This window comes from Triturus cristatus, chromosome 3_2, assembly GCF_964204655.1.
Source record: "Triturus cristatus chromosome 3_2, aTriCri1.1, whole genome shotgun sequence".
In the NCBI taxonomy this organism is placed as follows: Eukaryota; Metazoa; Chordata; class Amphibia; order Caudata; family Salamandridae; genus Triturus; species Triturus cristatus.
Window position 1 is genome coordinate 348,159,033 of NC_140584.1, and position 72,089 is coordinate 348,231,121.

The window sequence follows — 72,089 nt, forward strand, 5'->3', positions numbered from 1 at the left end:
ACCCTTGCGGGTATCAGAGCGCTTAACAGTAAATAAAGTTCTTTATACATTAATAAAAGGCAAATTGAAGCATATATACAAAACATGTTGTAAAAGCAAAGTGGTAAGGTACAGCAAGACGCTATCCCTTTGCATCAGGAAACAGGAAGATGGAATGTCAAGATTGCTTAGATGGTCCCTTGTCATAGTAAGGGTAATAGCGACGGTATAGTAGTTCACAAAATATCTTTGGACCGTACTCAGGTGAATTTGGCCATGATAATCGATTTTACTTCCTTTTTGAAGGAGACAATAGAGGGGTTAAGTCTGGTTTCGGGTGGTAAAGCAGTCCAAATTCTGGGCGCCATCTCTGAGAAGGTACGGTTATATGTTTTTTTCTTGTTGAATCTTTGTGGTTTTAGTAATAGGTTTTCCACACTTCTTGAAGATCTGAGCCCACCAGAGATCGTCAGCTTCTGCGCTAGATAGCTGGGTGCTTTGTGGTGTATGGCTTTATGCGTCATACACGCTATCTTCAAATGTATTCTGGCTTCCAGGGGTAGCCAATTCAGGGATTTGAGGTCCGAGGAGATGTGGAAATTTCTTTTAGAACCAGTGATGAATCTCGCTGTGGCATTGATTGAAGCTCTTAGTGGTGCCGTTGTTGCTTTGGGTAGGCCGCAAAGAGAGACACTTCCGTACTCCACTCTGGGGATAACTAGTGCTTGTACTGCTTGCTTGAAGTCATTGATTGGCAGGAAGGGTTTCAGCTTCCTCAGTGTGTTTATCTGGAAATTAGCTCCCTTTGTAGCGTTGCTGATATGTTTTTGCATATTGAGGTTACTGTCAAGAGTTATTCCCAGTGATTTCGCTGAGTCAAAGATGATTGGTTGATCGTTGAATGCCGTAAAGTGTTTTATCCAATCTTGCATTATGGGGACTTGGGCGGGTGGAGCTATTAGCAGGAATTCGGTTTTTAGGGTATTTAATTTGAGATGATTTTCTGCCAGCCATATCTGGGTATTCCTAAGCGTTATGTTGAGCAGTTTGATGTCTTCTAAGGTGTGGATCTTGAGGTATAATTGTGTGTCGTCAGCGTACATGTGGTATTGCACGTTAGATGCTTGAAGAATTTCGGTGAGGGGTTCCATGAAACGGTTAAACAATGTCGGGGATAAAGAGGACCCTTGCGGTACTCCTAACGTTACTGGGACGGGTTTGGACATGGTGTTGTTGACCATGAATTGTTGTGTTCGATTATGGAGAAATTAGGTAAACCAGTTGAGCACTGAACCTGATAATCCCATTCTATGCTTCAGAAGATCTAACAGGTTCTCGTGTTTGACCGTATCAAAGGCTGAGGAGAGGTCTAGCAGAATGAGTAGGCAGGATTCATTCTGATCAAGGATTTGTAGCGCGTAATCAATTATATGTGTCATGGCTGATTCAGTACTGTGACCTGCTCGGAAGCCTGATTGGTGTTTGTTAAGAAGGTCAAAGCGGTCAATATGCCTTGTCAGTTGGAGGTGTACACATTTTTCCAATAATTTGGCCAAGGTAGGGATGTTGGAAATAGGGCGATAGTTGTTTAGGTCCGTAGGGTCGGCCGTGGGTTTCTTTAGAATGGGTGAAACCTGTCCAACTTTGAGGGTGTCCGGGATGCAACCTTGTTGAAGTGAACTGTTTATGATCTTAGTCCAGAGAGGCAGAAGTAGTGGAGTTAAGTCTTTTACAGCGTTAGCGGGTAGAGGATCGAAGAAGTGATTGGCAGGGTTCAGGGCACAAAGTATTTTGCATATGGCTTCTTCGGAGTATGTAGAAAAGGATGACCAGTCGGCGTCGTTTTTTAGGTTAAGCTTTGATGGGATATGGTATGGTGCAATTGGCATTACTGGGGAGGTCTTCGTGTGCGGTCCCGTGTGTAAGATTAGATCGTTGAGGAGGTCAGTCTTGATATTGTCTGTCTTCAGAGTGAAGAAGGCAGAGAATTCTTCACAGTTGGGTTGCGGGCAAGCTATGTGTTGTGGACGTTGAGGTGTGTCCTTAGATTGGGTTTTGATTAGTTCAAAGAGTTTTTTGGGACAATTTCTTGCTTGGCCTAGTTGGTGGCTGAAGAATTCTGCTTTAGTGCGCTTGATCTTTCTGAAGTAAGCGTTTCTCTTTTTCCTTAGAGTATTTAGGTGATTGGCTGAAGGAATTGACCTCCAGGTGCGTTCCGAAACTCGGAGAGAGCGTCTGTCTTCGTTGAGTATTCCATTGTACCAAGGCTTAGAGTCCTTTATGGAGGCTCTCTTTAGTTGCAGGGGGGCTACCTCATTTATTATCCTGGTCATGGCATTAAGGTAGTGATTGGTAAGGTCATGGACTTCGGAAGATCCCGCAGGGGGCAGAAGTAAGTTGTAACTGGACGATGGAAAAGTGTTAAGGTTGATTTTTTTCATGTCTCTTTTCCAAACTTTAGGTCTTGTGGATTGAACCAAGTTCAGTTTCACTATTTCCTTGATAAAGAAGGTAATGATATGATGGTCTGACCAGTCACAAAGTTGGATCGAGTCTAGCTGAATGCAATCTCTTTTCGAGATTATTATATCCAGTTTTGAGCCTTTGTCGTGTGTGGGGCTGTTGCAGATTTGGGTGAGGTCTAAGTCGTCTAGGAAATTTTTGAGGCTATTAACGACTGCATCCTTGTGGTCGCCCCAGTGGAGATTGAAGTCGCCAAGGAATATTTGGGTATTTTGGCGCCCGGTGTTTCTTGATACCATGTCCATGAAGTGCTCGATGAAGGCTAGGTTGTCACCTGGTGGATGATATATTGTGTGTAAAGAGCATAGTGGTTTGTCATTGCTGGTGATGTTGAGGCATATGTATTCGCAGGAAGGGAATACCGGTTCAATGGATCTGTTAACTGAGATGCTGCTCCTGTGTATACAGGCGATGCCTCCCCCTGTTTTATCAGTTCTATCCAATCTGATGATGTCATAGTTAGGGGGTACTAGTATGTCAATGATAGGTGAGGAGGATTCATTTAGCAAGGTTTCGGTTAGCAGTATCAGGTCCGGTTCTTGTGTGAGAATGAGGTCGGCTATGTCCGCTGCGTGTGTAGGGGCCGATCTACAATTTAAGAGGATGCATTTGAGACGGGGTGGAATGAGGGATGATGTAGGTTCTTGAATGAGGGGGATTCTTCTTAGGTTGTTGTCAATGACGCCTCTAATGTTATGTTTAATGGTCCTGTGTGGGTTGGGGGGGATAGTTGGGATGGTCATTGAAGAGGGCGTGATAGGGTTCGCGAGGGCGGGTGCATATGAGCGAAGTAGAGATAGTAGATCAATCTCTGAAAGTGAATTGGTGCTTCGGAGTGGGCAGGTTGAATTATTATGGGAGGGAACTGATTTCCAGCTGGGTAAGATCGAAATTGAGGTGTTTGTTAAGTGCATCAGGAGCCCGCTAGCATTGGGCTGTCTTGTAGCTCTAGAGAACCATGGTTGTTTAGATATCAACTCATTAAATGCTTGGAGTTCTTCTTTGATTTGATGTAGTGAGATCATGATCTCATCAAGTCTGGGGTCTGGTGTGTTTAAGAGTAGGGTTGTAGGCTGTGATATGGATAAGGATGGGTGCGTTGTGGTCTGGTCGGGTTTGTGGTCTAATGCAGGTATGAATGGGGTGGGAGGTGGTATAGCGGGTGCAGATGGATGAGTAGGGGATGTGGAAGGTTGATCTGTTGACGTGGATGGCTGGGATGAGGGTGTAGGAGGTGTACTTGGGTCCAAAAAGAGCTCAGGTGGTGGCATGTCATCAATGTGGTAATGGAGAGTCTTATTATGTTCTGGCAACTGAACTGGATGTGGTGGGCTGGACTGGGGGCTGTATGTGCTAGGAGTCTCGGTGAGTAGCGGGGATGGAGTGGCTGGAGTGTTGGTTATGGAGAGCAGGATGTTGACAAGTGGGGCAGCTGTGCTCGTGAATAAGGGGGATTGTTTATCTGTTAGTGGTGCGTATGCTACCACGGTAGTGCTGGGTTGGAGTATTGTGAGAGGGTCAGGCGGCATGGTAGTTGCCTGTGTCTCCAATGTGCCTAACGGTCGGTGTGATAGCGGAACAAGGTTGGGGGGAATGTTTGATAGAATGATGTGCTGCATGCTGTAGTAAGGGGTAGTCTGGGTGGAAGTAGCATCTAATTCGGATGGAAGTAGTTGTGGGGATAGTGATGGGGCATGGCTGTCAGAGGGGAGAGATGCTGGGGTATATTGTGTGGTGGTGGTGGTGGGGATGGCCTGGGTGACAATTTGGGATTTCGACACTTGTTCTTTAATAATGGGGAAGATGTTATCCAGGAGGTTTAAATTACGGTCAGTGGATTGCATGAGGATGGTGCCGTTATTGTAAATGGTGATGGTTGCTGTGGCGTGAAAGAGCTGGGAGGGGGAGATGTAAATAACTAGGCCATGTGCGGATTTCCTAGTGGAAGAGATCGTAAATAAGGTAAGGAAGGCTTTCCTCCATTGCGCTCTTCGTTTCGTATGAAAAATGATATCGGTAGTAGTGTGCCCGTTGTGCATTGAGAAGTAGGGATCAGCGATGGGTGTTTCAGGGTGAAGTTTTATAAGATTGCGTTTAAAGCGTTTGGCTGATTTTTTTTATAGGTTGGGGGGGTAAATGATGGTGTAGGTATGTGTGCCGGTGAACTCCATGATATGGCACAGTTTATGAGACGATATGGGGCTCAAAATGTGTATAGGGCTAGTGTTGGGGTCCGTGCTGTGAGTTGTGGCGGGTTTGTGGAGGCGGGTGGCTGTGGGAGGGGGAAGTAAACAGCTGTGGTGGTATGTAGATTTGGGTCTGGGTGGGGAGAGGATGTTGATTCTAGAGCCCTAATGAAATGAACCATGAGCGTTAAATGCGGGGTGGGATGGGGGGCTGGCTAGGCAGAGTACACCGTGGCCAAGGGATACCTTATAATAAGCGAGGTTTACAGAATGAATCTGACCTGTAACGTGTAGGTAGGTTGGTCATTGGTCATAGGATATGTGTTGTACCCTTGTATTGGAGTCATTCTAAGATGGCCGCCTCCATTGACAAGGAACCTCATGGATATTTGTGAAGTCCTGTGTCTATCTCTGTGGACTGTGAATTAGCTTGTTTTACTTTCCTTTCCTTTTTGTTGTTAATAGGCCTCTTTCAGTTGTTATGCTTAGGATGTTATTCCTTGGACAGGAGTGACCAGTGGCCGGAGGTGGACCCCTCGCCCTTGTTGTTTCTGTGGTCGGCCATTTTGCGAATATGTGACCGAAGGATATTGTCAGCTAGGCTAGTGCACAGTTAAAGATAAAGATAAAAGTTAAAATAGATTTAGAATGAGTGACAATACCACGAAGGCATCCATGATGTCGCCTCTGCAGTAGATGTGTACCCCGCGTGGTGGATGCATTTGTATATATATAAATATCACTCACTGCTATGCAGCCCAATGTGTGAACAAGGCCGCATGTCTGGCGGCTGAAACACGTCACTTTTGGATATCTTTATGTTGGAATAAAGACACTTGATTCATCATCGCTTGTGGAGTCTGTGCCTTGGTGTTGCGCCGGTGTTCCTGGACCAGCCCTAGTATTTTCTTTGGATATATATATATATATTCACTGAAAAAACCATAGGTTTCACACACGTTATAGTTAGGAAATAGCATTTAAAAAACCTTGCTAATTCACTGAAAAAACCATAGGTTTCACACATGTTATAGTTAGCTGGACATTTTACTGATAAAAAACCAATGAAATTCCCCCGTGATAGTTACTGTAGGCAACTATAACTCACGCGACCGCAATCCTCTGCTGATGCTAATACTGTATTTAGACACTTATTTGCCCATATCTTCTTCCATTAAATTTTAGCTATACATATATTACAAATATTTTTTTTTCATAAAGACACATATGTCATCAGCAGAGGATTACGGTCGCGTGAGTTATAGTTGCCTACAGTAACTATCACGGGGGAATTTCATTGGTTTTTTATCAGTAAAATGTCCAGCTAACTATAACATGTGTGAAACCTATGGTTTTTTCAGTGAATTAGCAAGGTTTTTTAAATGCTATTTCCTAACTATAACGTGTGTGAAACCTATGGTTTTTTCAGTGAGTTTGTACGGTTTTTTAAATGCTAAGTTACTTTACGCCATTTGTGGCGTGCGCGCCCACTTAACGCAGTTCGTTCCGTGCACGGTTTTTATCAACTTTAATAAGCCCTGTACATTTGGTGGCCTTCGGCCACCAAAAGCACAGGGGGTGAGGTCAATGTGGATAGTGTTTTTTTTTATTTCGATTTTATAATTTCATGTTGCCAAAATTACGTTTTTTTTCTCTATTAATAAGCCCTGCACATTTGGTGGCCTGCGGCCACCAAAAGCACAGGGGGTGGGGTAAGTGTGGATAGTGTTTTTTTTATTTTTTTTTTTTTACCGTAAGCGTACGGTAAGCTTACGGTAAGCGTACGGTAAGCGTACGGTAAGCGTACCCCGCGAAATTGCCGAAAAAAAAATAAAACCGTTTTTGCTCTTGGGGGATGTTTGGGGACTCCCTCAACATGACTATGTGGGAGGGAGTTGTCAAAACAGCCCCGTAACATGTTTTTGGCCATCATGTTTGATAAACAACACTCAGTGCGAGAGACAAAATGGCGGACGCCGCTTCCTGGTTTCGGCCGATTCGAATGTTTACTAAGATCTAAGAGCCAATCAGAATCGCGCTCGCGCACGCCACCGTAAGCTTACGGTAAGCGTACGGTAAGCGTACGGTAAGCGTACCGTAAGCGGGCTCAGATATATATATTGATTTAAAGGCTATTTTCTCAGAATCTACTGAACAGATTTACACCAAACCTACAAAAGGCACTTCCTTGACCTAGGGACTACCTCTCTGCCAAATTTCCAGTAATTCTGTTCAGCCGTTCGGGCTGTAGCTCGTTCTAAAGGTCCTATGGAAAAATGCATGGGAAAAACGCGTTTTGGGACCCCCCTTTTATCTCAGCCCCCGCTTGATGAATCCCCCCGAGACTTTCAGGGTAGGAGCGGAGCGTAGCGCCCCACCTATTTTGAGAAATTCGCGAGGATTCGTCGACCGGCGCCAAAGTTATTCAAAATAGAATGTTGAGGTTTTCCTATGGAAACGTGGTCCTAACTATAACTACCTACTGGCGACCGCCAGTAGGTAATATATATATATATATATATATATATATATATATATATATATATATATATATATATGTATATATATATATATATAATAAGAAGCAACAGCGTTCCCCCGTTTCCGGAGCCCCAGGCCCTTCAGGGTGGCCTCACTGCATGAGCACGGAGCAGCTCACAAACACCACACTGGCAGGAAAAACAATGTGAGGCCCAATACCTTGAGAGTTGCTTTATTTCAGAGTCTTTACAGAGCGTCTGTTTCCTTTTTCGCCCAACGTTTCAGCTATTTGCCTTGATCACGGACAGGAACACAAGCGCCCAGGTGCGCACAGGTGTTATTTAAAGGGTGTATCACGTGACTGCATTAGTAAATACTACCGTTCCCAAAGTGCATTGTGCATATTTTTCATATATAATATCTGAAGTCATCAGCAGGGGATTGCGGTCGCGTGAGTTATAGTTCAATGGTTTTTCAGGAGTGAAATGTCCAGCTAACTATAACATGTGTGAAACCTATGGTTTTTTAAGTGAATTTGCAAGGTTTTTTAAATGCTAATTCCTAACTATAACGTGTGTGAAACCTATGGTTTTTTCAGTGAATATATATATATGTATACATGTGAAAATGTGTCGGTCCACCTGATTACCTCGGTGGGACGGAAAAAATGGGTGGAACTGACGTCAGCACGCCGACGAGGTCCTCTTATGGCTCCTATGATGTCATACGGTGTCGCGAGCGGAGCCGTGCTATTATGATATGGTCGTCGACGTGGGAGAGCTAGGAAAGAATTTCTACGGAATGCTGGCGCAGGGGATATTCACCTAAGTGTTCAGGCTAGTCCTTTGGGAGCAACTGTTTATGTTGCCACTCCAGAAACCGAAACCAATGATCCGAAGGCAGAGGCCCTGCAGATGGCACACGAGATGGGGAGCTCAGTCGTGTGCACCGGCGGGGCAGCAAAGTGACAAGCCCCACTATCCACAGAAAAAGTAACGAGGGCACTAAATAACACAGGATCTTCTCTTTGTATCTGGCAGAAACAACAAGGTTAAAATGCCCTAGTTCCAAAATGTAGAATTACTGCTACAACGGTCTTCAAGAGGACCTGCGATTGATGCCGCTTCTGCCTTCCGTACACTGGAGGTGGCACATGGGTCACGCGGTACCGTCATACTGCGGTGGGACGCACACTCGTTGACCTCTCATGGCACTGCTCCACACTTCGGGGACAACGCTTTCCATTAGCTGTGTTTTCTGATGACTTGTCGCGGTGACCCCGTCCAACAGCAGAACCCCTTCAGATCCAAACAGACTCTTCCACTCTCTCACCGGAAGTGAAACCAGGTCACGTGGAGACTTTCACAAGACAACAGCCGGGAATGCACTTTTCGGAAAAAAAACACATTCCTTTCTCCTAATTTATCAAATAAGCGACTCACTGAAGAACAGGGGCCAGCTTCGATCGGTAAACAGCCGTTACAACTACTTTTTTATGACTCACTGAAGAACAGGGGCCAGCTTCGATCAGTAAGCAGCCGTTACAACGACTTTTTTACTTTGCGATACCATTAAAATGCATGCATTACAACGCATGCGTTGTACATCGCGAAGTGATTACTACGCATTTTTTTAGAACGCATGGTCATTTACCACACATGTCTTTAAAACGAATTTTGTTGTAAAGGTATGTATGGTAAATGCCCATGAGTTCTAAAAAAATGTAGACAATCCACGTCGTTGAAAGGAAACAGAGGTTGTTCCGTTTCCTCACAACGAACGTGCACCGCCCCTCAGAGATGACATGAAGCAGGAACCATGAGGAGAGAGAAACCACGAGGAGTGAGAGTTAAGGGGGATTGGGCATGGGGTGGTGGTTACTTTTCTAGGTTTAGGGTAGTGCAGTGGTGTTTGGGTAGTGTAGGGGGTCGTGCTGAGGGTAGTGTTTTAGGGTTTAGGGTAGTGCAGTGGTGTTTGTGTAGTGTAGGGGGTCATGCTGGGGGTAGTGTTTTAGGGTTTAGGGTAGTACAGTGGAGTTTGTGTAGTGTAGGCGGTCGTGCTGGTGGTAGTGTTTTAGGGTTTAGGGCAGTGAAATGGTGTTTTTGTAGTGTAGGGGGTCATGCTGGGGTAGTGTTTTAGGGTTTAGGGTAGTGCAATGGTGTTTCGGTAGTGTAGGGGGTCATGCTGGGGGTAGTGTTTTAGGGTTTAGGGTAGGGCAGTGGTGTTTGGTCAGTGTAGGGGTTCGTGCTGGGCTAGTGTTTCAGGGTTTAGGGTAGTGCAGTGCTGTTGGTGTAGTGTAGGGGGTCGTGCTGAGAGGAGATTTAGGGTTTAGGGTAGTGCAGTGCTGTTTGGGTTGTGTAGGGGGTCGTGCTGGGGGTAGATTTAGGGTTTAGGGTAGTGCAGTGGTGTTTGGGTAGTGTAGGGAGTCGTGCTGGGGGAGTGTTTTAGGGTTTAGGGTAGTGCAGTGGTGTTTGGGTAGTGTAGGGGTCATACTGGGGGTAGTGGTTTAGGTTTTAGGGTAGTGCAGTGGTGTTTGGGTAGTGTAGGGGGTACTGCTGTGGGTAGTGTTTTAGGGTTTAGGGTAGTGCAATGGTGTTTGGGTATTGTAGGGGTCGTGCTGGGGCTGGTGTTTCAGGGTTTAGGGCAGTGCAGTGGTGTTCGGGCAGTGTAGGGGGTCTTGCTGGGGGTGGTGTTTTGGGGTTTAGGGCAATGGTGTTCGGGCAGTGTAGGGGGTCTTGCTGGCACTGGTGTTTCGGGGTTTAGGGCAGTGCAGTGGTGTTCGGGCAGTGTAGGGGGTTGTGCTGGGGCTGGTGTTTCAGGTTTTAGGGCAGTGCTGTGGTGTTCGGGCAGTGTAGGGGGTCATGCTGGGGCTGGTGTTTCAGGGTTTAGGGCAGTGCAGTAGTGTTTGGGCAGTGTAGGGGTCGTGCTGGGGCTGGTGTTTCAGGGTTTAGGGCAGTGCAGTGGTGTTCGGGCAGTGTAGGGGTTCGTGCTGGGGTAGTGTTTCAGGGATTAGGGCAGTGCAGTGGTGTTCGGGCACTGTAGGGGCACGTGCTGGGGTAGTGTTTCAGGGGTTAGGGCAGACCAGTGGTGTTTGGGTAGTGTAGGGGGACGTGCTGGGGTAGTGTTTCAGGGGTTAGGTCAGAACAGTGGTGATCGGGCAGTGTAGGGGGACGTGCTGGGGGTAGTGTTTCAGGTTTTAGGGTAGTACAGTGGTGTTTGTGTAGTGTAGGGGTCGTGCTGGGGTAGTGTTTCAGGGTTTAGGGCAGTGCAGTGGTGTTCGGGCAGTGTAGGGGGTTGTGCTGGGACTGATGTTTCAGGGTTTAGGGCAGTGCAGTGGTGTTCGGGCAGTGTAAAGGGTCGTGCTGGGGGTAGTGTTTCAGGGTTTAGGGCAGTGCAGTGGTGTTTGGGCACTGTAGGGGAACGTGCTGGGGGTAGTGTTTCAGGGGTTAGGGCAGAAGAGTGGTGTTCGGGCAGTGTAGGGGGACGTGCTGGGGGTAGTGTTTCAGGGGTTAGGGCAGAGCAGTGGTGTTTGGGCAGTTTAGGGGTCATGCTGGGCATAGTGTTTCAGGGTTTAGGGCAGATCAGTGGTGTTCGGGCAGAGTAGGGGGTCGTGCTGAGGGTGGTGTTTAGGGTTTAGGGCAGAGCAGTGGTGTTCAGGCAGTGTAGGGGTTCGTGCTGGTGGTGGTGTTTCAGGTTTTAGGGCAGTGCAGGGGTGTTCGGGCAGTGTAGGGGTTCGTGCAGGGGGTGGTTTTTCAGGTTTTAGGGCAGTGCATTGTTGTGTGGGCAGTGTAGGGGGTCGAGCCGGGGGTGGTGTTTGAGGGTTTAGGGCAGTGCAGTGGTGTTCAGGCAGTGTAGGGGGTCTTGCTGGGGGTGGTGTTTCAGGGTTTAGGGCAGTGGTGTTCGGGCAGTGTAGGGGGTCTGGCTGGGGCTAGTGTTTCAGGGTTCAGTGCAGTGGTGTTCGGGCAGTGTAGGGGTTTGTGCAGGGGGTGGTGTTTCAGGTTTTAGGGCAGTGCATTTTTGTTCGGGCAGTGTAGGGGGTCTTGCTGGGGTGGTGTATCAGGGTTTAGGGCAGTTCAGTGGTGTTCAAGCATTGTAGGGGTCGTACTGGGGCTGGTGTTTTAGTGTTTAGGGCAGTGCAGTGGTGTTCGGGCAGTGTATGAGGTTTGTGCTGGTGCTCTTGTTTCAGGGTTTAGGGCAGTGCAGTGGTGTTCGGGCAGTGTAGTGGGCCATGCTGGGGCTGGTATTTCAGGGTTAAGGGCAGTGCAGTGGTGTTCGGGCAGTGTAGGGGGTCGTGCTGAGGCTGGTGTTTCAGGGTTTAGGGAAGTGCAGTGGTGTCTGGGCAGTGTAGGGGGTCATGCTGGGCTGGAGTTTCAGGGTTTTGGGCAGAGCAGTGGTGTTCGGGCAGTGAAGAGGGTCATGCTGGGGCTGGTGTTTCAGGGTTTAGGGCAGTGCAGTGGTCTTTGGGCAGTGTAGGGGGTTGTGCTGGGGCTGGTGTTTCAGGGTTTAGGGCAGTGCAGTGGTGTGCGGGCAGTGTACGGGGTCATGTTAGGGCTGGTGTTTCAGGGTTTAGGGCAGTGCAGTGGTGTTCAGGCAGTGTAGGGGGTTGTGCTGGGGCTGGTGATTCAGGTTTGCAGTGGTGTTCAGGCTGTGTAGGGGGTCGTGCTGGGGCTGGTGTTTCAGGGTTTTGGGCAGAGCGGTGGTGTTCAGGCAGTGTAGGGGGTCGTGCTGGGGGTGGTGTTTCAGGGTTTAGAGCAGTGCAGTGGTGTTCGGGCAGTGTAAGGGGTCTTGCTGGGGGTGGTGTTTCAGGGTTTAGGGCAGTGGACGGCCTCGCACCCCTGAAAACCCATCCCAGCAGGCCCGGAAGCCAGAAAGCCCCGTGGTTCAACGACGACCTCAAGAACTCCAAGAAGAACTGCTGCACCCTCGAGAAAGCCTGGCGAAAGAACCCGACCACACACAACATGACCGCCCTCAAGCACGCCACCCGCAAACACCACCAGCTGATCCACACCACCAAGAAGACAGCACTCAAGGAACGATTAGACAACAACGCACACAACAGCAAGGAGCTCTTCAGCATCGTCAAAGAGCTCTCCAACCCCAGCGCCGGAAACAACGACATCAGTCCATCACAAGACCTCTGCGACTCACTCGCCACGTTCTTCCACAACAAGATCGCAGACATACACAACAGCTTCGGCGAACAGACCACACACCCAACCACAGAACCAACGCCCCCCACCACCACCCTCCGCAACTGGACCCCAGTCAACACCGAAGACACCATCCGGACGATGAACACCATCCACTCCAGATCACCAACCGACCCATGCCCTCACCACGTCTTCAACAAGTCCGACTCCGTCATCGCACCCCAACTCTGGGACATCATCAACTGCTCCTTCAACACCGCCACCTTCCCGGAGAGCTGAAAGCACGCCGAACTCAGCGCCCTCCTGAAGAGACCATCGGCAGACCCCACCGACCTCAAGAACTACTGCCCCATCTCGCTGCTCCCGTTTCCTGCCAAAGTCATCGAGAAGACCGTCAACAGACAGCTGGCCGCCTTCCTCGAGACGAACGGATCCCTCGACCACTCACAGTCCGGCTTCCGAGCCAATCACAGCACCGAGATCACCCTCATCGCAGCCACGGACGACATCCGAACCCTGCTCGACAACGGGGAAACAGCGGCCCTCATCCTCCTGGACCTCTCCGCAGCGTTCGATACTGTCTGCCACCGCACCCTGGTTCAACGCCTCAGCAACGTCGGAATCCAAGGAAAGGCACTGGAGTGGATCATCTCGTTCCTCGCCGGAAGAACCCGGAGAGTCCGCCTCCCCCCATTCAGATCGGAGGCCACCAAAGTCATCTGCGGCGTACCACAAGGTTCATCACTCAGACCCACCCTCTTCAACGTGTACATGAGCCCCCTCGCAGCCATCGCACGCCAACACAGCCTCAACATCATCTCATACGCCGACGACACCCAGCTGATCCTCTCCCTCACCAACGACCCCGCCACCGCCAGAACTAACCTTCACGAAGGGATGAAAGAAGTAGCCGAGTGGATGAAGAACAGCCGCCTGAAACTGAACTCAGACAAGACGGAAGTCCTCATCCTTGGATCAACACCATCAGCCTGGGACGACTCCTGGTGGCTCCCGGCCCTAGGCAGCGCACCCAAACCAACGGACCACGCGCGCAACCTGGGCTTCATCCTGGACTCCTCCCTGTCGATGACCAGACAAGTCAACGCCGTCTCGTCTTCATGCTTCAACATCCTACGCATGCTCCGAAAGATCTTCAGATGGATCCCCACCGAAACCAGGAAGACGGTCACCCAGGCACTTGTCACCAGCCGACTAGACTACGGAAACACCCTCTACACCGGAACCACAGCCAAACTGCAGAAAAGACTCCAACGCATCCAGAACGCCTCCGCACGACTCATCCTGGACACCCCCCGCCACAGCCACATCTCCGGACACCTGAGAGACCTGCACTGGCTCCCCATCAGCAAAAGAATCACGTTCTGCCTCCTCACCCATGCACACAAAGCCCTCCATGACCTAGGCCCCAGGTACCTCAACAACCGCCTGACCTTCTACACTCCCACCCGCCAACTACGATCGACCAACCAGGCCCTCGCCGCCGTTCCACGCATCCGAAGAGCCACCATGGGTGGAAGATCCTTCTCCTACCTGGCAGCCAAGACCTGGAATTCCCTCCCAATCCACCTCCGACTCACCCAAGACCACCTCTCCTTCAGGAAGCAACTCAAGACCTGGCTGTTCGAGCAGTAGCGGACCCCCCCCCCCCAGCGCCTTGAGACCCTCCGGGTGAGTAGCGCGCTATATAAATTTCTTGATTGATTGATTGTGGTGTTCGAGAAGTGTAGGGGGTCTTTCTGGTGGTGGTGTTTCAGGGTTTAGGGCAGCTGCTGTGTTGGAAGGTTTGGGGTGATTCGTCAAGTGGGGGCCGAGAAAAAGGGGGGGGTCCCAAAATCTTTTTCACCATGATAATTTCCATGAGAAACTGTTGACGCAGCTACCGCCCAAACTGCTGAACGGAATTACACCAAATTTGGCAGAAAAGTAGCTCTTGATCCAGAGTGCACTCTTTTTGTTAAATGGTGTAAATCCGTTCAGTAGCTCCTGAGAAATGTAAACATTTCTCAGATATACAAATATGGCCACAAAGGATCTGCGAACCCTTCCGATCTCGAGCCTGCAAACTAATTGGCTGACAACAGTTTCAACCAGGAAGTGTTGGCAGCCATCTTGTGACTCAGTTGAAACCTAGGCCTGCTGAGGGGGTCGCACAGAGATCCCAAGGCCCAAAAAAGCATTTTTTGTAACACCTTTTTACCATGAGCCGCGTTAGGTGCAGGAATCTCGCCGAATTTGTTTTTTAAAACGAAGGGCGGGTTCCTGCGCTTTGTTTAATTAGGCCACCGGGTGGTCTAGGTCCCAGGGGGCAATGATCTAAATATATGCAAGGGCCAGTGCAGGCCCACCCAACCCCGAGGACCGCCACCTCCCTCGGTCTTTATTTTATTTTTTTAAAAGGCTTGGAGGGGCTTCTGCCCCCCCACACAGCCCGGGGACTGGCACCTCCCAAGGCTAATTTTGTTAAATGCAAGGGCGGGGGACAGCCAAATCCCCGGGGCTACATTGAATAGATGCATGGGGGACTCCAGACCCCCATGGAGCCCCTGGGACCGCCACCTCTCCGGGGCTATATTACAAAATAATGTGTGGGAGGGCTTGAGCCCCCCACACAGCCCTGGAGACCACCACCTCCCCTGGGATTTAATACTGTTGGAGGGGGGCCGCCATAAATGGCCCTATGGACTGCCACCCCCCAGGGCATGCTCCAGCAATGTCCCGGGGTGCCCACCCCAGGGACATTGCAGTTTGCTATGGGATGGTAGGATGCCATAGCAAACGATGTGCTCCACCTTGAACAAGTGAGAGCATTTTTCTCTCACTTGTTCAAAGTGGAGGACTTTGCTCTTCACCCCGAGGGAGCTGCATGTCAGCAGCTCCCTAGGGGTAAAAAGCAATGCCGGCTCCCGCAGGCAGTGGGAGCCATCCGGGACCATGGGGGCTTCATACTCCCCCCGTGGTTCCTAAACAGAATGCCATGCCAACGGGTGATGTAGTCCCTGGGGCTGAAATCGGCCTGAGGAAGGGGCCGCGCAGCACCCCTCCTTAAAAAATTTAAAATAAATAAAAAAATGAAATGGCCTGGCCCCAGGGGATGGGGTCCCGGAGGCTGAAAAAGGCCCAGGACGGGGGCCACTCGGCCCCCTCCCTTTAAAATAAAAAAAAGCCCATGCCCCGGGGGATGTGGTCCCCGGGGCTGAAATCATCCTGGGGAGGGGGGCCGTATGGCCCCCCCTCCCCTTTTGTGATAAAAAAAAGAAAGGCCTAGCCCCAGGGCAAGGGTCCCCAGGTCCAAATCAGCCACTTCGCCCCCTCGTTTTTTTTTGGGTAATTTTGTTTTTTTAAATTGGTCAGGCCCCAGGGGATGTGCTTTGGTACCCCAAACAATCAAGGGATGGAAGCCACACAGCTCCCCTTGCCTTAAAAAAGAAAAAAATCCGGCAACTCGCCGGAGGACATGCCCCCTCAATGCACTACTCTGCAAACGCCCCTCCTGGCATGCTCTTGGTTGGGGGATGAAGTCCCTTTCGATGCTGAGGGTCTTTAGGGGCCAACTAGCCCATCTGTTACCGCCAGTAATCTCCACACAGTGGAATTGCTGAGAGGTGGTCAGAGGCCACGCCGATTTTTACAGCACTCTGCAAACGCGCCTCTTGGCGCACTGCTGATGGGGCGATGAGATCCCCTTGTGTCCTGAGGACCTCAGGACTAAAGTGGGCTTCATCCCCCAAGCAGCAGTGTGCCACGAGGCGTGTTTGCAGAGTGGTGCAAAAAGGGGCATTGCCTCTGACCACCTCTCAACAATCCAGCCGTGTGGAGCTTACTGGAGGTAACAGGAGGGCTAGTTGACCCCTAGGGACCCTCAAGGGGCAAGGGGACTTCATTCCCCAACCAAGAGCACACCAGGAGGCACGTTTACAGAGTGGTGGAGAAGGGGTGCATGGCCTGCGACCACCTCTCAGCAATCCCACTGTGTGGGGCTTACTGGAGGTAACAGGTAGGCTAGTTGGCCCCTAAGGACCCCCAGCAGTGAAGGTGACTTCATCCCACAACCAAGAGCGTGCCAGAAGGCGCGTTTGCAGAATGGTGGGCAGAGAGGACCTGACCTGGTATCAAAACTCAGTAATCCTGCTGTTTGGGGCTTACTGAAGGTAATAGGAGAGGTAGGTGACCCCCAGGGAGGTCCTTGGGGGCCAACTACCCCTCCTGTTACCTCTAGTAAGTCCCACACAGTGGGATGCTAAGAGGTTTTCAGAGGCCATGCCCTCCTTTCTCCAACACTCTGCAAATGCACCTCCTGGCGCACTACTGGTTGGGGGATGAAGTCAACTTTACTCCTGAGGGACCTTGGGAGCCAAGAAGCCCTCCTGGTACCTCCTGTAAAACCTACGCAGTGGAATTCCTGAGTGCTAGTTGGAGGCCCAGCCCCCTTTCTCCACCATCATTTCAACTGGTAGTTAAAAAAACATATAAATTCACTGTAAAAACCACAGGTTTCAAGGGCATTATAGTTAGAAATAAGCATTTAAAAAACTTTAGAAATTCACTGAAAAAAACACTAGTTCCACAGACTTATAGTTAGAAATTAGCATTTAAAAAACCTTAGAAATTCACTGAAAAAAACACATGTTTCAGGGATGTTATAGTTAGAAATGAGCATTTAAGAAACCTTAGAAATTCACTGAAAAAAACACAGGTTCAGGGACGTTATAGGTATAAGTTAACATTTAAAAAATCTTAGAAATTCACAGAAAAAAACAAAGGTTACATGGACGTTATAGTTAGGATGACATTTCACTCATACAAAACCAGAGAAATTCAGCCTGCTTATTCGCACTGCTTATGACCTCACATATTACATCACTCATAACATGGTTAGTGACATCACTGATGACATCACTGATGGCATCTCAAATTACATCACTGATGTTCTCATTTAGAAAGGCACGGTACACCAGGAGCTCAATCACAGTTCCATTCCAAATAATCAAAAAAATGTCAATTATCAAGCATCCAGAGAAGTTGATGTTATTTGTCCAGTCATGTGGGTTGGGCTTCCAGGCATGCTCCACCTCAAACAAACCCATGAAAGAGGTTCAAGTATGATGGAGCAAACCTTGAGACCATGGCTGTACCTTGTTTTTGGAGAAACCAACCCCCGTAATGAAGGAAAACATATGTATGTAGGATGATCATGGACATTTAAAGCAACATGTGGGTGTGTTTCAGGTGACAAACATTGAGTTTATAAAGGTAGAATCTGAGACCCTCTAGGCTACGTTCTATTTGAATATATGTGTACAAGCTCTCAACGTCCATAATGACATACAAAAGATCATCACTCTCCCATTGAAAGACCTCCAATTTACTCAATACATCCTTGCTGTCTCTTAGATAAAAAGGTAAATTCTTAACAAAGGCTTGTAAGAAGCCATCCACATATTAAGCCATGTGTTCAGCGGGTGAACCATTGCTGGAAATTATAGGCTTACCTGGGGGAAATGGACCAGGTTTATGGATTTTAGGTAGAACGCATATACATGGAAACCTGGGGTGGTGGACTCATAGATATTTGTATTTATGATCGGTTAGTAAACATGATTCATGCCAATCTGAGAGTCTAGCATTAGTATGTTGTTAAATATCTGGGACAGGATTCCAATTCAACTTTTTGTAGAAGGCCGTGTCTTGTAGCTGTCTGTGAATTTTGTCCAAATAGTTAGTTTGGTTCATGAGAATATTGTTCTCCCTTTGTCTGCTTCAGATATGACTATGTTTGGATCATCTTTTAGTGCATTCAGGACTTCTCTATCCTTTTTGGTTATGTTGAAACTATGTATACACCTTCCATCATTACAGTGTAGGTCCTCCATGTTATACAAGTCTAAAGTTTCCTTGCGTTAGAACTCATCAATGACTGTGTCCTGAGCACTAGGCAGCACGTATTTTGATGGAAGGCTCAAGCCACTTTCATTAGTCACGTCTTCATATACACCAAGTTTGCTTGCCACTTGCAATAAATCACCCACATTTTCAGGTTCTTTCAAAGATGCGATAACATGTATATCATTAATGTCAGCGATTGAAAAAGTTGAGACAAGCAGAATGTAAGACGTGGCTCGAGACTTGTGAGGATGTCCACTGAAATGTTTCTTTAATTTAGGCTTTCTTATAAACCTGAACCAGTCTATGTGTATATGCACTAATTGGATTTTTCCAGTTGGGGAGAAATTCAATCCTTTGCCAAGAATAAAACATCTCTTGTGCAGTTAGAGTGTTGTAGAAAAGATTTAAATATATGGATCCTTTTCCAAGGTAGTGATTTTATTTCTTCTCTTTGTCCTATGCCTGGTCTTGTGAGCATAAGGTCCACATTAAATGTTTCTTTCTTAAAATAGGCATCAAAATCCTTAAATTCCAATCTTTTTCTGTACAGGAGTACTTTTTGAGTACATTTACATTTGAACTGGCTCATTCTTCTGCATACTTTACCAAATGATGAAGGACCAACTGTGCACCATATCTTGATCGTCATTTTTAAGGGAACACACAAAATCAGGTAAATGATCACTGTTAGCTGTGAACAATGTACTCAGTAGTAGTTTGATTTTCCTTCAAGAATTTAACTTACATCCAATGACGAAGCTTTACCCCAAACCAATAATGCCTTGACACCCTCTACTTACTTTAAGGGCAATTTGTAAAAATACCCATACACCAGTAACACATGACTCATGGCCTCACTTTGATGAACCAAGCCAAATAGCCATGTAACACTCATAGTTGTGACCTCAACACTGTACAAATAGCACATAGTGAATTCAGGCCGATGTATGAATGTATAAATGAATAGATGTCGCATGATGATTACTTTACAATTTTGGTTGAACATTCTCATCTAGTGGAGATTAGATATTTGTAGAAAAGCTTGTACCACTTTTGTGTGCATGTGTGAAGTACAGATAATTTTTTGTAATGTTTTATATGTTTATTTTCGTGCATGTACGATTTTAAAATATGTATATATTATGTGTTTTGTTGCCCTGAAGAAGTCCTTTTCGACAAAATGCATTGGCTACAGCAGGATCAGAGAAGAAAAATACATGTTTAAATGAAAAAGTCATAAAGAATCTGTTTTATCAAGAAAATGATTCTAGGAGTTTTGTGCATCTTGTAGCATAATGATGAGTGTATACTGTTCCAGTATTAAAGATAATGACTATATGTAGGTGCTGAGTCACATTTTTTTCATCTCCTGCCACCCAACCCTGCCAAACTCTCAGACTTTCCTCCCCCCTCTCCATGTCTATCAGACAGCCATTAACAAACTGGTAGTCTCTCTTAGAGCCCTGTTTGAGCAGCCTAGAATTCTTTTGTGACCTAGCAAGGATGGGCAACAACTTTTGGTTCCCGCCATTTCTATATGCTGGCAGTGAATAATCAGATTTGCTGTCTTTCACACTAGTGGCTGTCAGCAAGAGCTATACATAACAATGGCTTTGTGCCATGAAGATTTGCTGCTACGTCTTCAGATGATGAGACTTCATCAAACCTCATTGCCTGTTTCCCTTCTACCCATGCTTGTAAGCACATTGTTTAAAGTGGGGATGTGAATTTATTTAATTTTGTTCATTCTACAAATCCACCTTATGATGGATGGAACTTCTTACCATGTATGTACTGTGGTAAATAATTTAATTACCGGTACTTAATTTGATGCGGAAAATTAATAAGAATAGCTCAGTAAAATAAGAGGCAGAATCCGTGGTATTAGAGATTCGGAACGGGCTTTATTCCAATAACAATTCGAATTGTTGGCTTCATATTCCATCACCACGGAGGTTCAGGAAGTGAAGGACGACACATTATTGACAGGTAATCATTTTTATAGAAGAGGCATTACAGTGAAACAGATGCAGGAGGCGTAACAGTTGATAACAGAGATAAAGATATACATGCGTAACTAAAATGGGTGTAACTAGGCGTAACTAAAGAACGTCATTAGGTGTGATGTCACAAATGGGTGGTTCCATGAAAGAATTTCGCAATGTCAGCAAAAAATACTTGGCAGAGATGCGCGCGCAGCAGCATGACGTGTGATTTGACGTGCAACTAGGGGGAGAATGGGACTTGACATTTAGCTCTACATGTGGAGACAAGAGTCTGGGGTTATGTCAACCTAATCCCAAATCATATCTAATATCCTATGTTTAAAGAACTGTGTTATCCAAAAAGAGAGGTCTCTTAGGATAGAATCTTATTCTATACTGACTATACTGACTGTTAGTGCGTGTACAAGCGTCTAAGTGTCTACACTAGATGCGAGGGGGTAGGAATATTCCATGGTAACAGGGTTTATGAATTACTTGCATGAGGACAGCGAGGCCTGGCCCCTTTGCACGGTAGCTGGAGGAATGTTTACCTAAACTGCTAGACAGGAATGCATCGGATGAGGGGCGGAGGAGATAATCTTGAAGGTGAAGTACAGTTTTCTGGCAGGCTACGGGCTGGATCAGGCACCGTTAGCCGCGCATGGAGTAAGACAAAGTTCATGGTCACAGATGCAGGCTCAGACTGGAGCTTTCAGAGGCAGAAGGCAAGAAAAGGCTTGGTGGCAGAATCAGGGCCTACTCGCCTGGACTGTAAAATGGGATAAATGAACCATATAAAGCCGGTGGCCTTTCATACTTTAGGAATAGAATATCCAGCCCATTCATGGCGGATCTGAAAGAGGACATGTTGACGGTGGACGCACATGTGTTTGCGTCTTCATAACTGGAACTGGAGGGAACATACATGTACTTGTGACTTATACATGAAACCGTTGGGGTCCAAGATAGGGGACATAACCGACCATAAAAATCCATATTTCCACATTCCCTCCTTGTCCCCTACTGGCCCTTAGGAGATATCAATCTTCATCAATCCATCGATCTGTTCATATAACATCATTTGTTCTTCTTTCTTCTTCCGGGATCTCGAACGAAAACTTGGATGTGGGATACACGAGGTGGCACATAGACCACAAATCGCTGGCCCACATTGTAGACATAAGCAGCAACTGAATAGTATGAGAAAGCCAATACCTAGGAAGGAGAGCATTCTCCATCCCCAGGCTGACAACACGCCCCAGAACCAACCGGACCAAGTCCAGGTGCCTGGACTCTGGTGTATCTGGCTTACAATCTTATGAAGGCGGGTTATGGCTTTATATACTGACGGTGAATTTTCTGGTATGAAAATGCAACAACTTGATCCGATGACCCTACAAGCTCCGCCCCTATCGGCCAGGATGACGTCAAGGACAAGACGATTCTGAAGCACAACAATCCGCATAGCAGACTGCTCTTCTGTTAAATTGCCTAAGGCGGAAATAGTTTCGTTCACTACTGCTTCAAGGGTTCTGGTTAATCTACGTATCAACTTACTATTAGTGACTGTACCTATATAGGGGAAGAAACCTTTATTGAAATCTGTGTATTTTTCCCATGCTGTTTCAGTGTAATCGACTATTGGGAGATCTCTCTGCTGTCTATTGTGTACTAAATGAGTATTTCTATGATAATCAGGAGGAGCTAGGAAAACAGGTGGTAGGAGGAATGCTATGTAACAGGTACCATCCCAATCTGGAGGTAGGCGTATATATGCGGTCTGGCCACATATAAAGTAGGAATGACGAGAAGCTCTAAATGTAGACTTGCCTTGATCACTGAATTTTATCACAGTGGTGCATTTACTATGGCCCATGTGTATGGAGCCATTCTTTCTTATACATAGTTCCCCTTTTACTGGGAATACCGACATGGCGGGCAATATTGGTGTAGCTTCAGATTCAACGTTCAGGATCATGAGGTTAAGTGTAAAATTACCTAATCCATATACTTCATTTTCTAGATCAGTTCCTGTTCTTTTGGGAAGTCCCTCCTTGTTAGGGTAGCAGACTTTAAGCAAAACTAAGTTCAGGTTTCCCCATACCCAGTTGTCTTGATAAGCTACTGAGTTTGAATCTAAGGAATTAATTAAACTAAACCATGCTCCACAGGAGCCATTGTGTGTGAACGGATATGGAAAGAGGGGCAAAACTCCCTTATAGTTCTGATAGGGAGGGAGTCGGCCACATATCCAACAATTTGTAGCATTGCTAGTCTGATGGGAATGATGTAACATACTAATAAAAGTGTTATTGCGCAGCGCAAATCTATAGGACAACTCATGCGGGGGTAATTCACTAAAAGAATGTTCAGCAGTAACATTGTAAACATGTTTAGAAATAGGATAATATATGTGCAACAATATACTCGCAGCGATTATTAAAAGACATAAGAAAAACAAAATTAATAACGTCACTGTGCAATGACTACGCAGTGATTTACAGTACGCATGTTTTTTCAACTGCATCTTTCGGTTTCTTTCTCTATTCAGGTCTAGGGGATACATGTCAGAGACAAATTCGACCGATTCACCTTGGAGAGGACTTAAACAATCAAATTGTCTGACTTATTAGACCGTAATTTTAGTTTGTATAGTTCCTTATCGCTTTGTTCAACCAAAGGAAGCTTTGAGTCAATCGGTGAAGACACGCGAGGTGTAACGTTTACATCAGACGGTAGTCCATGAAATTTCTTGATATGACTTGAATGTAACCATCCTTTGCGACCTTCGATCTTCACGGCTGTCCTCGTGGTGAGTAGTACAAGTTGAGGCGATTTCCACCTAGGATCCAGCTGAGTCTTCCGGTCAAAATTCCGCACTAACACCAGGTCCCCGGGAACTACGTCATGGGGTTTCACCTCGGTGTTGTCGGGAAAGGCTGCAGCTACCTGTGAACGACAAGATTGTAGTGCAGACATCAAGGAAGCCAGGTAATCTGTCAGCATATTACAGTCAACATCAGTTATTTTGCGTGGTATAGGCGTCCCCCACATATTTGGTGGTCTGCCAAAGATCACCTCATAAGGGGATAGCCCTGTTCGAGAGTGCGCTACCATTCTCATGTAAAAGAGTGCAACTGGTAAGGCTACTACCCAATCGACACCTTTCTGTCTACATATTTTGGACAATCTAATTTTCAGAGTTTGATTATGTCGTTCCACGAGACCTGCTGCCTCGGGGTGTCGGACACAGTGAAATCTCCATTGATAGCCTAACAAAAGTGAAACGTGTTTCATTAATTCGGATGAGAACGGCTGGCCGTTATCTGAGTAGACAACACGTGGTAAACCGTACCGTGGGAAGAATTCTCGAACCAACTGTTTGGCAGTAGTCGGGGCAGTGTAATCTGAGACCGGGTAGGCTTCTGTCCAACGGGAAAGAGCACAAACAACTACAAGAACATATTTGAATCCTCGACATCGTTCCATCTGGATATAATCCATCTGGAGGACTTCAAAAGGGTGATCAGGAGGCTGAAATCCACCCTGTTCTACGGGAATGCTTTTACCTGGGTTAAACTGACAACAGATCATACAGGTACGAACTTTTTGTTTAGCTGCTGCTCGTAAATGTTTGTTGAACCAAATGTGTTGAATGCTGTCTAGCATAGCCTTTTCTCCTAGGTGGGCTGGACTATGTATTGTATTAATGATAACTTGAACCATAGAGTCGGGAAGAAACCATATAGATTTTTCCTTCGTCATCCATCCTTGATTCGTTTGGATCCCTCCTAATTCAGTCCATTTCTTTATTTCATCTGGTGTAGCATGTGTCTGTATGTCAATTACGTCAAGAGCGGGATCCTTAACCGTCATGCAATGTGTTGGTGTCAGAACTATTGTCTTTGTCATGTCAGATGTGTGAGTTTTATTCTGAGCAGTCTGTTTAGCTGTTCTGTCAGCTAGGTCATTGCCTTGGGAAATGATATCAGTAACTTTCGTATGAGCTTTACATTTCATAATTGATATTGCAGTGGGTAGATGTATTGCATCTAATAAGGCATGAATGAGGGGTCCGTGCTGAATGTGGGCACCGTGAGAAGTTAAATAACCTCTCTCTCGCCACAGTACGCCGAAGTCATGTACAACTCCGAATGCATAACGTGAATCAGTGTATATGTTGACTTTCTTATTTGTGGCTTGAATACAGGCTTGTGTCAGAGCGATGAGCTCTGCTGCTTGAGCTGACAAGGTATTTATGCAATATGTTTCAATGACTTCAGTGTCTGTTGTGACTGCATACGCGGCCACTAGCTCTCCTGTACTTGTTCTCATACATGAACCATCTACATACAACGTCAGGTCTGGATCTGACAATGGGACGTCTGTCAAGTCTTGTCTGGGTTTCGTCGTGATAGTAATAACTTCAATACAATCATGTGCTAGTGGGTCTGTTCCGTTTACTGGCAAAAGTGTGGCAGGATTCAATGTACTACAACGTCTGATTTCTATGTGTGGCTGAAACAATGTCAATTCGTAACCGGTAAGTCTTGCTATAGTCAAGTGTTGTGTTTGCGTTCGGTTCATAAGAACCTCTACTGTGTGTGGTACTTGTACTGTCAATGGATGTCCTAACACTATGGCATCGCTTTGTCTGATTGCTAAAGCTGTCGCTGCCACTGATTTCAGGCACGCAGGCAGAGCCTGAGCTACGGGATCTAATGTACTAGAAAAATAAGCACATGGTTTGTGTGATCCTGCTTGTTCCTGTGTGAGTACTGACAAAGCAGTACCTTCGCGTTCTGTAACAAAGAGTGTAAACTGTTTACTGTAACATGGTGTTGCTAGGACAGGTGCTTGACATAAAGCTTTCTTTAGGCTTTCAAAGGCGTGTGTATGTTCTTGAGTCCAAGGGAGGACAGTCGATGTGGCTGCCTCCTGTGTTGTCAACTGGATGAGCGGTTTTGCTAGAAATGCATATTGAGAGATCCACTGCCTACAGTATGAAGTGAGGCCTATAAAAGCCCGTACCTCCTTTTGTGTCTTGGGTATTGGCATGTTAGCAATTAACTGGATGCGATCTGACGTAAGCTGCCTTCCCTCCTTGGACAGCGAGTGCCCAAGGTAAACAACTCGCTGGACACAGAATTGCAGCTTAGAAGGGGACACCTTGTGCCCCTTTTCGGCCAAAAATTGTAAAACCGTCAGTGAAGCTTTTTCACATTCAGTTTCGCTTCTAGCGGTGATCAGCAGATCATCGACATATTGAAGCAGGGCAGTGTTGACTGGCATGTGGATACTGTCAAGTTCTCTTTTCAGTGCTTGGCTATAGATGCTGGGGCTTTCTGTGAATCCTTGAGGTGCGCGTGTGAATTTAAAGCTTCGTCCATTTAAACTAAATCCGAACAAGTATTGGCTTTCCGGATCTATTGGGACGCTGAAAAAAGCATTCTTGAGATCAATTACAGTAAAGAATGTTGCTTCGGAATCAATGGCTGTCAGTAATGAAGAAATGTCTGGAACTACGGGGTATTGTGGTACAATACATTTATTTAATTCGCGCAGATCAAGAACCAATCGATATACTGGCGGGGCTTTTGGATCAGTTCGTTTAAGGATCGGAATTATCGGGGAATTACATACATTGGAGTCGGTTTCCACAACCACTCCTTGGGTAATAAGCTCGTCAATGATTTGCAGTAAAGCCACTACAGCATCTGGGGGTAACTTGTATTGTCGCATTCGTGGTAGTACCACTCCTGTCTTTAGTGTGACTCGATATGGTGTAATGTTCATGCAACCAACATCTGTAGGGCCTTGCGCCCATAAATGTGTGGGTAAAGTCTGCAGTCGGTGATCCATGTCTCGGGACACATAGTGCCCTTTGAAATCACGTAAAAACAATCTTACTCCTTCCGGAGAACAACATATTATAGCTCCTAGAGCTTTCAATGTTTTTATACCTAACAGGTTTTCTGGACATGATTTAGTAAGCAATAAATCTGTAGTTCGTGTCAAGGGACCAATCGTAAGTGGAAGAGGCTGTGATACTTCGTTAATGATAGGTTTTCCTGAAAAACCAAGGGAAATATTCTGTGAGCCTGAGAGGGGTGCCCCTGGAACTTCACTACGTTTTATGGTTGTTCGGCTTGCCCCTGTATCAAGTAAAAATGTTCTATCCTGGCCTAATAGTTCACTGTGTACATAAGGTCCTTCTTGATCTACAGGGACCTCGATAAGGGGTAAGCCAACTTCCCTCTCTAGGCTGTTTCATGAGTATCGTTGATAATCAGGGTAGTCATACTGTGCGGTCTGGTACATCTGTCGTGTCGTTGTTGGTGTGGCAGCAATAGGCTGCGGTGGTGGAGCTGGCATAGACTGTTGCGGAGCTGGCATGGCCTGTGCATGCTGCGGGGCTCCTTGTTGGTTCTGATCCTGTCTAAGTGGCCGTGGTCTTTCTTTTGTATTACCTATGGCGATATTATGTTTTAAAACTGGACAATCGTGTACATAATGACCTGGCTGTTTACAATAGTTGCATGTCCCTTTTACAGAACCTGCTGAAACACTGGACTGTGTCATACCCTTTTTATGACCGTCAGCTGGAACTGTCTGGGAAACTAGCATTTTCATTTTCGTGTCTTTCATGCGTCTTTGTTCATGTTCTTGTTCCTCTCTAATTCTATTGTGATGGTACTGTAGCATTTGTAACATTTGTGACGGAGTGTTACCTTGCCAGGTACTCTCGAATTTCAATACTCTATTCTTAACTTGGGGCAGGGCATTTTCAACTAATTTTGTCACAAACAGATGTGGATACGATTCGCTACTTGCTTTTATTCCACTATTTATACCAAAACATTTTTCGAATCGGGCATAAAAATCACTAGTGTCTTCATCTTGCTTTTGTTTACAGGCTGAGATTGCACCCCAGTCTTCCTTTTTCGTAGTTAATAAACGTGGCAGTACCTGTACTAATAAACCTGGTAGTATTTTGGTCTTTTCCCCAAGCCCTAAACCTGGACCTCGAGCTGTTTCTTCGTTTTCTAATGCTGTCCAATCTATCTTTTGGTCTCCCACCTCCCAATCCTTTTCTTTGAGTTTTTCATAAATGCCCGCAGGCATTAATACCTTTAATATTTTCATAATGTCGGGATAGGTATACTCTCCCATGAGCAACATGTCTTTAATTTCACGGTGGAAACCCGCTGGGTCTTTGTCATGACTGGGTACCACTTTCTTCATTTCTAATAGTTCCATTTTAGATATGGGTGTGTATACAAACACACGTTTAAACTGATTGTCATCACCTTTTATCGGGTGGACTTCGCGTAAGGGATTCTGTCTATCCATATAATACGTCGTTCTTTCCTTGATGGGCAGTGAGACATGTTCGGGGCATACAAAAAGAATGTACTGCTTTCTGGATTCTAGTATTTCTCTAATTAACTCAGTACCTGAACCTCTCCATTTATTCGTGAGTAATTCAGTTAATATATCAGGTAAGGGACCAGGATCGGAGTGTTGGCTTTTATATAATATAAGGAGTTGTTGAATCATGTAGATACCAGCTAAACGCTGTTCATCTGGGGTGAGGTTCAAAAACGTGTGTGCTAGTGTATCATCACTATATTTTCCGGGACTGTCAACCCAGTGAACGGCTGACCTGGCTAATTCTTGTTCGTCCATAGAATCGAGTATATGATAACCCCTTCGTTCTCGGAGTAATTTGTCAGCGGCATGGAACGAATGTTCGGGGGACCTTATATTTATTATAGGGGTTTGGAAATTTCTGTTATTTTCTGGACGTATCGGACGTATCGGATCAGTAAAGCATGTAGTATTATTACAAGATCTTCCTCTACCTACATAGGCCATGGTTTCTAACTGTCCTGTGGGCAGTTCTAATTCTTCCTCCTCCTCGTTTTGTTCAGGCTGGTCTACCGCCAATCTTTCTTCGTGTATTCGTTCTACTTCTTTGCGGATCTTTCGGCACATAGCTACTATACTTAATAGTCTATCATGTCTCCCCTCTGATATATTCCGACTCCATGTGGTAAGAATCCGCATTTCTTCCGGATTTACCCCTGGTCGGTCTTGATTTCTGATCACACAATTTATGAGGAAACGTAACAGTTCCCCCTGTATCTCCACTTTCTGGTACTCCATGGCTCTATTAATACTTTCAGAATCTCGCCCTGACTGGACAAAGTGATATATATTTTCTAAATGTGTAGTCATTCCTGGTAGCCTCCCTAAATATATTGCAGCTCGTCGGATACGTAATGATGCCAGCAGCATTTCATCCTCTTTGCCGGGCACAGGGTCATATCTACAATCTACTAGAAGTTCCTTAAGCATGTCGGGAGTTACTAGTTTGGGCGTACGTTGGTGGGCTAATTCTTGAAAGGAAAGTTTATTTACTCTGGGTGGCGTGGAAAAAATGTTTGTTGTACCTCCTGTAGCACCGCCTGGGGTGCTGGATGTGAAAGGATTCGTTGAACGTGATATAGCAACCATAGGTGTGGGTACAGCTGTAGAAACAGATGTGCTTGCCGGAACTTGTGTCGGAGTCTGTTGTTGCGGAGGTACAGACGGAGGGTCTTGGCGTTGAACCCCCTCGGCAGGCGGTCTATGTGGTGCAGTATTAGCATACTCGGGAGCTGCGTCGTCTAAATAAGAGGAAAGGAAAACATCTTCTGCGGTTCTGGGATGCCCTTTGGGATGTGATTTTATCGGAAACAACGGAGGTGGCAAGTCTTTTGGTATCTCCGGAGTAGCCTTAGGTAACCCTTCGGCCAGAAGAGGATACATACCATTCATAAGGGCATTTCTTTGTCTGTCTACTTGTTCTGCTTTTGCTCGGGTACCTTCTTCAATTAATAGATTTTCTCGGACTTTATTTGAATTCTCCTTACTCTTCTCTTCCTGTCTGAGTGCTTTTTCTGTACGTCTATACTATTCTTTACGCCATAATTCAATGGCATCTTTCTGTGATTGTCTAGCTTTCTTTTTCCATAATTCTTCCTCTACTTTCATGATGCAATCTGCATCCCAGGTCCCAGCTGCGGGCCACCTCTGACTTTCTGGTAATTCCTTGGTGTAGTCTACCCATAAATCAAGAAATAATATGGCGTCTAGGCCATGTTTATGATACATGAAGTACCCTGGAGTGTCCCTAGGAGGAATGGGAACAGCTTCTTCGAGTACCCCTTTTCTAGTTTTGATCTGTCTTAATTTCGAAAAGAGCGGCATATTGAGAACTGATCTGATACCTAATTTTGAACACGTTTAATACAACAAAACACAATAATGAACAGTCATTCACACCACAATATGCAGAACGTATTTAAAACATTTAACATTTAACATTTAATGAACAACAATGATGGCCATTTAGGGATCTAGTCACTCGGTACTAACTAGGTAATTCTGAATTATATACTAGACATACTAGATATACTGCTAAACAGTACAGATACACTGCTGAAACAGTGCAGACCGGATTTGTGTACCCAAACCCGTCTTGACCGGCACAACCTATGTGCACGTCAGAACGCCTCCCCGGCAATGGTACTCACCGGGTAGCTCGGAACGGAAGGCCTCGGAACTGAACTGAACTGGACTTGGACCGGACTGGACTCGACTCGAAACTTCGGAACTTCGGAACCTGGTGGGCCTCTGTATACCTCGGATCTTGCTCTCTCAGCTAGGCTCTGGTCGGGATACTTCGCACTTCTCACCGCCTCGTCTGGGTGTTGATCGCAGCCTCAGTTACCCCCGCTCGGCAGGAGGGAGATACAGGAAATCCTGTGGGTACGCGTTGTTGTCCGTCCAGCTGTGGCAGGAGACCGGGTCTGCAACGCACCTCCGGCGCGTGAGATGAGAAAGTGTCCCTGTTTGGGCGCCATGTATGTGGTAAATAATTTAATTACCGGTACTTAATTTGATGCGGAAAATTAATAAGAATAGCTCAGTAAAATAAGAGGCAGAATCCGTGGTATTAGAGATTCGGAACGGGCTTTATTCCAATAACAATTCGAATTGTTGGCTTCATATTCCATCACCACGGAGGTTCAGGAAGTGAAGGACGACACATTATTGACAGGTAATCATTTTTATAGAAGAGGCATTACAGTGAAACAGATGCAGGAGGCGTAACAGTTGATAACAGAGATAAAGATATACATGTGTAACTAAAATGGGTGTAACTAGGCGTAACTAAAGAACGTCATTAGGTATGATGTCACAAATGGGTGGTTCCATGAAAGAATTTCGCAATGTCAGCAAAAAATACTTGGCAGAGATGCGCGCGCAGCAGCATGACGTGTGATTTGACGTGCAACTAGGGGGAGAATGGGACTTGACATTTAGCTCTACATGTGGAGACAAGAGTCTGGGGTTATGTCAACCTAATCCCAAATCATATCTAATATCCTATGTTTAAAGAACTGTGTTATCCAAAAAGAGAGGTCTCTTAGGATAGAATCTTATTCTATACTGACTATACTGACTGTTAGTGCGTGTACAAGCGTCTAAGTGTCTACACTAGATGCGAGGGGGTAGGAATATTCCATGGTAACAGGGTTTATGAATTACTTGCATGAGGACAGCGAGGCCTGGCCCCTTTGCACGGTAGCTGGAGGAATGTTTACCTAAACTGCTAGACAGGAATGCATCGGATGAGGGGCGGAGGAGATAATCTTGAAGGTGAAGTACAGTTTTCTGGCAGGCTACGGGCTGGATCAGGCACCGTTAGCCGCTCATGGAGTAAGACAAAGTTCATGGTCACAGATGCAGGCTCAGACTGGAGCTTTCAGAGGCAGAAGGAAAGAAAAGGCTTGGTGGCAGAATCAGGGCCTACTCGCCTGGACTGTAAAATGGGATAAATGAACCATATAAAGCCGGTGGCCTTTCATACTTTAGGAATAGAATATCCAGCCCATTCATGGCGGATCTGAAAGAGGACATGTTGACGGTGGACGCACATGTGTTTGCGTCTTCATAACTGGAACTGGAGGGAACATACATGTACTTGTGACTTATACATGAAACCGTTGGGGTCCAAGATAGGGGACATAACCGACCATAAAAATCCATATTTCCACAGTACGGGTGATTCAGAACAATTTTTCGTATAATATTCATGGTAGTAAAGTCTGTCCTGATCTAGTCCTGTTCTGTTGTACCCTTGGAGTTGTCCAGATCAGTTACCCCTTCCTATTTAAGGTCTAAATGTTTGCACACCTGAATTGTCTAGAAGCTGATTCATTCACAGGTTGGTTACACCTTGCCTTGTTTAACCTAGAAACTTGTCAGCAGTGTGTAGGATGCTGCATCCTGCACTCATTGATATCCCATTGGAAAATGGCTGACATGTATCACATTAATGCCCATTTGTAAAAGAAGAACTACAGTGCTCCATCAAGGATCATGGGAGAAGTACCATCAAGCAGAGTCATGGTGAGTCTACCACAAGTATACATTCATTACAGATAGCCTATTCTTATACCATTGAGGTCCACTTTGCAGCTCCCCTCCCCGCATTTAGTGGCTAGAGTAGGTATCATACACGGATGCCCTTCCTGGCAATCCATGAAGTATCTCCTTTATCATTATCAGAACTATTGGGAGAATAATGAACCTATCACAAACTCACAAACATTAATGACCACTGACTATCACCCATCAAGACCAGCCATCAGCACTGCTCTGTGCATCAATCAGTCAACTCTGATTTGTAAAGTACATCTAATCTCCTGAGAGGGTACCAAAGCTTTCTGAATTCCAGGAGTGAGGGTGATGTTCGAAGGTGAAGAGGAAGGTCATTCCGTGACTTGGGGGCAAGGTAGGAGAAGGATTACTCTCCACTATAGCTTCGGCGTATGTGGGGAGTGTGTGTGTGAGGATGAGGTACGCAGAGCGCAGATGTCTGGAGGGCTGCTAGAAGTTGGGTGGTGGTTGATACATGCTGGCCCTTGGTCATGTAGGGCCTTGTAGATGTGTATTGGCACCTTGAATTGGCATTTTGTTCTGGATGGGAAGCCAGTGGAGGTTCCTGAGGTGGGGGTGATGTGGGCCCATTTGAGGAGGTCAAGGATGAGTCTGGCAGCTGAGCTCTGTATCGTCTGGAGTTATTTCAGGAGTTGAGTGGTGATTTCTGTGTAGAGCGCATTGCCGTAGTCAAGCGAGCTGGTGACTATGGCTTGAGTGACGGTTTTCCTCGTGCTGACGGGGAGCCATCTGAAGATGTTTAGAGCATGTAGAGGGTGTGGAAGCAGGCGGAGGAGACTGGGTTGATCTGACATTTCATGGTGGGTTTGCTGACTAGGGTAATGCCAAGGTTGCGGTCTGGGTCTGTTGGTGTATTTGTAGGTCACAGTTTGGAGGACCACCATGTTTAGTTCCACAGGATGGTGTTGTTCCCAAAAATCAGCACTTCTGTCTTGTCAGTGTTGAGCTTCAGGTAGTTGGTCTTCATCCAGTCGGTGACACTCGTCATGCAGTTCTGGAAGTTGGTTCTAGTGGTGGAGGGTTCAGACAGTGAGAGGATGATCTGGGTGTTGTCTGCTTTAGATTTGATGTTGAGGCCATGGGTTCTGGTGATGTTGGTCAGGAGCGTCATGTAGGTGTTGAAAAGGGAGGGGCTGAGCAATGAACCTTGAGGGATGACGCTGATGGTGCTCTTGGGTTCAGAAGTGAAGGGTGGAAGGTGAATTCTCTGGGCCATCCTGTAAGGCAGAATGCGATCCTTTTGAGGGCGTCTCCATTGATCTCGATGTGGTGAAGTCTCTTCATGAGTATGTAGTGGGACACAGTATCGAACGCTGTGGAGAGGAGGTTTAGGGCCACTGTTTCCTCCAGTCCAGGATTATTCTGATGTTGTCGGTGGCAGCGATCCAGGCGGTGTCAGTGCTGTTGTTGGTATTGATATCAGATTGGGAGGTGTCCAGCAGGATATTCCTCTCCAGGTGTTTGGTGAGTTGGCAGTTGATGGTCTTCTCGAGGAGTTTGGCGGGAAAGGGGGTCAGAGAGATGAGGGGATTGTTCTATGAGTTCACTGGGGTTGGTGGGGGGTTTCTTGAGGAGGGGTCTGACCTGTGTGTTTCCATCCATGGGGTGAGGTGGTTGTGGTGATGGATGCATTGAGAATGGAGGTGAATTTGCTGCTGATTGCCATGCTTCTGAGGTTGAAGAAGTGGTGAGGGCAAGGGTCTGTGGGTGCTCCAGAGTGGATGGAGTTTATGATGGATGTGGTGCTCTGAGTGGTGAGCTGCTCCCATGTGGTGAGCGGATGGTTGTGGATGCTGTCAATTGGTGTGAGGATATTGTAGAGGACTGTGGGTTTGTATTCAAAGTTATTGTAGATGGTGGATATCTTGTTGTGGGAGTAGTCTGTCAGGGGCTTGCAGAGTTTCTGGGAAGGGGGGATTGTGTTCTTAGTGACTGATGGGCAGGAAAACTCTCGGACTGTGCTGAAGAGTTCCTTGCTATGGTTTGAGCTTGCCTCAATGCGGTCTGCTAGGGTGCCTCTTTTCATCTCTTTCAGGCATTAGTGACATTTGTTGAGAGATGAATTGAAGGTGTCTCGATCTGTGAGATATCTGCTTGCGTGTCATGTTCTTTCTAGATGTTTGAAGTTGTGTTTCGATGTCCTGGGTTCTGGTGTATGCCAACAGGCTTGTTCGGTGGATCTGATTGTCTTGACTGGCTTGATGGGGTGACTCTGTTGGTGAAGTTAGTGATCCCGGTGGAGTTGGAAGACCTGGTGGTGGTGCATTGGGAGCCAGGTGAGTTTGGCGACATGACTGTACTTGACTCTATCACTGGCAGTGAAGTTCGGGTCAAGTGTGTGTCCTGTGCTGTGTGTGGGGTTGGTGACCAGTTGGGTGAGGCTGATGTTGCTCATGCTTTCCAGGAGGTTTGCAAAGTTTGCATCTTTGGGGTCATTGAGGTGGAAGTTGAGGTCACAGAGAAAGATGCTGTTGAGGACGTCTGTCCATTGGGTCTGTCACATTGTTCCAGCTGTGGTGGAAGGAGCTGGAGTACCAAAGTTGCGGTCACCAAGAAAGATGTAGTGCTTGGAGTCGATGGCGAGTGGGGGAATGAATTTGGGGCTGGTGTTGCAGAAGCTGGGGCGTGGTCCTGGGGTCTGTAGGTGAGGGTGCCCATGGTGGTGGTTTTGACGTCAGATTGGAGTTGGAAATTGAGGTATTCCATGATCCGCGTAGTGTCATCTTTGGTGGCGGTGCAATAGATCTTTGTGGATCTTTGTCTATGATGGCACTGCCTCCTCCATGTTTGTTGGTGTGGTCATGGTGTATCATCTTGTAGCCATCGGACGTCACTGTGGTGATGTTGGGGCAGAGGCGGGGTTGAGCAGGTCTCTGTGATGAAGATGACTTCAGTGTGAGGGTGGTGATTGTGTCCCAGATTTCAGTGGCGTGTTTGCAGAGTGAACGGGCTTTGAGCAGGGGGCAGTAGAGTAGTTCCGGTGTGGTTGTGGTCGATGAGATGAGTGTGGTGGGGGTTTCCTTGAGGGCCTGAGTTGCTCAGTTGCAGGCAAAAAGGCAGTGGCGGCAGGTAAATTGTCCTTCTGTTGTTGGAGGAGATGCATTGCAGCAGTTGTTTTGTGGCATCTGGGGTCCAGGGCTTGGGGTGTTGTGTCAGAGTATCTTTGGGTGGCAGAAGGACCAGGGTTCCTGGAGATGGGCACAATCCAGGCGTAGACGGGTGCAGATGGGCTTGCTTTTGGCATGGTTTTGGCACGGGTCCCTGGGAGGTGGTGGGCGGGTCCTGCGGGAGGGAGAAATGGTGGGAAGCAGTGCAAAAAAACTAAAATAGCAGCAAATAAACCAAAACGTTTCAAGCAAAGTCACAGTGCAGGCAGACTATTATGACAAAATGCAGTTAGGTAATGAAGGCAAAAGACAATAAAACTGAAAGAAAAACGAGTACCGGCAAAACACTCGAGGCAGCAGGGAGAGCAGACACGAGGACCTGCTCATTGGGGCTGTGCAGTATGTCTTGTGTCCATTATCATTCGGGTAAATGGCAGTCATACATTCCATTAGAAGTCCTGCATTGGGCCAACAAAATGTGAAGCATGATCCTATTAGGTGATAACTAGGGGCGGGCGGAATTTGCGAAATTCACTTGCGCAAACTATCGCGAAAATTTTGAAAATCTCCACAAACACACCGGAAATATTGCGAAGACGCGGAAGTTTTTTCCCCGCCTGTTCGCGGTATTTTTTGCGTGATCGCGGCTCACCAACTTACCCATGCGGTTGCTCACGGGCGCGGCCATCTTGTTTTCACTTGTCCCGCCCTCTTGCGATGCTTACTTCCTGTTCCGGGTCGCGCAATGCATGTTCGCGCCCGTTCGCGGTAGATATTTCCTGTTCGTGAATGCTTTTACTTGATCGCGTTGCTTTTTGCTTGCTCGGGGAGAAAATATCGCACGAACTTGTGCACGTAGTCGCAATGGGCGCGGCCTTCTTGTTTTTCACTCTATTGCATGGTTCTGGGGCCTGATTTTGAAGACTCCCTGCATCTTTTCAATCCTTTGTTTAAAGCCACTTTTTTTATCTTTGTTATTTATTATTTCTCTAACTATTTTCCTGCTTCTATATTTTTGGTTTTTGTCTACTTTTTTGTTGTTTTTTAGCTACCTTTTCACTCTTTCTATTGCCTGCTATTTATTTCCTTTACTTCTTTAATTTTATTACCTTTTCTTTCCCGCCCCATCCTAGAACCATGTCAAAGGGTAGGGCTCGCCATCGCAGCCAGAGCCGCGACCGCCTTCCTTGAGGAAGGCGGCGCCCACAAGGGGTGCAGGCACGCGCCTTATTTGGGGAGGTGGAGTTGGCTGCACTCATTTTCTTTGTGCAGTGCCACCTCCCCTCAACCCTGGCAGCAGGTGGCAGGCCTGGGTCTGGGTACGGCCTCCGGGAGCGTCGACAGCGGTGGGGGAAGGCGCGCCAGGCAGTGTTGCGCTGCTCTGGGGTCCGGCGTACCCAGGCGCAGTTGACACACCGGTGGTCCGATATCCTGGACCGTGAGCAGGACCTGCTGGACCTGCTAGGAGTGGAGGTCCCGGGTCTTGGTGAGTAACTATTTATTTAATTATTACTACTTTGTGTCTGTTCTTCTGCTCTGTATTATATATTGCGAATATCTTTTTTTTCTTCCAACCAGCTAGAATGTTGCTGCTTACATTCCAGGTTAATTACGTTTAAAAGTCTTCTGTGATTATGACACAGGTGCTCCTCTGCGCTACTACTAATCTTACTTGTTTGCAACTTTGCGTTTGCGCTCGCTTAGCGTGATTCTGTAAGAGTTTATTTTAGAGAAATTAAGTTACGTAATGCTACAGTGACTCTAGTCCACTCCTTACTTTGTCCTGTCACTAAGAGATAGGAGCGGATTGATACTTAGGTTTAGGTACTTTGTATGAGTTTCAAATTTGTTAGTGGTATGCGTGATTCCCCCTCAGTTACGTGATGTGCTGCTAGTACGCCAGTCTTTATTAGAACCTTTTCTAGTTTGTTCAATGAGTGGTAGTAATTGGCTTAGCACTAGCAGTACATCAGCATCAATCAATCAACCCAAAATTTGGTGCATACAAAAAATGCAGTCATGTGTCCTCCATTTGACCATATGCATTGTTGAGGAATAAAAGAAGTGGAAATGCATACTTGATGTACAATTGGCATGCCTGAAATAGGTGGGCTGGGTCGGGTGGTACGTCGTACTTAGGCTTAGTTGTAACTTAGTATTCTGGAATCATAATGGAAGACTGGATTACTGTTGATAAATAGTAACTTAAGTAGTCGATCCGCCAATCCCCCAATACTACTTGTTGACCAGATGAGATCGGTCAATTTAGTTATTGCAATTGTTGTTTACATAAGTGTTTTTTGACTGTTCTTTAAAAATATTGTATTTGTTTGACACAATCCATCAATGTTTGTCTCTTTCTTATATCTTTCCTGTTCATCAGCACCCTGGGGCAGTAAGACAGGGAGTGGGCAGTCGGCAGGACAACAGTCAGAACATCACCACCAGGAGGACACCAACGAGGGCTCCTCTGCTGGCCCCAGTAAGTCTTCTTGTTTTTAATAATATTTCTTATTCCATAACTTTTACTGCACCATATTTTTCACGAACTATTGTTTCAGTTTCTCAATGCTATTTTTTACCAACAATTATCCTTCGATCTGTACGGTTTCAAAAATCTTGTTATCCCTGCCTCTGCTATGATGACTCTCAGTACTACTACTACTATCAGTATGTCTGTACTGTAGTAGCTAAGCTTGCCCAGTTGGCCAGTGTCACTCTTTATTTGAAAGGTTGTAATAAAACTCAGATTCACCAGTAGCTCTAGCCATTGAGTCAAGTCCTTTGGGTCGTCCTCTTGTACTACTTCTAGTCTTATTGATCTTGAGTCTTTGTTAATCTTGAGGCTTTGACAATTCACAGCAACAAATGCCCAACCAGATTTATTACCATTTTGATATGATAGCCTATAGGAAATACTACTACTGTTGTAGGGATCTTGCACATACAGACCTTTGCACAAGAAAATAGGATGTTGGTGATGGCAGGTTGGACCTTCCTCACACACCTCAATCAGAAATTCAGAACCCACCACAATCCCCTGCTCGACTATAGTACTGTCTTGTCATAACTATTAGGTCTCCGAACCCTCCCCCCAAGATACCCAACAAGTAGACAACCCAGAACATAACACGCCCAACCTCTCAGTCATGGAAGCAATGCACATGCACACCCTTCCTTTAATTTGCTCACTCGTGTAAGTTAGTCCACACCAAATACCACCAAGTCTATGTAAGTTCAAAATGTTTATTTTGAATTGAGAAGCTCTGTACATTGTTCTATTATATAATGCAGCACCAACCGGAAAATCAATAACATTAAAACAATAAACATTGTTACACTTACTTACAGTTGGGAATTAAGTCATGATAACTGAACAGTGGTGGAAGGCAGCACCACCATCCCCTAGGAATTTAGTTTATATAAATTTATAAATGAAGATCTCTGAGTGAAGGGACCCCTCACCTTAGAAGAACCTAGTACTGGTAGTTGTTGCATCATTCATAAGCTCTGCAATGCTCTGGTTCGTAGAAGGGAATCTTCTGTCTCTAATGTGAAAAATGAAATGGTGCGTGTTAGTATATTGCAACTTGCAAGCATTTCTCAGCCGTGCCAAAAAGTGTAGCATTTATGGATAAGCAATATGGACTAACAGTAGACCAGTACTTCATAAAAAAGTGGCTTATTAATGTTTTTGTTGACCGCTTGTACGCAGCTCGTAGACAGTAGCAGTGTGAGGCAGGTCATGTGGGCTCAAAGGTGTCTTATACAAAAAGCTGCAAGGTAACTTCACATGTGCAAAAATAAAAGACACAAAGGTAAAATGGTTGCATGGCTCGAGCTAACTAAGCAAAGGCTAGAATGACCCTAGGGGGGACCATATATAACTATTAGTGTCTACTCTACTACTACCTTATTTGTACTAGTGATGTATGTTAGTATTAACTCATTTTTCAGTCTTGCTACTGATCAATAGGGGGAGGTGTATATGACGCCTAATAAATGTGTAATGTTTTCTAGGCGCACTACCGACTACCATTGCCGGGGCCAGCGAAGGCGACGCGGAGGGAGAGGATGCGGCAGTTGCTGCAGATACCGACAATGGAGCGTTAGGGGGAGTGGCAGCACCAGTGGCGGGCGGTGGTAAGTTAGATTCATAATCCTTAACTATTGTTGACAGTACACTCACTGCAAGGGTGTACTGTATGTATACTGTACTGTTGAGACTTAGGGCCCCATTAGGATGGCGGGCGTATTGCCCCCGCCGGGCCGGCGGTATTCACCGCCAACACCGCAGGGGCAAACCTCCCGCCATCCCTGTAGAAAAGAGTCAGACCCCCCACATGTCGACCAGGCGGAAAAGGGTTCAATATGGTGGTGGTGTCTCTCTGAACACACCGCCAGCCATATAATCTGCATTTTGGAATGCCTTTGCGTGGCGGCATTGCTGTCCGCCACGGAAAGGCATGCAGACATTGCAGAGTATGCTTGGGGGCCCCCATGGAGGGTACCTATGCTATGGTACCCCCCCTGCCTTTCAAAGCAAAACGTGACAGGCTCCGCGCGGGGCCTGTCATGTTGAGCTTGGAAAAGCAGCACATGTATTTTTAGCATTGCTTTCGGCCCCGCCAACCAGAATGTAAAAAAAAACAGGATGCGCCCGCCACTGTGCCTGGCGTATCCTCCTAATTGTCACCATGGGACCCCCATCCATTTTAGCGTGAGAATGGCCGATGTCCTAAGTAAGTATGAGTTGTTGTGAACGTTTAAAGAGTGAACTAGAGGACTAGAATCCCTTTAATTGGCATAGGAGCGGGAGTATTGAGTAACCAATGGCCTCATCTATCTGATTTCAACTCCGCTTTGAAAGTTTTATGGAGAAGAGCACCTGGTGCCCTGTTCAACTAAAAAGTGAAAGACGGATGGAAGGAAGAAGGACGGGCGAGATTTAAAATGTTAGGTACTACTGTGCTTTATAGTGCTACTCTACCATGCCACTATGTGTATAAATAATTAACATGTCTTACTGTTTTTCTAAGAGTATATTTTACAATTGTCTTGTTTTTTTTCTTTTTGATACACAGCTACTCCTAAAGTCAATCGTAAGGAGTTGGCCGCCAAGGCACGGCGCCAGAAGCTGGAGGCAATCCAGCAAGAATACCGGCGGCTGGTGGTCTTGGCAGAGGAGGAGGAGACTGCAGCAGTACTTGAAGCATCCTCCAGTGCCCCGGGCCCCAGCCACTGCCCTCCAGCGGTACAGCGCTACCGTCTGGCTGCTGCCCACCGCCACCGCAATGCCATCTCTGGTGCCCCCCCACTGTGGCTGCAACTGCCGCGCCCTCAGACGCCGCGTCGCCTGTTTAGAGGAGCAGATGCATGTCTTCCTTCAATCCTGCCCCACACCTTAGTCCCTGTCTTCTGCCCCTTTTTTAATTCTTGTTTGGGTGGGTGGGAACTGGTTTGGGCATTGGGTTTTTGCTTTTCGGACTACTATTTTCTCCTGGACTTTCCTACAGACATTGGTTGGGGTTAGGGAGGGGGGTGGGTCAGCTTCTGTGGGTTTTTAGTTTATTTTTGTTAGGGTAAATTAAATATATTTTTCTACGTTACATGCAATGTTGTAAATGTTTTGTAGGTGGGGTTACTGTTTTACATCACACTGTTTCCTTGCTGGTGCAGGGCCGCCCATAGCCAGTGTTTGATTTAAATAATTGGCTGATGTGTAAGACACAAACAGATAGATGTGACACCCCTCACTGATTGATTTGTCCTACTAGTACTTTCAGTCTCTCCTCTAGTCTATGCATTCTTTATCTGGACTCAAAGGGGTGTGTGAAATTGAATTCATTGAAAACATGTCCATTATTAATTCTGCCTCCCCCAAACTTCTCTCTTACCTGTGCTTGATGTTTAACTTAGGCACAGCAATGGCTGCATGGTGAAGATGGTTTCCTTTTTCTAACATGCCATGATTGGGGTGGTGGTGGTAGCATAGTAGTAGTAGTAGACACTGGCAGGGCAGCAGGATTTGCAAAAAAAGAAAAGGAGACAGTCAATCGCCTTTGAGAGACTGTTAGAGGAGTAGTAGAATGAAGTACAGTACAGAACTTACCGAGCAACAATAATATGCTAAAATATTTTACAACAAAACATAATGGTGGTTGGGATAGCCTACTAGACAGAGTTACAAACTATAGTTGTGTCGAGTCACTTGACTAGGCCTACAGCCTAACAGTTAGTGCCATGTATGAGGAATGACAACAAACAAATCCAATCAATGCCGGCAATTAATGCTGAGGTATATGTTCCTTTGTTAAATAAAATAACCTCTAAAATATCCTACTCATGGGTGGGAAAGCAGAAGATCATCGCTCTGCCTTGAAATTGAAGTACTGTTGCTTTCGCCACATCCGCCCCAGCAAGCGTGTGATTAAGTATTGGTGTACATTTAATTTAGTCACACCTCGACAATAAGTCACACAGCCCGGGGGAAGAGGGTTAGGGTTTGTTGAATGGATGAGAAGGGGGTTTTGCGAAAGGTTTGACATTGAAAAACAGTATGCATGGACAAACAAACGACAATCTTTGAAGACTACCATATCCAAATGTTGAGGGAGAAAAAGGAAATGCATGGATGATGATGAAAGAGCCGGATTACAAACACTTCTTGTTCTGTTGTTCCGGCCTTAATACTTTTACAGATAGCAAATAGAAATTTTAAATATTGGTAGAGAAGAATCGTAAACAGAGAGCAAACCTAAGGATGATAATAACAACAACAACAACACACTGTTGTAAAGATTGTAGACAAAAAAATTATTCAAATTATTTAAAAGATGATAAAAGTTGATACTGTTACTGTGTTATCCTGGTAAAAAATGTGGACTGGATTTGCATCTCGGCATTCCTCTTGGTCCTCTCGTCCATCAATCTTGGGTGTGTCGCTCGCCACTCGCCACTGCCCGGCTGGAAAAAAAATGACGATTTATTGTAAGGTAAGTGTGCATTGTAATGTTTTCCCAAGTATAGGGCAAGGCCCGGCCTGTAATTGTAGATGGAAAAACAAAAGGGATATTGAGAAACAAAGTTGAAACAAATGCACAAGTTATGGTGTAGTGCAACAAGAACACTTTCCGAGGTGGCATGTATCCATCATCTCTACTCTAGTCTGTTTCCAGCTTTGACCTTCAACAATAACAGGAGAGAGTGGGCCCACAGTGACAGGCCTGACGGCATGTTGCTTAGCAGTAGCACATCCTACGTTTAGACTTTAGAGTACATTTTTTTTTTTTTTTTTTTAAAGAGTTGGACAAAGGCAAAGCACATTATCCATTCCAAACATAGCATTTTACAGTTTAAGTTAGTAAATCAATGCACCACAGTCATCCCACCGCTACACTCGACTCCACTTCTACACAGACATTTTGGTCTGCTGTGGTTGTTGTTGACGTGTTTACCTTTAGGCTTTTAAATTTTATGCCACTCATATAACGTCCTCCTGACTTGTGATTATTCCATCAATCATCATCTCCGATACTTGTACTGACTGACTGTGAAGATCGGCCTGCAGTAGAAGTAAAATTGTTATTACACAACAAGAGTAGAAATATTATTGACTTGAGTCATTCTTTAGTGTGTACAGAAAGATAGATTACTAGTACACTTTGACTTCACTTTGTGCACAACAAACAAACAACGAAAACACAAACACCAATCGCTCAGAGTCAGGTGTCGAATGCATGCCATTAATTGTCATTACCTGTTCCTTCTCATCTTAAGTTAACGGGCCGTCTATTTCGCCACCATCATCATGGACGGTGCTGTTGTGTCAATCATACCCATTGCGCAGATGGAGTGAGTCCCCTTCCTGTATTGAATTAAAAACAATGTATCATCAAGCTGCAGGAGAAGTACAAATTTCTTATTTGCAAGAAGGGGAAAATTCACTTTGAGTTAAGCTTAGTGTGTACTGTAGAAAGATGATTAGTGCACAATTACATAACTTCATGCACAACAAACACAACAAAATCACTCAGTCTGCAACTCTGCATCCAATGCATGGCATCAATCATTACCTGCTCCATCTTATTTTCAGTTAATGGGCAGTCTCTCTCGGCTCTGAAAGGAGGATAGCTATAGTAGTCACCTGATTCATGCTCCACTTCTTTTGGCGGCACTAGGAAAGTTTTAATTTGTTCTTCTATTTACCTTCATCCAATCATCATTCATGAGGGCAATGGATTTGGGCGGGAGATTCAGTATGATGGAGCGGAGGAGCTGGATTCGGAGGATTGTACTGTCAAATTGCAGACACCTGAAACTTGTATATTAAATAAGAAGAGTAGAAGACGGTGGTACTGGATTTGTTGTGATTCACAAGTTTGTAACCGGAACGACAGACACACAAATAAAGGGGGGAAAAAAGGGAGGAAGACAGTAAGTGCAAGCCTAATTGTCAGGGAAGTATAGCTCGTCCTCAAACTCTGGGGGGTCAGCCAGTAGTAGGTAATCATGACACTACTTCCGTCACCTGAGCCGCTGTCCTCATCTTCCTCCATTGATTCATGTATTGTGTAATTCGGTGGTATGAAGTGCTGATTCATTTTGATCATTGTTAACCTCTCCACGTTTTTGGGCGAGAGACTGGTCCTTCACAATGTTACAATGGAACCAATAGCACTGAAAACACGTTCGTAAGAGACACTTGCGTCAGGGCAAGCCAGATAGCTTATCGGCAGCCTGCTGAGCAGTGGCCATTCAGACCTTTTCCTATACCAATACTGCAATGGGGTTTGATCAATGTACACCTCTGTTGGGTCGTCCAGATAGGCCTGGACCATCCGCTCAATGTTCAGGGGTGCTGCTGGTAAGCTTTCAGGGCTCTTTTCTCTGTGCATCAGCACTGTGCTAATTAATGCCTAACTGTACATACCAATCGTCTAACGATTCTACTGGGCCTAATGATCCAGTTATTGTTGCTGTTGTCGATAGTGATGGTGAGTGTTGTGATCCAAACGCACTGCCCTCAGCCGACGAAGTTGCACTTGATCCTGCATGCCCTGCTGCAGTACTTCTTGTGGGTTGATCTTGCGGGCTTTTAATTAGCAGCCGTTCGTTTTCCAACTTACTGGCTGCCTCAGCTATACAAGTTTTGTAGCGGGCAACATCAATCTCTGAAAAAGCAAAGAATGTCTTCAGTCCAAATTTTGCACGTGGATCCAGAATTGTGGCACAAATGTAATGTTCTTGTGACAACATTTTATTTTCTATCCTTGTATTTTCAGCTCAGCGACGGGCTAAGCTCTCTACCAAGTCATAGGCTTCCCTTGTGTCCTCTACACCTTTGCATGATTCAGAAACCTTCTTCAGCTGATGCTCTAGCATTTGCAATAATGGGATAGCTTTGCCCATTGTACAGTCCTCCTTGCTGACTTCACGTGTGAAGACCTCAAAAGGATGAAGCATCTCAGTCAGGCATTTAATTAGGCTCCATTGCTCCATCTCAAGGTTCATGCCTTTAACAGTAGCATCCCCTCTTTTCCAGACATATTCATGGAGTGACCTGTACTGCTCATACAGACGATCAAGCATGTAATACGTTGAGTTCCAACGTGTTGCCACCTCCTGGATGAGTGCCTTGACTGGCATCCTATTTTCTAACCCTGGGCGTAGTTCGCGTAGTCGCGCTTCGCGAAGCTTCGCGAAGATGTCATTGCACTACGCGACCTTCGCGAAGCTTCGCGAGCTTGCGTAGTTGCTTGTGGCAACCTGTTCGCGATGGCTTTTTCTTGTTCGCGAGCGCGGTAAGCATGTTCGGGGAACTGTTTGCATGCTCGGGGGATATATCTCGCGATCTTACCCATGCGGTCGCCAATGGGCGCGGCCATCTTGTTTTTATATAGTCCCGCCCGCTCGCGATGCCTTATTTCCTGTTCCGGGTCGCGGATAGCGTGTTCGCGATGTGCATTGACGTGTTCGGGAGCGCATTTTACTTGTTCGCGATAAATTGTACATGTTCGCGAGAAATATCGCGCGAACTTACCCACGCGGTCGCGAATGGGCGCGGCCATCTTGTTTTTCACTCTATGCCATGTTTCTGGGCCTACTTTTGTATCCTCCCTTTATCTCAGCAATCCTTTGTCTTTTAAGCCTTTTTCCTGACTTTTTTTAGTTATTATCTATCTCTCTGTTTGCCTCAGTTTATATTTTGCATTTTATTTCTACTTTTACTGTGTTTTTGTTACTTTTATAAAGTTCTTTCTATCTTCTTCCCCCTAACTTTTTTCCCCTTCTGACTTTTCTTTTCCGCCTCCCACCCACCCCAGAACCATGGCCAAGGGCACACCAAGTCCCAAGGGCAAGGGACCTGCAGGCGCAGAGAAGCGCCGCCTGCCTTGCGGCAGAATGCGTCCTGCAGGGGTGCAGGCCCGGCAACTGTTTGGGGAGGAGGAGGTGGCGGCTCTTGTTTTTTTCATCCAGCGCCTCCTCCCCTTGACCTTGGCAGGAGGCGGCAGGCCCGGCTCCGGGTACGCTACCCAGGAGCGGCACCGTCGGTGGGCGAAGGTGCGCCGGGCCGTGTTCCGGTGCACTGGGATCCGGCGCACCCACAACCAGCTAGCTCACCGGTGGTCCGACATCCTGGACCGGGAGCAGGACCTGTTGGACCTGCTAGGTGTCGAGGTCATCGGGCTTGGTGAGTAACTGATTGTGTATATTAAATTAGATGAACAACAAGATTACTGCTGCGTGCCAAGCGTTGCTGGTATTACGTTCCAAAAAGCAAAATGTTCTTTGATTTAAGGACCCAGGTTCCCGGTGGTACTCTTACTTGTTTGCAACGTAGTTTGCGCTAGCTTGTGCTGATGCTGATTATGTAAGAGTTTACTTTACAGAACTGAAGTTAGGTAATGCGATTTGCTAGAGAGACTCTAGTCCTTCCATTGTCCTACTGTGAAATAGTGGTGGATGGATATTGGATACTAGGTTTAGTTTGTTAGTAGTAGTTACTAATTGTTTTGTGCGGTCTGCGTGACGCATCCTCTGTCACTGAGTGCTGCTTACCCCAGTCCTCCGTCGAACCTTTTGTACTTTGTTTAGTGTGTGGTAGGCTTAGCATGGTCAGTCAGTAGCAGAACTAGATCAGCATTATGCAACAAACCCACAATTTGTTGTATGTATGCACTAATGTATGCAACTATGCATGTGTCCTCCATCTCATCATCTATGCATTTGATGGCTGACAAAAAATTCAAGTGCAGACTTAGTGAACAATTGGCCCGTCTGGAATAGGTGGTGTAGGTCAGGTGGTACTTACTAGGCTTTGTTAGTATTTGGAATCAGAATGATCAAGGAACACTGGATTGTTCATAAATAAGTAGACGATCCGTAAATGCACTAGGAAGCAGCCAGTAGTCGATCCATCTGATTAGATAGGGCAATTTTATTGCACTTGTTGTTTCCTAAAATGTTCTTTGACTTATTGTTTTTCCAAATGATTTATTATTTTTCTCACAGCACTCCTTAATGTTGGTCTCTTTCTGTATTATATTTTACATGATCATCAGCACCACCCAGGGGCAAGAAGACGGGGTCGGAGTCGGCGGGGGAACCCCAGGACCTCTCCTCTACTGAGGCTCCTGCAGCTGGCCCCAGTAAGTCCTCCATTGGTTAGATTGACATTTATATTTCCCTAAATGTTATGTTACTGCATCTTTTTTTTCCCAAACTCTAAATTATGGTTCCACTTTCTGAATCTTTTTTACAAAAGCTTACTTCTTTGACCTTGACTATCTGTTTACTAATTCTGTTTATCCCTGCCTCGAAGTTGCTTCTAACTCCCTCTGCTATGACTCTCTGTGCTACTAATACTACTACTACTACTATTACTATTATTACTCTGTGTGTAGCGAAGCTTGCACAGTTGCCCACTCTTTAATAGACGGTTTTCTTTGCAACAATTAAACTCTGATTGACCAATAGCTCTAGCCACTGGGTCCTGTCCTTTGGTTGTCCTCTTCAAGTCTTCTCAATGTTGAGGCTTTGACAATTACCACAAACAAAATTCCCAACCAGATATTTGACTAGTATTTTTGATCGGATAGTACATGATACTACTATTGTCTATGATTCTGCAGAGCCACATACAGAACTATGCACAACAAAATAGGATGGTGGTGATGGGAGGTTGGATCTTACTGATCACACCTCAGTCAGAAAAACCCAGGATCCCCTAACAGACTAGCTATAGTGTCTCACATTAGGGTCCCACTCCCGACCCCCCCACGAAGACGATACACAATGTTGATGATGACGGAGACAGAGACAATCCAGAACATAATAACAAACACCATTTTGCTCACACACTTGTGTAAGTCCACTCCACCACACCAAATACCACAGAGTCTATGTGTAAGTTCAAAAGGTTTATTTGAAACAAGTATCAAACTCTGTACATCGTTAATATGAAATTTAATTTACGACAGCCATAGTCAATAAGCCAGCAAAAAGCCTAACATTAAAACAGTAAACATTTACAAGTGCATGATTGACAACAAGAACAAGAGCCAAGATCTTTATAATTGTGGAAGATCCCTCACCGTAGAACGTAGAAATACTGGTTACATCATCTTGCATCCACTATGCTCTGTAAATCTCTGGTTTGTAGAAGGGAATCTTTCGCCTATGATATATGAGAAAAACACTGCGAGTTAGCCGTTAGATAGTATACTGGTGAATGATGCTAGCATTTTGCAGTCATGCCAAAAAGTGTAACATGTATGTGTGATGGCTAAGCAATATAAACTAAACAAAGTCAATATGTTGTTTTTTTTTCGACCTCTTCACTTGTACGCAACAGTCAAGCGGCCTTAAAGGCATCTACTGCACATCAATACGCTGGCAGGTATAATATGCACCAAAAGAGTAGTAGTCGACATGATGAATCTAAAAGGGTTACTCATGGCTCAGGCTAACTTTCAAAAGAGTAGAGTAGGACTAGATGACCCTCGGAAGTGGAACCATATCCTACTAGTGTCTGTCTACTGACTGTACTTACTGTCTAGTGCTGATGTATGTTGCATCGCATTAACTTTTTGTTCAATGTTCCAAGTGAACACTTAAAATAGGGGGAGGTTTACAGGCATCTAAAAAATTTGATGCTTTTTTCTAGGCACACTACCATCCACCAGTGCCGTCGGGGCCAGCGATGCGGCCATTCCGGAGGGGGCAGGCGAACTGGCGGCACCTGCAGGAGACACAGGGCCCAGGGGGGATCCAGCAGCAGTGGCCGGCGGCGGTGAGTTATATTCATTACTTCTTGACATTACAGCTAGATGGAACTGTGTTCACTATTTCACTGTACTGTGCGACAATATACAACGGTTGAAGAAGACACCCTTTACGTAGCATTACCAGCGTGAGTAGAGTAACCAATGGCCTCTTCTATTTGATTCCAAAATCAGCTGTGAATGTTTTATGGAGAAGACAAACTCAGATCAGATGACCTTCATGGATGTGTTGAACATAGAGGGAAAGCACTAAGGGTGGAAGGACGGGCGAGATAAACAATATGACTGACCGGCAGAGAAGGATATGTTGTTGGAAGCATGTATAGGAGTCTGATAGTAATAAGATCAGATGCATGGGTTGTTGAAGGATGGGTGGAAGGTGAAAGAATGCCTGCCTGGGTGGGCGACACAGTATGGGTGGATAGTACTAGATAGCAAGAATCAGCGGTGTTTTTGGTTCAAACTCAAAGCCAAGGCAAGGAAGGAAGGAGCAGAAGCATGGGTGTTTGTTGGTGAAACCAACTAAGGTTTGTTAAGAGATATATACAAAAGGATAGACGTTTACTTTAATGGATGTATGCCTGGATGTACTATCACCAAGAGACAGTATAGGTGGAAAGTGTCCCTGGAGATTCTTACCTTGAAGAAAATGTAACAGAAACTGCGCGACAGTAGCAAAGCCTAGAGGAATCAAGGTAGTATTATGAGCATACAGTACACTTGCAGTAGTTTGCAAGCACGTCATATATTATCAAGCGGAAACCCCTTCCTCCCTCTCTGGGGACCACTCCCTACCTATTATTATTAATGTATTTTCGATTGGGGCAGCCAGCCTGCAAAGGGTGGCCTATCTCTTGTTTAATGTTTATGTATATTGGTTACACAAGCAATGAAAGCAATGTACCCTCTGCAGTAGCGGTTGGTGGTGGGATTGTTGGCGGGCGGCGACATGGGGAGGGGACGGGTGGGTGGCACTGGCGAGTAAACTGTGTATTACTGTTACGGCCAAATACAGGTAATCAACATAAAAATAAATTAAACTATTTTCAAGGTGCGCACTGCACCGCCGAATGCGATGCAGTGTGTGCTACTGTGTGCAGCAATGTTTTTTTTTTTATGTATTCTTTAATTACCTGTGAATGTCCTTAATCCATCGTTTACTATCCCCACCCTGCACCTTCCCACGTCACCGACCGGCAGCACTCCCACCACCGACCGCTACCGACCTGATGTCGTATATCGTATTAGCACTAGCAGCATCTATAATATGAATATAAGCAATGATCGTTGGATCCGATAAATAAATAATCAGCCTTTTTGTAGTACCCATGGTAGGGTGTAAGTGAAATTGTGCATGCCATTTGCCCTCATGTAACAGAGTATGACCAGTGCCAACGGCCGTAAGGCGTCAGACAAAAAGATGAGCTACCCCACCTGCAGACAGTAGTAGTAAATAAAAGTAACGTGAGTCTGCATCATCATGTGGCTCATATCTGTTTCTCTTGGGTGCAAGCTTAGCTGATGGACCTGGCATGCCGCCTACAACAAGGTTATGTAATTGGGCTAAACTACAGATAAGAACAGCACGACTGGTGTACCGCAGTACATACATAGTACGATTATATTTATAAATAATGTCTGAAACGGTCACAAATGTTAGAGTCCAAGGAAGTAGGATTAGAGATACTTACCCCAGCACCAAATCCCAAATGTTATGAACTGTGCTTGCTAGTGATACTGTGACACTATGTGTTGAATGATTAGTGTTCCTGTTTTGCTAAGAGTATTGGCTCCAACATGTTCTTTTTCTTTTTTGATATAGATGATACTCCTTCCCAAAAACCATCAAGGAAGGAGTTGGCCGCTAGGGCCCGGCGCCGGAAACTGGAGGCCATCTGCGAGCATTATCGCCGGCTGGTGGCTCAGGAGGAGGAGGAGGAGGAGGCGGCTGAAGCTGCAGCCTCCTCCAATGCCCCGGGCCCCAGTCAGGCCCGGCCTCCACTTTCACGGCGCCGTGGTCCGGCATTTGCCCGCCGCCGCGCCTCGATTTCCAGCACTGCTGCCCCCCACCCTGGAAGCAACTTTAGGGCATTTCGCCGCCAGCTGCTCCGCCGGATGGCCCGCTGGGAGGAGAACATGGAGGAGCGGGTCAAGATCCTGGTGGATAAACACCTTAAGGCCCGCCGACAGTAGAGGACCTCGTCGTTTGCCCCTTTTTTAATTCCTTTTGTTGGTGGGTGGGTTTGTGGGCGTTGGGGATTTCAACGGACATTGGGACTTTGGACTTTCGTTTCGTTGGGGTTAGGGAGGGGGGTGGGTTAGGTCAGAGCGGGATAGTTTATTTTTGTTAGGGGATATTAAAAATATACTTACTATTTATTTATATGATGTTAATGTTTTTTGTGGTGGGTTACAGTTTTCCGAATTCAATGTAAGTTACATGGTTGTTTACTTTGTTTCCGTGCTGCTGCATGCCCACAGCCAGTGTTTGATTTAAAAGATCTGCCGATTTTGTAACACACAAACCGATAGATGCAGTACCCCTCACTGAGTTATTTTTAATTGTCATAGTACTGTCAGTCTCTCCTCCTAGTCCATACCTCCCACCAAACTCTTACCTGTGATTGATGATGAAGTTCGGCACACTGATGGCTGCATGGTTGGTTTCTCAAATTGACGGAGTAGATGCCATTATAGTGGTGGTAGTAGTAGACACTGGCAATAGCGTTTGAAAAAAGAAAGAGAAAGTCACTTGACTGAGACTCAGGGAGGAGGAGTGGAACAGAACACAAAGTAAACTACAGCATGGGTGGTCAAGCAGAAGAAGATCCTTGCCCTGCCTTAGTTGAAATTGAATTACTGTTGCTTTCACCACATGTGCCCCAGCAAGCGTGTGATCAATTGGTGTACATAGTCATCACATCACACCTCAATATAAATCACACAGCCCGGGGGAAGAGGGTTAGGGATTGATGATTGGATGGGAAGTGGGGTTTTGGGAAAGGTTTGAGAAAGAAAAACAGACAATATGCATGGACACAACAAAAGTAAAACACAATCTTGTAAGACGACCATGATCCATTATCAAAGAAATCAAAGTATGAAGTGAGAGAAAGCAAATGCATGCATGCTGAGGAGGATAACTTGATGGTTAATGAGATAATGAGTTGTACTATAACTACTATGACCCAATGAGACAGTACAGTCAGGGACGAAATTGAAATTTGCCTTGCCTGTCTGACGCCCTCAGAGCTCAGACCGAACCCAATTGCCTGCTCTACCGGGCTTACTTTCATTTTTCAAGCTAGCTAAGGAAACTAAAAAAAAGTTGGATCAATTAACAAACAAACCACAACACACAGTCGTAATGATTAAAGAGAAAAAAGCAAGCAAATAAATGTAAAGACGAATGATGATACTAAAGTTACTGTATTATCCTGGTCCAAATGAGGAGTTGCATCATTCTCGTCATTCTTCTTGGTCCTCCCTTCCATGGACACTCCGCACATCAATCTTGGGTATCACTGCCTGCCTGATGCGTATTGGTAAGGTACGTGTGAGTCGTTTCTCCCACTGTAGCACAGGGTAAAGGGCCGGCCAGCCTGTAAGTGTAGATGGAAAAACAAACGGGGTATTGAAAAATTACAGCCTTTACAACAATAAACTCAATTACAGTGGAGTGCAAGACAACACTCTGGAGAGAACACTTTCAGACTGAGGCAGCTTGGATAGGCTACATAGTGTGTCTACTCTACAGCAAGCATTAAGGTACAACAACAACGGGACAGGATTCAGGAGCCAGCACAGCCACAGGACAGGAGAACCGCGGCACAGGCCAGGCACCCTACCCCTTACTTACATTTTGACCGAGCCAGAGAAATGTCAAATGCACTGCAGCAACCTAGAATTTTCCCAATGAAGTGACTAAATCAATGCGCCACTGTCCGTCATACCACTACACTCTACTCCAGTCCACACCACTACAAGGACATCTAGCCTAGGTCTGCTGTGGTTCTTGTTCAAACTTTTTACCTTTTATGTCAGCCCATCAAAAGCCTGATGCGTATTGGTAAGGTACGTGTGAGTCGTTTCTCCCACTGTAGCACAGGGTAAAGGCCGGCCTGTAAGTGTAGATGGAAAAACAAACGGGGTATTGAAAAATTACAGCCTTTACAACAATAAACTCAATTACAGTGGAGTGCAAGACAACACTCTGGAGAGAACACTTTCAGACTGAGGCAGCTTGGATAGGCTACATAGTGTGTCTACTCTACAGCAAGCATTAAGGTACAACAACAACGGGACAGGATTCAGGAGCCAGCACAGCCACAGGACAGGAGAACCGCGGCACAGGCCAGGCACCCTACCCCTTACTTACATTTTGACCGAGCCAGAGAAATGTCAAATGCACTGCAGCAACCTAGAATTTTCCCAATGAAGTGACTAAATCAATGCGCCACTGTCCGTCATACCACTACACTCTACTCCAGTCCACACCACTACAAGGACATCTAGCCTAGGTCTGCTGTGGTTCTTGTTCAAACTTTTTACCTTTTATGTCAGCCCATCAAACGCCGTTATTCCATACATTTTCTCCAATCCAACTGACTGTGTGCAAAGATAGTATGCTCAGCATCCTCAATGATGGTGACCGTGTGGTACGTATTCTCCAACACCAACTCAGTCTGTAGTGACTGATTAAGTTTATAATATATTCCATATTACCAAATTGCAACGGATATTGGCCGGCACCTGCAGTGGTAGGAGTACAATGTGGTCATTATTAAACAGCAAGGAAACATTAACTGTCACCACACCTGAGTCACTTGTACTTTGTCGGTAAACTAGTATAGTTCTACTTCATGGCATGCACAATTCTTCGTAGTGAGCCAGCATCCAATGCAATGCATGCCACCATCATTCACAATAATCACTCATTACCTGTCTTTGTGTTCTCTTTGGCTGTCTGATCTGATGCCTGCCTAGCCTTCTGCCAGTCAGTGATGAGTTTCTTTCGGATTGGAAACAAAATGGAATATAGGTGGAGTCACGTTTCACTTCTTATGGAGGGACTGTTAGAGGCAACATGTATTGTACTATTCTCCATCTCCATCCAATGTCTGACTTGCTTGAAATGTACTTAGGGAGAGTACGGAACATGGAGCAGGACCCTGAGGAGTGGAGTGAACAGTTATGCACAGACGTGCAACTCCAATAGGGAAATAAAAAAAGGAGACTGTTGATGGCATTGTTGTGAATGTAGATTTTGAAACAGAAAAACAGATACACACAGTCACACACAAATAAAGGAAGGGAGAACAATTTGAAAGCCTAGTTGTCAGGGAAGAGGAGCTCGTCCTCAAACTCTGGTGGTTCGGACAGCAGTACGTCTAACAATCCACTACTTATGTCATCAAAGTCACTCTCCTCTTCCTCCTGTGATTCACGTATTTTGTACTCTGGTGGTATAAAGTGTTGATTCATTTTGATCATGGTTAACCTCTCAACACTTTTGGGCGAGAGACTGGTCCTTTTGACAGTAACAATGGCACCAGCAGCACTGAAAACACGCTCTGAAGAGACACTTGCAACAGGGCAAGCCACATACTTTATCGCCAGCCTGCTGAGCACTGGCCATTGGCTTCTTTTCCCATACCAATACACCAATGGGCTTTGCTCCATGTAGACCTCTGTTGTGTCATCTAGATAGGCCTGAACCATCCGCTCAATGTTCAGGGGTGATCCGATTTCCTGGGCCTCTTTTGCCTTTGCATCAGTCATTGATGTGCAATACCCTTTCCGTAGAAACCAATCCCCTGCCGTTTTTGGAAATGTGCCTGATGATCCTGTTGGTGCTGTTGATGTTATTGCTGCTGGCAGTGTTGACTGCTGGGAGGCAAACGCACTGCTCTTGGCTTCTGAAGTAGAACTTCGTTCTGGGTGCCCTGCAGTACTTTTTCTGACCTGGAGGGGCGGGCCTTTAATGAAGATCCTTTCGTTTTCAAACTCAGTGGCTTCCTTAGCTATCCAAGTTTTGTACTGGGCAACATTCAATTCTGAAAAAGGAATGACTTCATTACTGCGCAGCAATAATTTGTAACGTGGATCCAAAATTGAGGCAGTAATGTAATGTGGATCTGACAGAATGTTATTTTGAAGCCTTGTATTGTGAGATAAGCGAGCGGATAAGGTGTCTGCCAAAGAATGTGCTTCTACTTTGTCATCCACATCTGCGTACATTTCTGCCACATCCTTCAGCTGTTGCTCTAGCATGTACAACAATGGGATAGCTTGGCCCATAGTACAGTCCTCCCGGCTCACTTCACGGGTGAAGACCTCAAAAGGAAGTAGCATCTCTGTCAGGCTTTTGACAAGGTCCCATTGGGTCATCTCAACTCTCATGCCTTTCACTGTAGGATCCCCTGACCTTTTCATGACATAAGCATTAAGTGGTATATACTGCTCAAACAGACGCTCAAGCATGTAATACGTTGAGTTCCAACGTGTTGGCACCTCTTGGATGAGTGCTTTGACTGGCATTTTATGCTCACGTTGAATCACCCTCAGCTCCTTCCGGGCTTTAAAAGAATGGTTGAAATGTGTGCATATTCTTCTGCAGGTGGTCAGTAAGCTGCTGACTTTGCTTTCATTTTTCAGAAAGTCTTGCACAACAATGTTAATGCAGTGTGCCAAACATGGCACCCTGAAATACCCACCATCTTTCATGGCCCGAACTACATTACTGCCATTGTCCGTGGCAACAAAACCAATGGTAAGACCTCTTGGTCGCAGCCACTCCGACACCTTGCTGTTAAACTCATCCAAAATGTTAGCAGCAGTATGAGATTTCTCCATTGCAAACATGGCTACAGTTGCATGTTTGCGAGTGTCTTTAAAAATCTCAGCGGTGTCAACAACGCCGTCAGATATCTTATCTTTAACACCCGAAAAAGAGACCCAGTGTGCAGTGATGCACATGTAATCAGTGGCTTGGCAACTGGTCCACATGTCTGTTGTCAGGTGTATACTCTGAACAGCACTCTGTTTTAAGGCTTTTCCAAGCAATTCCAGCACGTCGTGATGTAGTGCTGGAACAGCAACTCTTGCAAAATAGTAGCGGCTGGGAACTTTCCATTTTGGGCAGATGGTGGTCACAAACTCAAGAAAACCCACCCCTTCAACAAAAGAAAAAGGGAGAAGGTCCAGTGCTAACATTTTTGCCAGCTTAGCATTGTACAAACGTGCTATTGGGTGATTGCGTTCGTACTGCCCCTCCGGCCTACTAAACATGCTAAGAATGGTAGGCTGCATGGTATTCCTTCCTGTGGTCGACTTCGCACTTTTTGGCCCAGCTGTACTCCTTGGTGTCTCAGGCTGGCTCTTACTCTTGTGCCAATGAGATGTGGCTGAGGATGTGGGCGTTACCACTGCAGTGCTGGGGACAGGGCTACTTTGTCTACCACTAGCACAGAGAATGTCTCCCTCTTCTTCCTGTTCCACCGTGAGCGGACTTTCTACTCGTTTATGCCCAACAGCAATGGTTCCAGTTTTGATGAGCCTAAGGTGCTCCTCCCACTGGATTGCGTGGTGTTTTTTCAGATGGGTCATTTGGCCTCCGGTACCATAGTTTGTACCAAGCTTTCCACGGCTAACAGAGGAATGACAAACGGAGCATACAGCAATGTTCTCCTCCTTTGGGCTAACCGTAAAGTAGTCCCACACTGGGGAGCTTAACTTTTGTCTCCTGCTGGAGGTGCCACTCCCACTTCCAATGCCGGATGAACTGGAGGGTGTGTGTTGAATTTGACTCTGTGCAGGACCACTACCTACTTCTGCTGAGGTGGTGCTTGTTGTGCTGGATGTAGGACGCTGCCGGCCCTTTGCTAATGTAAATATGGAAGCTGGAGGTCGTGTTGGTGTTACCTGTGTTGGAGGTATGCGTGCTACATCCCTCGCATCCATTTTGGATAATGTAAAAATGTTGCTCTCCATCTCCTCAGGCCCGGGAGTGATGTTTGTGATGACTGGCTCATCATCATCATCATCATCAACCTGCTCTTCTACATCAACATCCATAAGTGTAAGGCTTTCTGGAACCTTCCTTTTGCCATGCCTGCTCTTGTGATGTGTTTCCCTCTCAGACTCACTTTGTGGCTTCCAAGTGACATCTAGATCATCAGAAGGGGGGCTTGGTGAAGAACTTGATGTACTAACCCTCCTTTTCCTTGCTGGGGATTTAAAAGCCAATGCAACTTCTAAAGGAGTGGCTTCCTCTTCTTCCTCTGCATGAGGCTCAATTTCCTGAACTGCCCCTACTTCAGGAGGAACAGCTACTATTGCGGGCGGTAGCTGCGGCTGTTGACCACTTATCTGCTGTGTTGATGATGTTCCCTCCTGCGTGGATTGTGTACTACTTTGAGATAGCGATAAGTTTAGTTCAGGCTCAGCATCACTGCTTTCTACCATAAGGCTGGCTACCTCTTCCACACTCATCTGCTTGGGCATGGGTTGGTGGGTTGGGCCCACTGATGTGGAGGTGCTGCCCCCAGCTTGCCCCCCCGACACCGCTGCTGCAGGCCTCATTTTTGGTGAACCAAAAAAGGTTTTGGGAGGCACACCAGACTTAAGTGACACTTCCTTCTTCTTCTGTTCCTTCTTCTCCATGGCAACTTTCTTGGTACCGGAGGACCTGCTACCTGCTTTCTTTGGGGGCATCTTCAACAGATGTCAAAACAGCACTCAGTTGCACAAGTTGCAGAGATGCCTGGTCAGGTCACTGACACGTCACGTTGTGTACACTACAGCAGCAGGACGTCGGTCTGGCACCACAACAGTGGATGATGATGACACACCTCTGTCTTTTGTGCACCTAAAAGCAAAAAGCCAGAAGAACATCAGTCAAAAGATCCATAATATAATATATAATTTATTAGTGTCTCGTGGGTTGTCATCACAATTATTAAATTTCATGCAGTCAGTGAACAACATCAACAGTATAGCCAGCCATTAAGAGACTGACAAGGCCAGGGATCCTTTTGTATTTGTACTGTGTAGTGTACACTTAGGAAGAAGAATAGCAAGGGAAAAAAACCCGCCGTGATGATTGCTGAGTTGTACCCCTGGGCCTACTGTACGACTAGGCCACAATTTTGGACGCCTATGGCAAAGGCACAATGCATGCCTTCCTAAAATGGCCGCCACACACATACCCAGCCCCCCCACCACAATAACACACAAAAAGTGATTGGAAAGGACAGGAAGAGGAAGTTGTAGTGTCTGTGGAACTTAATCCCTCTCATAAAAATGTTTTCCAGACAAATAACAGCTTCTCCCTGCTCCAAACCTACAGCTCAATGACAGCCTGAGGAGTTTTTTGTGCAGAAATGCACAAAAAAGCGTTTTCGAGAAGGGTCTATGTTGCTCGCGAGATATTGTTTGCCAGATTGCAAAAGCTGCGTGTTCGGGATCGCGAACTGTACAAAAAGGCTTTCTCGCGTGCGCGAACACGCATATTGCGAGCGCAAAAATGACGAAAACTGTAAGTCCGCGTTGTCGCGCTGTGCAGAGTTACCGAAAGTTCGCGAGCTGAATCCCTTGCCTTACATGCAGGCCAAAATAGCCCAATTTGTTTAGCACACACCCAAAAAATGCTATTGCACCCCAAACACACCTTTTGCAACAAAATCCAAAGCCATCCATGGAGCAAAGGAAAATCACCAGACAACACCAACTGTACATGTAAAATCACGCACCACAGCTTGGAGGCTGACTACCTCTGGGCCTAGTGGAAGACTACTAGGCCACAAGCTTGGAACCGGATGGCAAAAGCAAGCACACTGCTTGGATGGCTTCACAAAATGGCCGCCACACACCCACAACAACCACAAGAAATGGGAGACAGTCAATGGACGCCTATGGCAAAGGCACAATGCATGCCTTCCTAAAATGGCCGTTCGCGAGCTGAATCCCTTGCCTTACATGCAGGCCAAAATAGCCCAATTTGTTTAGCACACACCCAAAAAATGCTATTGCACCCCAAACACACCTTTTGCAACAAAATCCAAAGCCATCCATGGAGTAAAGGAAAATCACCAGACAACACCAACTGTACATGTAAAATCACGCACCACAGCTTGGAGGCTGACTACCTCTGGGCCTAGTGGAAGACTACTAGGCCACAAGCTTGGAACCGGATGGCAAAAGCAAGCACACTGCTTGGATGGCTTCACAAAATGGCCGCCACACACCCACAACAACCACAAGAAATGGGAGACAGTCAATGGACGCCTATGGCAAAGGCACAATGCATGCCTTCCTAAAATGGCCGCCACACACATGCTCAGCCCCCCCACCACAATAACACACAAAAAGTGATTGGAAAGGACAGGAAGAGGAAGTTGTAGTGTCTGTGGAACTTAATCCCTCTCATAAAAATGTTTTCCAGACAAATAACAGCTTCTCCCTGCTCCAAACCTACAGCTCAATGACAGCCTGAGGAGTTTTTTGTGCAGAAATGCACAAAAAAGCGTTTTCGAGAAGGGTCTATGTTGCTCGCGAGATATTGTTTGCCAGATTGCAAAAGCTGCGTGTTCGGGATCGCGAACTGTACAAAAAGGCTTTCTCGCGTGCGCGAACACGCATATTGCGAGCGCAAAAATGACGAAAACTGTAAGTCCGCGTTGTCGCGCTGTGCAGAGTTACCGAAAGTTCGCGAGCTGAATCCCTTGCCTTACATGCAGGCCAAAATAGCCCAATTTGTTTAGCACACACCCAAAAAATGCTATTGCACCCCAAACACACCTTTTGCAACAAAATCCAAAGCCATCCATGGAGCAAAGGAAAATCACCAGACAACACCAACTGTACATGTAAAATCACGCACCACAGCTTGGAGGCTGACTACCTCTGGGCCTAGTGGAAGACTACTAGGCCACAAGCTTGGAACCGGATGGCAAAAGCAAGCACACTGCTTGGATGGCTTCACAAAATGGCCGCCACACACCCACAACAACCACAAGAAATGGGAGACAGTCAATGGACGCCTATGGCAAAGGCACAATGCATGCCTTCCTAAAATGGCCGTTCGCGAGCTGAATCCCTTGCCTTACATGCAGGCCAAAATAGCCCAATTTGTTTAGCACACACCCAAAAAATGCTATTGCACCCCAAACACACCTTTTGCAACAAAATCCAAAGCCATCCATGGAGTAAAGGAAAATCACCAGACAACACCAACTGTACATGTAAAATCACGCACCACAGCTTGGAGGCTGACTACCTCTGGGCCTAGTGGAAGACTACTAGGCCACAAGCTTGGAACCGGATGGCAAAAGCAAGCACACTGCTTGGATGGCTTCACAAAATGGCCGCCACACACCCACAACAACCACAAGAAATGGGAGACAGTCAATGGACGCCTATGGCAAAGGCACAATGCATGCCTTCCCAAAATGGCCGCCACACACATGCCCAGCCCCCCCACCACAATAACACACAAGAAAGTGATTGGAAAGGACAGGAAGAGGAAGTTGGAGTGTCTGTGGAACTTAATCCCTCTCATAAAAATGGTTTCCAGACAAATAACAGCTTCTCCCTGCTCCAAACCTACAGCTCAATGACAGCCTGAGGAGTTTTTTGTGCAGAAATGCACAAAAAAGCGTTTTCGAGAAGGGTCTATGTTGCTCGCGAGATATTGTTTGCCAGATTGCAAAAGCTGCGTGTTCGGGATCGCGAACTGTACAAAAAGGCTTTCTCGCGTGCGCGAACACGCATATTGCGAGCGCAAAAATGACGAAAACTGTAAGTCCGCGTTGTCGCGCTGTGCAGAGTTACCGAAAGTTCGCGAGCTGAATCCCTTGCCTTAAATGCAGGCCAAAATAGCCCAATTTGTTTAGCACACACCCAAAAAATGCTATTGCACCCCAAACACACCTTTTGCAACAAAATCCAAAGCCATCCGTGGAGTAAAGGAAAATCACCAGACAACACCAACTGTACATTCAAAATCACGCACCACAGCTTGGAGGCTGACTACCTCTGGGCCTAGTGGAAGACTACTAGGCCACAAGCACACACATCCAACAAAGGTAAATCACACACACACACCAACAGTGAAATACACCACAGCCACGTTTAGCATTTCAATCCTATGCCATCCATGCCCTACATGATGTAGAAATTCTACAGACACCACAAAACATGGACCTATGGGTACCCTACTGGCTGAAATTGCAGAGAAAAACAACTAGGCCCATATTGAAAGTAGTACAGGCCACCCACCACAACAATAATTTTTTAAAACAATAAAAATCCCAGAAAAATGTAGGTACAAACAAGCCCCAATGAAACAATCACACCAATTCTCCAACTTACTTGTCGTCAATTAAATCTCAAATCAAAAATTCCTCAAATAAATCCAAAAAAATGGTGTGATGCAGCAGACAGACACAAAAAGTGATCCTTCCAGCTCCAAATCCAAATGAAAGTGAACAACACATGCACAAAGCACGTGGGAGGAGCCTGCTGGACAGGAACAGGAAGTTGCAGTGTCAGGGGCACTTCCTTCCTCTTGAAAAAAAAGTGTTAAAAAAATTAAAGGACTCTTTCTTACACAAAGACTACAGCAAGATCACAATCTGAGGAGTTTTCTGAGCAAAATGAACATTTTAGAGAAGGTTTTATGAAGCTCGCGAGATATTCTTTGCCAGATTGCAGTTTTTCCATGTTCGGGATCGCGATCTTACCAAAACAGCCGCCGGAAGTCAGTTCGCGCGCACCAATGACGTGTTCGGGGGCGCACACTCTCGCGGGCTTGGGCAGCCATAGTACAAATCTCGTGGCGCTCGCAAACAGACAGAAAAGCAAGTTGGCGATCGCAGAATCAAGGTAAGACATTACCGCGCGCGCGAGAATGAATATTGAGCGCGCGAGGAAGCAAATTTACTACGCTACGCGCTAGATTGCGTAGCAATCTGCAACTTCGCGCTCTACGCGAAGCGCGAAGTTACCAAAACTTCGCAAGCTCCGCGAACGGAGCGTAGTTCAACGCCCAGGCTTACTATTTTCACGTTGGATGATCCTCAGCTGCTTCCGAGCTTTAAAAGAATGGCTGAAATGAGTGCATATTCTTCGGCAGATGGCCAGTAAGTTGCTGACTATGGGTTCTTTTTTCAGAAAGTCTTGAACTATAATGTTTATGCAGTGCGCCAAACACGGAACCCTGAAATAGGAACCAAGATCCATGGCCTTAAGTACATTACTGCCATTGTCTGTGGCAACAAAACCAATACTAAGCCCTCTTGGGCGCAGCCATTCAAAAACCTTGCAGCGAAACTCTTGCAAAATGTTTACAGCTGTATGAGGGGCCCGATTCACAGAACTAACTTAAGACAAAATCCTAAACTTACTACCATTTTCGTATTCACAGAAGGCACTTACTCATTTTGGTATTCACAGAAGACACTTACTCATTTCGGTATTCACAGAAGTTAGGAGTCCTAAGTTTAGGACTCCTAAATGCCTTCTGTGAATACCGAAAGTCTTAAAATTAGGATTTTTCTCAGTTTAGGAGTCCTAAAGTTAGGACTCCTTACTTTACTACTGCTAAACTGAGAAAAATCCTAATTTTAAGACTTTCGGTATTCACAGAAGGCATTTAGGAGTCCTAAAGTTAGGAGTCCTAACTTTACTACTACTAAATTCAGAAAAATCCTAATTTTAAGACTTTCGTTATTTACAGAAGGCATTTAGGAGTCCTAAAGTTAGGAGTCCTAACTATATTACTAATAAACTGAGAAAAATCCTAACTTTAAGACTTTCGGTATTCACAGAAGGCATTTAGGAGTCCTAAAGTTAGGTCTCCTAACTTCTGTGAATACCGAAATGAGTAAGTGCCTTCTGTGAATACCAAAATGAGTAAGTGCCTGCTGTGAATACCATAATGGTAGTAAGTTTAGGATTTTGTCTTAAGTTAGTTCTGTGGATCGGGCCCGAGATTTCTCCATGGCGAACATGGCTACAGTTGCATGTTTCCGAGTACCTTTAAAAATCGCAGCTGTGTCAACAGCACCTCGTGCAGATAGCTTATCTCTAACCCCCACAAAAGAGACCCAGTGTGCAGTGATGCACATGTAATCTGTGGCTTGGCAACTGGTCCACATGTCTGTTGTCAGGTGGATATTGTGAACAGCACTCTGCTGCAAAGCTTGTCCAACCAATTCCAGCACATCATGATGTAGTGCCGGAACAGCAATTCTTGCGAAATAGGACCGGCTGGGAACCTTCCATTTAGGGCAGATGGCTGACACAAATTCAAGGAAACCCACCCCTTCCACAAATGAAAAAGGAAGAAGGTCCAGCGCTAACATTTTAGCCAGCTTCGCATTGTACAACCGTGCCATTGGGTGGTTGCGTTGGAACTGCCCCTCCAACCTAAGCATGCTCTCAATGGTAGGCTGGATTACTTTCCTTTGTGGTGCTGTTTTCATCAACCCACTTAGGCTCAACGACACAGTTTGTCTCATTGCAGTACTCGGTCGCCTTGGTGTCTCAGCCTGACTTTGAGTTTGGCTCTTACTGCGGTGCCACTCAGATGTTACTGAGGAGGATGTGGGCGGTACCACTGCACTACTGGGGACAGGGCTAGAAATGCCTCCCTCTTCTTCACCTTCCACCGCAATAATATCGCTCCCTGATTCTTCCTGACCAACTTCAATGGGTTGAGTTTTTCTACTTTCTTTTAACTGAAGTAGGTGATTCTCTCACACGATAGTGGGGTGTATTCTGAGATGACTTGCTTGGCCTCCGGTACCATAGTTTGTACCAAGCTTACCCCGCCGAACACCTTGCCGACAAATTGAGCATATAGCAACGTTCTCCTACTTGGTGCTAACAGAAAAGAAGTCCCAAACTGGGGAGGAGAACTTTTTGGCACTGCTGGATGCGCCACTTTCAATACCAGATGAACTGGAGGGTGTGCTTGAAGTGTGACCCTGTGCACCTAGACTGTGACTTTTACTACCACTACCTACTGAGATGGTTGAGCTGGATGTAGGTCCCTGCCGGGCCTTGGAAAATATGGCAGCTGGAGGTAGTGGTGGTATAACCTGTGCTGGTGATATCCGTGCTACATCCCGCTCTGTAGCAGCCTTTCTGGATAGGGTGAAAATGTTGGTCTCCAATCCCTCTTGGGGCGGGAGTAATGTGCGTGATGACTGGCTCGTCTTCATCAACATCACCCCCCTCTTCTACATCTACCTCCATAACTCTAAGTTTTTCTGGGACCTTCCTTTTCAGAAGCATTGTCTTGTGGCGTATATCACTCTCAGACTGAGCTGGTGGGTGCCAAGTGGCATCATGATCATCAGAAGCGGGGCTTGAAGAAGAAGATGATGGACTAAGCCTCCTTTTCCTTGCTGGTGGTCTGGAAGATAATAGATCTTCTGAAACAGTGGTTTGACTTTGCTCCACTTTGTCTGCAGGAAGCTCGATTTCCTGAAATGCCCCTACGTCAGGAGCAACAACTACTATGGTGGGCTGTTGCGGCTGCTGCTGTTCTTGTTGCGGCTGCTGCTGTTCTTGTTGCGGCTGCTGCTGTTCTAGTTGCGGCCGCTGCTGTTCTTGTTGCGGCCGCTGCTGTTCTTGTTGCGGCTGCTGCTGTTCTTGTTGCGGCTGCTGCTGTTCTTGTTGCGGCTGCACACTTATCTGCTGAGTTTGCGCCTGCGTTGATTGTGTACTACTTTGCGATAATGACATTTCAACATCGCTGCTCGTTAGTAGACTGGCTACCTCTGCGACACAAAAGCCCTTGGGCCTAGGTTGGTGGGGTTGGACCACTGGTGCTGAGGTGCTGCTCCCAGCTTGGTTCCCGGACAACGCTGCTGCAGGCGTAACTTTTTTGGTGCCAAAAAAAACATTGGCCGGCACACAACCAGTCGTGGTTAATGGCACTTCCTTTTTCTGTTCCTTCTTCTCACCGGCAACTTTCTTGGTACTGCATCTGGCACCTTTCTTTGGGGCCATCTTCTTCAGATGTCAGGCAGGATGCATATGCACAACAAGTTCTGGTCACACGTGGACGTGATGCGCAGCAGGACTTTTGTCTGGCTGGCAGTACAACGGGTAGCCGGGTGATGCTGATGACACCTCCTCCTCTGGCTTTTTGTGCACCTAAAAGCAAATAAGCCAGGAGAAGAACATCAGTGAAATGTTGCATTTGTTGTTGTGGTTCAGTTACTTAGTACTGTACTAGTGCAAACAAAAGATAGTCTAGCCATTTAGGACTTTTTTTCGACAAGGGCTATGTTATACTACTGTGTACAGTCACACACTACACTCTCAGGAAGGATAGGAAAGTTAATAAGAACCACCAAAATAAAAATGTAATGGAAGTGGGGTGGAAACTATTTGCCATTAAATTATTTGAGCATCTCAGCATCCATGGAGCTGCTGCTGGCAAAGGGGGTGGATGGATGGAAGCAGTAAGCCAATAGGAAAACCATGCAGGCCTATATGGCAAAAGCAGGACAGTAATAATTCCCAACACAAAAAAGGCCACCAGCCACATGGACACTCACATATCACAAACAAGCAGGGGGTCTGGGAATCAACAGCAGCTGACAAAAGGCCTATAAAAGCCAGGTAAAGGATGCATGCTAAAGCACACTGCTCTGCCTTTTTAATGCAACAAAATGCAAATACGAACATTCACAGGCCCCAAAAAGGTCTGCTGCAGGGTGCATGCATTGCACACCAACACACACCAGACACACACAGCAAAAGCATGTCTTTAAGACAACCAACATCAGAAAGCTCACCCCAAAAAAACACACTTCCCCAACTCAATCCAATGCCATCCGTACCCTAAAGGATGTCTAAATTCAACAGACCACACAGAAAACACTTGATTAATAAAGCTGTGGCTACCTGCTCTGATCCTACTGGATGAAAGCAGGCCTGTTGGCAGACAAGGCCAGGCAAACTTGCAGGCCTGGGCTTCAAAATGGCCACCAGCCACATGGCCAGGTCCAACAACATCAGAAAGCCCACCCCAAAAAAACACACTTCCCCAACTCAATCCAATGCCATCCATGCCCTAAATGATGTCTAAATTCAACAGACCACACAGAAAACACTTGATTAATAAAGCTGTGGCCTCCTGCTCTGATCCTACTGGATGAAAGCAGGCCTGTTGGCAAACAAGGCCAGGCAAGCTTGCAGGCCTATCCTTCAAAATGGCCACCAGCCACATGGCCAGGCCCAACAACATCAGAAAGCCCACCACAAAAAAACACACTTCCCCAACTCAATGCCATCCATGCCCTTAATGATGTCTAAATTCAACAGACCACACAAAACAAAACACTTGATTAATAAAGCTGTGGCTACCTGCTCTGATCCTACTGGATGAAAGCAGGCCTGTTGGCAGACAAGGCCAGGCAAGCTTGCAGGCCTAGGCTTCAAAATGGCCACCAGCCACATGGCCAGGCCCAACAACATCAGAAAGCCCACCCCAAAGAAACACACTTCCCCAACTCAATCCAATGCCATCCATGCCCTAAATGATGTCTAAATTCAACAGACCACGCAGAAAACACTTGGTTAATAAAGCTGTGGCTACCTGCTCTGATCCTACTGGATGAAAGCAGGCCTGTTGGCAGACAAGGCCAGGCAAGCTTGCAGGCCTAGGCTTCAAAATGACCATCAGCCACATGACCAGGCCAACAACATCAGAAAGCCCACCCCCCCAAAAAAACTTCCCCAACTCAATCCAATGCCATCTATGCCCTAAATGATGTCTAAATTCAACAGACCACACAGAAAACACTTGATTAATAAAGCTGTGGCTACCTGCTCTGATCCTACTGGATGAAAGCAGGCCTGTTGGCAGACAAGGCCAGGCAAACTTGCAGGCCTGGGCTTCAAAATGGCCACCAGCCACATGGCCAGGTCCAACAACATCAGAAAGCCCACCCCAAAAAAACACACTTCCCCAACTCAATCCAATGCCATCCAAGCCCTAAATGATGTCTAAATTCAACAGACCACACAGAAAACACTTGATTAATAAAGCTGTGGCTACCTGCTCTGATCCTACTGGATGAAAGCAGGCCTGTTGGCAGACAAGGCCAGGCAAACTTGCAGGCCTGGGCTTCAAAATGGCCACCAGCCACATGGCCAGGTCCAACAACATCAGAAAGCCCACCTCAAAAAAACACACTTCCCCAACTCAATCCAATGCCATCCATGCCCTAAATGATGTCTACATTCAACAGACCACACAGAAAACACTTGATTAATAAAGCTGTGGCCTCCTGCTCTGCTCCTACTGGATGAAAGCAGGCCTGTTGGCAGACAAGGCCAGGCAAGCTTGCAGGCCTAGCCTTCAAAATGGCCACCAGCCACATGGCCAGGCCCAACAACATCAGAAAGCCCACCCCAAAAAAACACACTTCCCCAACTCAATGCCATCCATGCCCTTAATGATGTCTAAATTCAACAGACCACACAAAACAAAACACTTGATTAATAAAGCTGTGGCTACCTGCTCTGATCCTACTGGATGAAAGCAGGCCTGTTGGCAGACAAGGCCAGGCAAACTTGCAGGCCTAGGCTTGAAAATGGCCACCAGCCACATGGCCAGGCCCAACAACATCAGAAAGCCCACCACAAAAAAACACACTTCTCCAACTCAATCCAATGCCATCCATGCCCTAAATGATGTTTAAATTCAACAGACCACACAGTAAAAACTTGATTAATAAAGCTGTGGCTACCTGCTCTGATCCTACTGGATAAAAGCAGGCCTGTTGGCAGACAAGGCCAGGCAAGCTTGCAGGCCTAGGCTTCAAAATGGCCACCAGCCACATGGCCAGGCCCAACAACATCAGAAAGCCCACCCCAAAGAAACACACTTCCCCAACTCAATCCAATGCCATCCATGCCCTAAATGATGTCTAAATTCAACAGACCACACAGAAAACACTTGATTAATAAAGCTGTGGCTACCTGCTCTGATCCTACTGGATGAAAGCAGGCCTGTTGGCAGATAAGGCCAGGCAAGCTTGCAGGCCTAGGCTTCAAAATGACCACCAGCCACATGGCCAGGCCCAACAACATCAGAAAGCCCACCCCCCCAAAAAAACTTTCCCAACTCAATCCAATGCCATCTATGCCCTAAATGATGTCTAAATTCAACAGACCACACAGAAAACACTTGATTAATAAAGCTGTGGCTACCTGCTCTGATCCTACTGGATGAAAGCAGGCCTGTTGGCAGACATGAACAGGCAAGCTTGCAGGCCTAGGCTTCAATATGGCCACCAGCCACATGGCCAGGCCCAACAACATCAGAAAGCCCACCCCAAAAAAACACACTTCCCCAACTCAATCCAATGCCATCCATGCCCTAAATGACGTCTAAATTCAACAGACCACACAGAAAACACTTGATTAATAAAGCTGTGGCTACCTGCTCTGATCCTACTGGATGAAAGCAGGCCTGTTGGCAGACAAGGCCAGGCAAGCTTGCAGGCCTAGGATTCAAAATGGCCACCAGCCACATGGCCAGGCCCAACAACATCAGAAAGCCCACCCCAAAAAAACACACTTCCCCAACACAATCCAATGCCATCCATGCCCTAAAGGATGTCTAAATTCAACAGACCACACAGAAAACACTTGATTAATAAAGCTGTGGCTACCTGCTCTGATCCTACTGGGTGAAAGCAGGCCTGTTGGCAGACAAGGCCAGGCAAGCTTGCAGGCCTAGGCTTCAAAATGACCACCAGCCACATGGCCAGGCCCAACAACATCAGAAAGCCCACCCCCCCAAAAAAACTTCCCCAACTCAATCCAATGCCATCTATGCCCTAAATGATGTCTACATTCAACAGACCACACAGAAAACACTTGATTAATAAAGCTGTGGCTACCTGCTCTGATCCTACTGGATGAAAGCAGGCCTGTTGGCAGACATGACCAGGCAAGCTTGCAGGCCTAGGCTTCAATATGGCCACCAGCCACATGGCCAGGCCCAACAACATCAGAAAGCCCACCCCAAAAAAACACACTTCCCCAACTCAATCCAATGCCATCCATGCCCTAAATGACGTCTAAATTCAACAGACCACACAGAAAACACTTGATTAATAAAGCTGTGGCTACCTGTTCTGATCCTCCTGGATGAAAGCAGGCCTGTTGGCAGACAAGGCCAGGCAAGCTTTCAGGCCTAGGATTCAAAATGGCCACCAGCCACATGGCCAGGCCCAACAACATCAGAAAGCCCACCCCAAAAAAACACACTTCCCCAACACAATCCAATGCCATCCATGCCCTAAATGATGTCTAAATTCAACAGACCACACAGAAAACACTTGATTAATAAAGCTGTGGCTACCTGCTCTGATCCTACTGGGTGAAAGCAGGCCTGTTGGCAGACAAGGCCAGACAAGCTTGCAGGCCTAGGCTTCTAAATGGCCACCAGCCACAAGGCCAGGCCCAACAACAGAAAGCCCACCCCAAAAAAACACATTTCCCAACTAAATCCAATGCCATCCAGGTCCTAAATGATGCTTGAAAATGAAACACATTCAAAAAACACCAAAGGAACAGTTGCTTCATCATGCACACACTCATGAGGCCATGACTAGCTCGGGCCTACTACTGCCTACTACTACCCACAACATTTAAAAAAAAAAGGAATGATGATAGTTACCAAAAATAAATTGTAGTTACAACAACTGCAATGCCCCCAATCAAACAGACACAACAACCACTTACTTGTAAAATATCCAATTAAAAAATCCTCAAATCCAATTGCAATGATGCAGCAGACAAAAAGAGTGATCTTTCCAGCTCAAAATCCAAAGGCAGAATGAGCAGGAGATGGACAAAGCACTGGGAGGAGCCTGCTGGACAGGAACAGGAAGTTAGAGATTCTGTGGCACTTCCTCCCTCTCCCCAACTTTTTAAACAAGCATTTGCAATGCAATAGGTCTCGCATTTACGCGAGTTTGAGCCATTGACATTGCATATAACAATGCCTTTTATATTTGTTTTCGTTTTAAAAACAAATAAAAGGCATTGTCATTTACAATGCCAATAGTTAACTCGTGTAACTGCGATACCTATTGCATTGCAAATGCTGGTTATAAATTGGTGTCCTATTTCTTTCAGGTTACATGACGGAAGGAGACAAATTAAGACTGACTTCCATTGCCTTTTCTTTAACACGGATTTGAATGTTGCTGTAGGCTCCCGGTGCAGCCCCCATAAGCACAGGCTATTTGTCTCCGTTTGCTTCACTGACTGTGTGAAACTAAAATGGCCATCCATAATCCACATTTTATGCTGACCTTTCTCTTCTATGGTGACAGCAGCATTAACTCAACCCAGCGAAAAACAGAGCGATTATTACAGAGGAAGTATTTAGAAGTTATCGTCACTTTTGGGTGAGCAAACTGAGAGAAGCCAGCAAACCAATGTCAATCAATGGCAGATGTTTACTCACAGGCAGTGTCAGTTTATGCAAGGAATTTCCTGACACATGCAGCGCAGCAGCATGGGCACACTCCGTATCACACTTCAGCTTCAAACACGGCTTAAATCCTCCGTGGAAACGGCAGCAATTATTGGGAGCTAAAACAAAACAAATGAAGATGCACAGTGCGCCAGTGGCGGCACAGCAGATGCCAGACTCATGGCGCTGATGGAAAGGGAATACAGATTAAGGAGCTATGGAAAGAGGATCAGCCGAGCAGTGCCCAGCAGGGGGCCCGGTTGCTTTACATGACGCCATGAACTATCAACACGTATGCCGCTCATGGTATTGATATTTAATATGCTTGGCATTTATCAGGGTCATATGTAATGGAAGCCTTGCAGCCACATCATTCATGAATTGCACATGGACTTTTTCGCAGTAGTTCCTATAAGTACCTGCACGCACGATTTGCGGCATTGTGAGTACACGCTTTGGTTTGTTTCGCGCTTTGAAATTTGCCCAACCCCGTCCCGAACACCCAGAATCTTTCACCTCCCCTGAGAGGAAAGGAAACAACAACAAACCAGCAACAGAGGAGCCCGCGAAAGTGAAAGTGATCGTGATTACGATCGCTACGGAGGAAAGACACATGGCGCTGCGCGCGTGCACGTTCACGTGCACTGTAGCTTTAGGCCACGGCAGCACTTTGAAAAGCCCAGTTATAAAATGTCTCTTCGAGCCTTTGGCTCGCGAGACCTAAAAATGGGTGGGGGTGGGGGGCGGTGTTGCGCGGGGTCTATACGACTTGTATTTTGCTGTCTCTTTTGTCATTGCATCCAGGCATAATGATACAGCAAGTAACATGATACCTACAACAAGCTAGGACTATTGGCTTTGTCAATCGTTGTTAGTTGCATAAGATAAATTAGCAGTAACTGTGGCTTGTATATAATATTGAAAAAGCATCCACTTGAAGCCCTAGTGACACCACGACAATGTTACTGCTCCTGAGTTTCAAAAAGAGACAACAATATAATCATGCAGTGGCTGAACTCGACAGATTAAGAAATATGTCCCAAATTATATATAACAGTCGGTAGACGCATGCCTCTACAGTGTTCTCTTATATTTTGAAACCAGAATTGGTCAAGTTCGTATACTTTCAAAGTTCCCTTTTCAAACAATCATTATCAACGCCAAGTCTGGCCCTGGCACGGTAGTGCGATTTTTGTTTAGTATTAATAAAATTTGACACTTCAGACAGCAGTTTCAGCAGAGAGGACAAAGAAGGAATGGGCATGGAATCCAAATACTAATCATGCATATTAGTCTGGGCCACTGGCATTTTGCGATGCTGCAGCATTTTCCTCATAATTATGGATTTGCCAAACTTTCCAAATAATGTTCGCATAATAAATCTCACTTTTGAGAGTGATTAAGCTATTGACATTGTAAATAACAATGCCGTTTCTTAAAATGTTTTAAAAACATAAACAAAAATAATGTCATGAGCAATGCCAATAGCTCTAACTTTAACAATGCCGAGACCGTTGCATTGTAAATGCTTGTTTTCCCATGAGGCCGGCCAGGCAGCTAAAACTATCTTTAGGGCAGACCTTTAAAAAAAATATATATATTTTATAGGCTTTGAACCGAAGTAACATATTAGAGCAAAAAAATCGTAATATGAATGAGAACTGATACCACATGACAAAATGTATTTTGAGTGTTATTTTTCAGTCACAACCTGTAGTTTAGATCTGTGCTATGCCGAGCATACAATGTATTTTGTTAGTGGCTAGAACTTGTATGTAAAAATACATAGCTTTAGATTACATTCACGACAATAGCTCCTTCCTCGAGGGCGTCATTGTGTGCAATGGCAGGATAGCAAAGTGCGCGCACAAGTGCTGTCAGTGTTGTCCCTGGGGCCTAACCTGTTCTCTCTGTGGAATGCGAAGGGAGGCGTGATTTAAGCAGCCTCAAGTCGTATCTCTTTCCGCTTGGAGAGCGAGGGCGTGAATAAACTCTTTATATGGAGGTTAAGAAAAGGCATTGCTTGCCCGCCTGTCTCTGCAGAGGCCGTACGGAAACAGCATTAGTCATTGTTTATGATTTGGGAGTTTTACGTATTTTTTTTGCTGTGACTAACAGAAATTTACATGATGGTACTCTGAGCCAATCCCGTGACGCCTTGCTTTTCTGACATGTGCATATGCCACATCAGCAGCTGTTTGTAATTTGTATGCTGGTGTCGATTTTTAAATACGAGTGCAGTACTGAGTATTACTGTTTTAGTGGCATCAGTGTGCCATCGATTGGCCATTGCATGGCCGGGAATGCGAGGTAACAGATTGTAGAAGCGTGGTCTGTAAGATAGTCTGCCCTTGATGTGTCGATGATCACGATGAAAATATGTGTATAATATGTGTATGCTCGTTGTGCCTGCAGATGGGAGTGGAGATACCGTAAAAACCCTGGAAAGTCTTC